At 35.8% G+C, this 72,089-nt stretch overlaps 5 protein-coding genes across 5 annotated transcripts; all 5 read left to right on the forward strand.

The window, feature by feature from the left end:
• The first annotated feature begins 1,878 nt into the window (after positions 1-1,878).
• On the forward strand, positions 1,879-4,376 carry LOC142607329 (F-box/kelch-repeat protein At5g60570). Its single transcript, XM_075778778.1, has 2 exons — positions 1,879-2,176; positions 2,457-4,376. Exon 2 carries the CDS (start codon positions 2,967-2,969, stop codon positions 4,059-4,061), a length of 1,095 nt encoding a protein of 364 aa, XP_075634893.1. The 5' UTR covers positions 1,879-2,176; positions 2,457-2,966; the 3' UTR covers positions 4,062-4,376.
• An 8,163-nt stretch (positions 4,377-12,539) lies between these two features.
• Positions 12,540-15,842, forward strand: LOC142607774 (putative E3 ubiquitin-protein ligase LUL2). Its single transcript, XM_075779395.1, has 4 exons — positions 12,540-12,798; positions 13,121-13,590; positions 14,315-14,804; positions 15,523-15,842. Exons 2-4 carry the CDS (start codon positions 13,154-13,156, stop codon positions 15,643-15,645), a joined length of 1,050 nt encoding a protein of 349 aa, XP_075635510.1. The 5' UTR covers positions 12,540-12,798; positions 13,121-13,153; the 3' UTR covers positions 15,646-15,842.
• A 2,423-nt stretch (positions 15,843-18,265) lies between these two features.
• Positions 18,266-26,807, forward strand: LOC142607719 (zinc finger CCCH domain-containing protein 24). Its single transcript, XM_075779316.1, has 14 exons — positions 18,266-18,994; positions 20,495-20,583; positions 20,666-21,004; positions 21,115-21,187; positions 21,488-21,620; positions 21,691-21,844; positions 22,025-22,108; positions 22,409-22,531; positions 22,843-23,010; positions 23,096-23,230; positions 23,474-23,569; positions 24,785-25,117; positions 26,196-26,239; positions 26,323-26,807. The coding sequence occupies exons 1-14, from the start codon at positions 18,346-18,348 to the stop codon at positions 26,567-26,569; spliced, it is 2,667 nt and encodes an 888-aa protein (XP_075635431.1). The 5' UTR covers positions 18,266-18,345; the 3' UTR covers positions 26,570-26,807.
• Positions 26,808-36,625: 9,818 nt separating this feature from the next.
• On the forward strand, positions 36,626-44,273 carry LOC142607912 (uncharacterized). The gene is made up of 8 exons (XM_075779581.1): positions 36,626-36,943; positions 38,904-39,404; positions 39,775-39,937; positions 40,327-40,621; positions 42,035-42,107; positions 42,187-42,277; positions 42,631-42,710; positions 43,803-44,273. The coding sequence occupies exons 1-8, from the start codon at positions 36,857-36,859 to the stop codon at positions 44,058-44,060; spliced, it is 1,548 nt and encodes a 515-aa protein (XP_075635696.1). The 5' UTR covers positions 36,626-36,856; the 3' UTR covers positions 44,061-44,273.
• Positions 44,274-46,446: 2,173 nt separating this feature from the next.
• On the forward strand, positions 46,447-49,820 carry LOC142607112 (uncharacterized). The gene is made up of 6 exons (XM_075778535.1): positions 46,447-46,570; positions 47,309-47,387; positions 47,592-47,829; positions 48,346-48,521; positions 48,668-48,959; positions 49,555-49,820. Exons 1-6 carry the CDS (start codon positions 46,547-46,549, stop codon positions 49,619-49,621), a joined length of 876 nt encoding a protein of 291 aa, XP_075634650.1. The 5' UTR covers positions 46,447-46,546; the 3' UTR covers positions 49,622-49,820.
• The last annotated feature ends 22,269 nt before the right edge of the window (positions 49,821-72,089 follow it).

Here is a 72,089-nt window from a genome sequence, read left to right on the forward strand (position 1 = left end):
ATAAATAAAAAAATATATAAAAATATATATAATATTTAAAAAGGGTCAACAAAACACATGTACGAAACCGCCTTATAATGCCAAGGCTTATCTTCAGAAATTGTACACATCTCCAGTGAAATTAATGCAGCGATAAAAGAATCTGTACGATCCTGAACAAGAACACCCTGTTACACCCCAATCTTGTTCAACTCAATAAATAATAATCCATTCATATAATTTTTGAACAAACCTGACGATGGAGGTAACCACTATTTCAACAGTCTGAGTACGTGGCCCAGTTTGGTGACAAACCTGTCTCACTTGAACTTACATTCTTTCAGTGGGTCTATATAAAGTATAAAGTCTATAGACTATACCCCTACTTCAATTATATATTCAATTCTTTCTTCCAAACCCAAAACCCAAAAATATTCAATTCTTTCTTGGTTGGTTCATGGGAACCATCACAATAAATAGATTATTTGAGTACTATAGATTATCAAAAAAAAAAAAAGTAGTACTATATTTCGAGCCATATAAATAAATGGCTTTATAAGAAAACTAACATTTAAATTTAAAGTAATCTAATTTTTAACTACAACAAGTGGATAATATTTATCCAAAACTACCATAACAATTTATCTCATCCTTATGTATTTACCCAACTCTTAAAAACAAAAATTAATAAAATTAAAACGCGTTTAGTATAAGTGTAAAGTGTAATGTTTCAGGATTTATGAGAATGTTGAAAATTCTTTAGTTGCAAAAATTAGATGCTAGTAGTGTCGTTTTTTTTTTTGAGAAGAGGATACTAGGAGTATCTTGATTCTCACTCAAATTTTTTTTTATTGGGAATGTGGATTCCTTAAAAAAAAAATGTGAATATCCACATTCCTATGCCTGGATAAATTTACATTTTATATAAACTAACAATTTTATCCATTATTCCTACCCTTTAACCAATAGAAATAATAAATATATTATAAATTGACAATATAATTTTTTTTTGTATTATACATGTTAATTATATATATATACATACTATAGTTTTATTGAATTTTCCATGATTTTTAGTTTATATTTTTTTCTCATAATTTATTTGGAGGAAGGTTATTTTTTATTTTTTTTTAAAAGACTTGATGTTGTATTTATGAATTTATATGGTATTTTGGGAAAAAATAAATAATTCTTAGAAGATTCTTAAATATATTATAAATTGACAATATAAATCTGTTTTTTGTATTATACATGTCATTTAAAAAAAATATATACTATAGTTTTATTGAAATTTATTCTCTTTGAACTTACAACATGGTTTTACTTCATTAAATTATATCTATGAATATAAACACATACTAATGCATATTGGCATATCTGAAATTCGCAAAACTTCATACTGTATTAATTAGAAGAGAATTATGTAGAATTTTAGATAATGAAGTGAAGTTAAAAAAAAAAATCAAAATCAAAATCAAAATGGAACAAGGTATTCTTCAAGATTATTAAAAAAAAAAGAAAAAGGACAAAACAACTCAATACACACTCAACTAATTCAAAGAAGTATTGAAAGAAGCTTGGATAGAAGTATATAATAGTTTTTTTTTTTAATATAAGAAATAGGTGTCTAAATAGTTGGTCAAATCGTTCAATTTCTTACTTATAAGATACTTCAAAAATCTCATAAAAAGATAATACCCTTCAAGTCTTTTGAAGCCGTCATCCAAGTGTACTCGAAATTTTTTTTTTTTTTTTTTTTTTTTGGGGGAGAATTAGGAGGACATAGTATATAGTAATTAACTAATTCTATACGAGTATTAAATAATGTGTTGTTTGGTGCAAAAAGTCAAGACAAAATAGCAAGATGTTAAATACAGAATACACACACAAAAGTAGGGTTATTAATGCAAACACATCCTCCATATTTTTTTTTTTTTCAGTTTTTTTTTTTAATAACCCACCCCCACTTTTCAACAAACCCCGGTCTCCTCTTCCTCTCTCTCTCTCTCTCTCTCTCTTTCATCACAGTTCCGAGTTTTATCAAGAGACAAACAAAACAACACCACTCTCTCTTTCTCTCTCCCTCTCATAGTCTCTCCCTCGCCGGTCTCCGGCGACATGTTCGACGGAAATAATATTCCGGCCCATTATACGGCGACCCGTTTTCTTAGCTCCGACCCGTCCCTCACACTTCAAGGTAACACAGTACACACATATCCATCCTCTATTTTTAAAGTTCATTTTTAATTTTTCATCTCCACCTAAGGTGAGATCCGAATAATCATTCGATTTGGATCCGAATAACGCTTATAGCGTTTAACCCGGATCCAACCAAACCTGTTCTATACAATTACTATTAATATTATTGCTGATTTCTCACTGTTCAAATCGATGTTTGTTTTTGTTTTTTTTTCGTTCACTTTTGCTTTTGTTGTTTTTTTAAATCTCTGTTAATTTATCGTTTATTTGAATTTCAGATAATTCTGTTTGGATTGCTGGAAATCTGCCGAGAAAAATTTCCGGAAAATCAATATAAACTCGGTGGTATCAGCAAAAATTTTCTGAATCTTTAATCGAAGATGCACGTGTTTCAATACTCGATTCGTTTGCGCTAAAGATTGTATTAGTTTCGTTAAATGTGAAAAAAGAAAGAAAGAAAGAAAAAGTTTTGCACAGATGGAATAATTTTATTTTTCTGGGTATACTTTGATTGGTTAAATTGATGGAAAGAATATACACATGGAGAACGGTTGCGTTCAAAGCTCGGAAATTGTTTTCCGGGTACTGGGAGCTTGTTTGGGAATTGTGGTATAGAAGAAGTTTTTGCAACCTTACGATGAGGTTGAATTTTGTATGAGAAATTTGCTTGGTTTTGTTTGGGGTATAGTAAAAGGATTTGTTTTTTAACATAACAAACAAAAGCTTTGTTTTGGATTATTTCTTGGGTGGAAGAAGGAGAAGAAAAAGAGTCTATTATTCTTTCGATCATGAATTCTGAGGGAGGAGTGAATGATGGTCGTTGTCGATTTGGATCAAGTGATTCCTTGCTCCCGGGTCTTATTGACGATGTCACGTTGAATTGCCTTGCTCGGGTGAATAGATCAGACTTCACATCGTTATCGTGTATTAATACAAAGTTTAATAAGTTAGTCAAAAGTGGGGGTTTAAATCGGTGCAGAAAGCAGTTGGGGATTGTGGAGCATTGGGTGTATATGGTTTGTGATCCAAGGGGATGGGAGGCATTTGATCCTGTGAGGAACAGATGGATGACATTACCTAAAATACCTTGTGACGAGTGTTTTAATCATGCTGATAAGGAGTCCTTGGCTGTGGATAGTGAATTGTTGGTTTTCGGTCGTGAGTTGTTGGAATTTGCTATTTGGAAGTATAGTTTGATTCTTCGTAGTTGGGTTAAGTGTCAGGGGATGAATCGACCCCGATGTTTATTTGGGTCAAGTAGCCTTGGTTCTATTGCTATTGTTGCAGGTGGGAGCGATAAAAGTGGAACTGTTTTGCAATCTGCAGAATTATATGACTCTTCATCAGGTACATGGGAAATGTTACCCAGCATGCATACACCACGTAGATTGTGCACTGGTTTTTTTATGGATGACAAATTCTATGTGATTGGTGGGATGTTAAATGCAACTGTTCCATTGACCTGTGGGGAGGAGTTCAATTTTCAGACTCGGAAATGGAGAATAATTGAGGATATGTATCCCCTTGCCAATAGGGCTGCCCAGGCTCCTCCTCTTGTGGCAGTTGTTAATAACCAATTGTATGCAATTGAGCATTTAACCAACATGGTGAAGAAGTATGACAAAGTAAAGAACACCTGGGATGTGTTGGGTAGGCTTCCGGTGAGGGCTGATTTAGCAAATGGCTGGGGCTTGGCATTCAAGGCTTCTGGAGAGGAACTTCTGGTTGTGGGTGGGCAAAGAGGCCCAGAAGGTGAAGGAATTGTGCTGAACTCTTGGAGTCCAAAGTCTGGCGTCAAGAATGGAACCTTGGATTGGAAGGTTCTTGGTGTGAAGGAGCATGTTGGTGTGTTTGTGTACAATTGTGCCGTTATGGGTTGTTGACAATATATTGGATCGATTGAAAGGAAGATCCAGTATCTGCAACCCAACACGGGCCTGTAAGGTGCTTCTGTGTGCATTTATTTTGTTGACTAGAATTGATTATCACTGAGATAGCTTTTGTCTAGCTGAAAAGTAGTTTTCTTTTTCTTAACATGCCTGTATTTGAATGCCTTTCTACTTTCATGTTTCTGCTTTTCATTTGCTTTTGAGAGGCACTGAGTAGAGTTGGATAATGCTCTGTTCCTTTCACAACTTTCAAAGTTCACTCACGGCCAACTTATTTATACCAATAAATTGGAAAGCCTTCTTTCATAATTATGTGATGCTCTAGGTTTGGTGGTTGTTATTGGAATGTTTCAGGTTCTTTTCCAATTTCAATGCAACTACTCTGCTCCAAAAGGGTCTCCAATAGCTTGGAGTATCTTAGTGATAGTAGAACATACCCACTACTTGTTGTAATTTCTGCTATCAGTGGCGTTTGCTCCAATTTGTTATAGTAGCAGTCAGTGTTTATCATTTTATCTATTAATTAAACATCTACTTTCTTTTCAAGCTCTAATATTTTGTGCACATGTGAGCCACAGCTCTTTGGTAAGAGTTGCCAATGTTTTATGCACCATTGTAGGTCATAGCAGTTTATGCTGTGGTTCTTTAATAGATGCTGGCAGTGGATTCGAGGTTATATAAATAGAACTAATAACTAGTTTGAGGTTTATCTAGTTTGATGTGTTCTACGATGTGGTCAGATACTCGGATGAGTTTCCAATGAGGTGGTTAGATGTGATTTGCATGCTTCTCATTGTACACTTGGATGAGTTTCCAATGAGGTGGTTAGATGCGATTTGCATGCTTCTCATTGTACACTTAGCGATGCTTTCGTAGCTTAAAGTAGGCCCTATGTTGAGGTTCTATTTTTCTGTTTTTCTGTTTGTCTGGTCTCTCTTCTTTTCCACATCTATTCCATGCAAAAAATGATGTGTGGAGATCAGGAAAAAAGAAGAATGAAACATTCCCATTCTCAATCTCCTTCCAAGTGCGAAGTTTCCCTATGGAGGTGTAATTTTCATGCATTTATTCCTAAAACTATTTCGTGGCCTTGGTGCATCTCATTTTATCCAATGTTTGTCTTGACGGACAATGTTTTCAACCTTATACAATGGAAATTGGATGTCAGCAGAAAACTTATGATGTGGTCAAAATAAAATAAGTTGAAAGAGACAAAATGTTTCCTGTCATTCCCTTCTAAGCTGAGGAATATTTAGTTCAGGGGGAAAAAAGGTACGAAACCATTTTTAATTTCCTTTCAGGCTTCAATGTTCCCCATAGAGCTATAAGTTACATGCCTTTATTCCTGATTCCATTTTATTGCCCCCATGCTTCTTTTCCATGTTCGTTTCAGACAAAAATATTTCCTTATTTTTTTGGGTGTTTTTTAGGATGGAAAGTGGTAGTCAACAATAAACAATGGAAAAACAAGACCAAAACCAAAAAATAAAATAAAAATCCATTCCTATCTATCGTTAGTTCGTTACCCATTTCATTCCTTTGTGCTGTCACCACCATCACCATCGGCAGCAGCATCCAATCATCACCACTGCACCACTATCATTTGCTCGTCACCACCACACCACTATCATTTGCGCCATTGTTTGCTGCCACCCCCACTGCTATCACCACCACGACCTCTCTGCCACGAATTAGGATCAATTGCCATCAACGTGACTACATATTAAAATCACTGTTCAGAGTAACAACCAAAAATATGTAAATAACTCAGTTTTCTGGAAAATGTTTTCCAGTGTGTGTAAAAAGGAGAGAGAGAGAGAAGAGAGACCCAAAAACAAAAACAAAAAACACTGTTACACTAGTATAATTGAGTGCATAAAAGAAGAGAGAGCATTGACAACCCTCCATGACCAAACTATAGCTATGCCTCTCTTCTTTTTTTTGGATGTTTATATACTATACTGTAATTTTTTCTTCCTTGAGATGACTAACAGTTATGGAAAGATTAATGAAAGTTGTAGCTGATTTATTGGTCGATGAACAATTCATATTGAGACACTGTACCATGGTTTGATCGATTTTGGTGATCCGAGATCGCCTTGAAATGACAAATGCGTGTCTTTTTGTGCTTGAGAGTGTTTTTCAAGTTGCGCATGGGATAAGTCACACTATTTCAAGTTGTCGTCATTGTTAATGTTATTCGTCTGGTAATGAATCATGATAGAAAGCAACAAAATCAACACTATTTCGGTAGGCAATAATATAATGTAAATAATATACCTATCGATTTTGCATATTGTCTTTTATATATGAGATTTGTTAACAAACACTAGGTCGGTGCTTATTAAGGTGAAAAATGACAAGAAAAAAACTGTTAGAAAAAAGTAAAAAAGAATATTATATAGGACTTAAAAAGTTAAAAATTTGACATAAGGTGAATAAAGATAAACTTTTGTCAGAAAAATATAAAAATATTGTTGTTAATGGAAATTTTGTATGTTAACACAACTCTTTTTATATATATATATATATAGCTTTTCTTTATAGGCAAAGGTATTATGATAGGCATACAAATACAAGATCGTTTAACCCAATTTTAGAAAGTTACCAATTTCTACAGTTAATTTTGCAGCATAGCCGAAGCATATTTTACGAATATGTGCAAAATTAATCTTAAACCAACGTGAATGCATTAATCGGGAAATTGCTGTGTGGTTAACATTTTGCTCAATAAGGTTAAAGGTGTTTACTGTTGATTGATCTATCAGTTAAAATTGTCTAAAATTCATATTTCATCCTGGATATCTTCGTTGGGAATGTTAGAAACTGTTAATTGAAAAAAAGTGATTTCAACAAATAAAATATAACGATTTGAATATGGATTTTTCCATTGGAAATGTCAGTATAAAACTCTTAGACAAATAAACTGATTGCCAAACTTATTTCCAATTTCTTTGCATTCTAGGTGTCTGTTCTTGTGGGTTCTTGGGAGTAAACACAGAAATGGTTTAGCATCATTGATTTCAACCAAAGAAATTGTGATAGTTTGAGACAAATTAGTGGTCGTCAGCCAGCAAACGACAAAGAATGTGAATAGCGGCAGGGGCTCCTTGGGATTTATCATGAAGGAGGAGGAGGTTTCAGTTGCATGTGCCATTCTCAGCTTTTGATTATATTAATATATAGCTGAATGTGACAGTTGAGAGAAATGCCTGATGAGAATCACTGTTTGACCTCTCTTTCTCTTTCTCTTTCTCTGTTTTTTTTTTTTTTGATTTTTGAGAATCACTGGACGCTTGACTCTAAGTTTGGAAATTTCAGGCCCGATATTGCTGGCCCAAAAGCCTATCAATTTAACGAACAATCTTAATTTGGACCTCCTCATTCTTTTATAACATCCCCTTTTTAAGACCAGAGTTGTTCAAATAACTTCTTTTTCTTTTCTTTTTTTTCAAAAAATTAACAGTTGATGCATAGGTTAAGAGGTGCAATGAAAACTGCACACTTTTCTCTCTAAATTAAGTGTCTTAGGCTTGCAAATTGATTACAATTGCATTCCTCTCTTAATAAATAGTATGATCATTTTGAATGATTTTTTTGTTGTTCATGAAGGAAAAAATCTGGTTTTGCATCTCATGCAAAACCCACAGCGGAAGCAACGAACAAGGATCTATTTCATTCATGATTGATAACGTGCACAATGTAAATTTCAAAATTTAAGAACAAGATAGCGTACCTTGGTATGGAGAAATTCAAAACAAAAATTAGAAGCACTTGGGAACACTTTTAATCTTCACTCCAATTCCACTTTACGTCCAAGATGTGTGGTCTCTCAATCAATTTTCAAGGGAGAATGAAAGTGTGTCTCACACACCGTTTCTTTTTCTTTTCTAATCTCTTCTAATAAAAATTATGTATGTTTCTCCCTTTATAACCAACTGATTATCTAATTGGGCTGGTCTATTGGGCCTTTCCAATTGGGCTTTAGTGTGTGGCTTGGAGTAGGACTAAAAGGGACCAATAAGACACTAGCTCCAATGGGCCTTGGGCTTTTCCGTCAACTCTTGACAAGTCCAAAGTTACCATTAATTATATTTAATACCACTATATAAATATAATTGCACTCTAGGCCTTATTAATAAATTATATCCCAAGACTTTATTATACACGTAACCCCTTCATAAAATATTCGTAGTAACACAAAATCATAAATGTAGACTGCCACTTTGTAAATTACTACATCTTATCCTTGAGTACCCGGTTTAATTCTTTAAAGTTATTCATTATATATTTATGAAATTGGATTTCATAAATATATACTTTAGTAATTTCTTACTAAAGTGGTTAGGCCTAACTCTCTGAATAACTGAAACCATTAAACTTATTTCAAGTGAATATTTTATATCTCCATTAAGAGACTATAAATTCCATCTTGAGAATATATGTTCCATTAACACTAAATGTGGCTGCCCAACATACTGAGGTTTTGACCGTCACTTCAGATCTCACTCCTGATATATCAAAGCAACCTACATTTCATGATCAGGTCCATTATTCTCTCAGGATTAAGAGTTTATGCAAATAGAAGTCGTGAGATTTATTATTCATTTGACAGTCATTAGGAGAATAATAAATCTCACAGCGGTCCTGTTCAATATGTCTTAACTTCTTAAAACATATTAACATATCAACTAGAAGTCTCTACTTCCATGATCAAGAGAAATCATCTTAGTTGACACGTTATAGTCTTCGCAGATGAAATGCCCAATTTCATCACCGACTACGAACTATAAATTCTGAGTTTACAAAGAACTTGTGATTTACATCTTCTGTGACTTTTCACATAAATCACATACAATGCATCTCATGGACTATATGATAATGTCCCATATTCATGTTACCATTATTTTAGATAATAATAAAAAAACTTTATCAATCACAATATTAAGTCATACATCATATCTTACATAATGTCATACATAATATCATACATAGCATCATACAATAGGATTTAAGGGCACAAATCCTAACAGTTCATAATTCGATAATTACAACGAAAGAGATGGATTCGAACATTAGAATCATTGATGTCTATTGGAAACACTAGAAGGTGTCAATCAGTCAAGTTACAAGACTCTTGGCACTATTGTAAACTCGTGTATAGAGAGATAGAGACTTTTTTTTAAAGGAACTTGGAAGCTATAAGACTGATGACAAACCCAAAAAATTATTAAAAATCATAGTGCTTGTGAAGTTTTATGCCTTTGTGTTGCACTGCTAAATCATTTAATCAGTAATTTTTCCCTATTGTACTTGACTCTTGAGAAGAAAGTTCCTCACAGGCTATGTCCCAAAAACAGGAAAAATAAATGTTCTCTTCCTATTGGGTCATAATCCAAAATATGAGTCATGCCTGGCGGAGCTGGGATTTTAGTTGGGGGCAAGATTAAAATAGTAATAAAAGCACATTAAGTATTTTTTTTCCTGATAATTATGTGTTACTTATGAGGACCACTAATTAAATTACCATGAAAAAAAATGTGATAAGTAAGATTTTCACAATACTTTTACAACAAATCATAAGTGGTAAATTGTTACTGGTTCAAATGTCAACCCACCACTGAAATTAATTTTTTGCTCACCAATAACAATTAGTAACAACTTGTTACTTAAAATTTTTTGTAAAGTGTTGTTAAAATGTTATGGACTTAGATTCTACTGTAAAAAGCTCACAAACTGATGTGATAAGAATATACGGCGCTTAAACAATATAATAAATGAATGTTTGAATAAATTTTTTTTTATGATTGATAATACGTCAATTTGTAAAATTTGTAGTATTCATAGCATTACTATACAAGAAAAGTGTTGTGAATAGTAAACTTAAAATAATAATTGAGAAAAAAAGGAGCAATGAAATGGGCGAAGACGTACGTGGTGAGATAAAACTAATAAAAATAGTAAATTTGGTAAAAAAGTGATATGATCTGGTCTGTAGGAGAATATTTTTTTCCTACTTTCTTAGTGTTAAGGGTCTGTACATGTATTAAAGTGAGGGTCATTTTTTTTTTTTTTTTGTATAGGTAAAGTACCAAAGAATACTTCATAATATACCAACTTTAAGGATTTGTTTCAAAGAGCCAAGGGAGCAACTGCCCCAACACCCCCCCCCCCCCCCCTCTTGACCCCCAGGCTCCGCCTCTGAACCACGCACTCTAAACTCGTAAATCCAAAACCAGTCACACTTAAAGGATCAAAAACCCTAAGCTTGGGACAATTGGGCCCAACAAATGCTCATGATGGCTCAAGTCACAAACCCAAATTCACGAGCTAATAAAGCCTGGAATCAGCCCGGGTCATATTGAGAACTAAAAAGCTCAATATGGTAGAATACTAGAACGGAAAGATATCCCAGAAGAAGGAACCTAATGGCCTAAAGTCAACCATAAAGAACCACAACATGTGGTTTTTATTCGTTGCAAAAGTCAATACGTTTATGGTCGAATGGGTCTATTAGCTACCTAAAAGCTTGCAAAGTAGCTCAACCTGTTACAATCAAAACTCCAGGGAGGTAAGGTTTGGTAGGAAGGGGAGGTAAATCCAAAAATGTTGTATTCTACCACGACTTTGGGTTTTGTGTCTTAAGGGAAACACATGTGCTCTTAAATAACAAGAGCAAGTATGCCATAATAAGGTGCATATGTCTATTTTTAACACCCTTGGACATATTGTCAACTGAATTTATCACTAACAAAGTCAACCCAGTTGCCTCCCCCTCTTTCTGTGAGGGTGGATTCTCAACAAAAAAAAAAAAAAAGTCAACCCAGTTGTGCATTATGTTGTAACTTGCGTTCCATACTGCCATGAAGATGAATATTTCAGCTTTTTTATGAGTTTCACTATACTATTTCAATTACTTTTTAGCTTTATTTACAGTACTTTTAGTAAAAAAATTTCAGTTTCAACTAAATAAGTTGTTTTCAAACGAATTCTAAATAATAATTAAAAAAAAAAAGTCTTTTTTCAACCAATGCTAAACGCAAACTTATAACAAGTAATTTCTAATGGCTAGTTACCTAATATGGAAATAAAGCCTTTATATACAAGGACTAATAAAAAGCTCATTGAACAACGACTTTGGCATTCAACAAGGGTGGATAAGCATTCTGGGTAGACGAGTTTCTAATTTTTGGCTATAAAAGAGAGCCTAGTTAACTTTCTAGAACAAGAAACTTACCAAACCAGGATCGACCTAGATCATCAACTATCCCTTGAAAATCTTAAGAACGTCCCATCCTAAAAAAAACACAGCAACTTTTTGCAACCCCATAGAGTCATGCGACATGCACAACTTGGGATTCATTAGTACAATGTTCAAGACAACGTACGGACATTTATTTGGAAACCAAGAGTAATAAATTGTTCGATGAAGAAGAGGAGTGCAGCGAGTGCTACGTTCAAAATATTTTCATGATAAATCATAAGTGTTAAGTTGTTAATGATTCTAACTTAAATTCATAAATTAAATTACTTTTTTGTCTACCTATAACAACCGACAACAACCTTTTATTTAAAGTTTGTTGTGAAAATGTTGTAAAAATGACATAAACATATCATTTCTTAAAATAAATAAGAATAACAAATTTGACTTTCCATTTTTATGAAGATCCATACAAATAGTTGTTCAATCTAATTGTGACATATGTTTAAGGCACAATCAAAAGAAAAAAAAAACATTTTACCTGTTTACCACCTTAAAATACCTCTCCATTAGTATGAAACACACACACTCTCTCACATATATATAATATAAATTTATAAGAAAGAGAGACATTTTTTTTAAAAAAAAGTATAAAGAGAGACGATCAGAACTCACAAATACTCACATTTTACTCTTAGAGTCAAATATACATAGAAAGTCAGATAGAAAACAAAGATGAGATGAGATGAGATTCATGAGAGAAAGAGAGAGTGATTTGTGTTGTTAATTAGTTTTGGGATGAGCTGATCTATGTTGTTTGATTTTAGGCATTGATTTGTGATCATGGTGTATAAGATTTAAGCCAAGTTGTGCAAAAATATTTTTTAAGGGTAATTAAATTAATAAAAAAATATTATATATATAAATATCTATATTTTTCAAGTTTCATTTGAACCCCTGAATTACAAGTGTAGCTGCCCCTGCTCTCCATTACATTTTGAATACGTGTTTTTACCGACCTAAACTATAATAATTGTTACTTACAACACAATCCCACGTAATCCACCACACGAGAAAGAAAACTCTACAAAAATCCGTCACCTCTGATTGTGAAAGTGGAGGAGGCCTACACTACAGTAATGACATGGTCGTGGTAGTAGTACACCACGTCTGCAACGCACCATTATTATCTCAATAAATAAATATATATATATATATATATATATAAAAGTGATAATAATAATAATGAAAGATGCCTATTTTTATATACTGTCTTGTTTAACTTTAGCATAAGCGGCAATTTTGTGTGTTTCAGGGTTCGTATAAGTCATTGCCTACCCTCCCTTTTGGTGATGCTGGTGGGTGCTCGCGGACTCGGTTGCTTGCTTTCTCTGCTTTCCCTTGCTCCACATTATTCCAACCTCATCATTCTTTCATTGAAAATCCTTTACCCTCTCTCTCTGTTTATACGTTTAGCACAACAGCTTCAAGAACAACATAATCAGGAACCACGTTTACGCTTTTCTAAAGGTACAATTTTTTTTTTCTTTTTATTATCTGCAAAATTCTCAAATTTCTGAACAAATTTGATCCTTTCTTTGTTCTGTAAGAAACTGATCATCGTAATTCTAATTCATCATTACATAAAAATCCCATCTTTACAATTGAGCTTATTGATGGCTCGAAATTGATTTTCACGCGTTTACGTTGTTTTAAACATCAAATTTAGCATCTTTCCTTTTCTGGGTTTTCATTTTTTTTCAATATAAATTCTACAAAGCAAACAGAGAATTCAGTAAAAAATTTTGGTTGATGATGAATATAGTGTTGAGCTTGAAAATTTTTTGTTCAGGATCGAAAGTTTGAGAATAGTTGTAAAAACAGAATGGGAAATAATGGAAGCAGTAGTGCGAGCCGGCGGAGGCACCACCGTAGCCACCAGGGTCAGCCGTCTCCGCAGCCTGAAATAACCGCAAACAGATATGTGTTTGCTGCTGCCACACCATACCCCAACCCTAACCCTCCCCAATACTACCAATACCCCGGATACTACCCTCAGCCACCGCCCATGGTGGGCTCTTATCCGCCGCCTTATCACGGTGGGGTCTACCCAGCTCCGGGCAACTGGGTTAATGGACCGCACCATTATGGTGCTGGTGCAGTCCCCCACCACCCAGTTACCCCATTAGTGGAACATCAAAAGGCAGTCACTATTAGGAATGATGTGAACATTAAGAAGGAGTCTCTCAGGCTTGAACCGGATGAGGAGAATCCTGGACAGTTCCTTGTTGCCTTCACGTTCGATGCCACTGCACCTGGAAGGTACTGTTAATAAATATAATGCTTTGAATTTGGTTTTGTTAAGTATCATATTCATATGATAGTGAATTTGTACATGTGGAATCAAATGTAGTTTTGGAGTGAATTTTGACTGTGTTTTTTACCCTCCTAGATGGGAACATTGTGAAGATAATTTCAGAATATGGATCGATCTTTTAGTTGTAATATGAATTTAAACAGTTCATTCATTTCATTTTGGATATAAAACTGATGAATGTTTTGCAAATTATAGCCTAGTTTATTATATGGATTATGGTTTGTGAACTTATTTGTTAATGATAAGTGTTACTTGGCTTCTATTGGAACTTTTCTATTGGTAAGACGAAACCCCGATATTACTTGATAATGATGTTTTACATAATCTCCAGGTCTATTCTAGAAATGTGATGCAATCTGCTTTACCATGAAATGTTCTATATTTTGGAGTCTCCTTTTGGAGGTGCAGGTTTAGTCATTGTTTGGGCAAATTCACCAGCCATTGGAAATTGTGAAACTGGTATATTGTTTTGGCACATTCCACACATAGATCTTTGTTTTGATATGCTGATTTGCTTAACCGTAGTTGTACAGCTATTGTGATATGCTTATATATCTTTTTTTCATTCTGCCACCATTAGATAAATTAAGACCTGCTATATGTATAGTCTTAATGCATTTGTGAACCTCTTTATTTTCTAATGGTTGCTCTTCTTCTTCTCTGTAACAGCATTACAGTTATGTTTTTCGCTAAAGAAAATGAAGACTGTAACCTTACAGCTACAAAGGATGGGCTGCTTAATTCTGTCACCATCTCTTTTCAGGACAATCTAGGCCAGAAGTTTAGACAACGTTGTGGAACTGGAATTGACTTCTCGAAGATTGAGGAGACCGAGTTGACAAATTATGGTGATAGAGAGATTTACCCACTTGTGGTGAAGGCTGAAGCATTACCATTGACCCATAATGAATCAGAAGGAGATCCAGTTAGGAATTCTCAGATCACCAAGGCTGTGTTTGAAAAGAAGGAGAATGGTGAGTACCAGGTGCGGGTGATGAAACAGATCCTTTGGGTTAATGGGAATAGGTACGAGCTGCAGGAAATTTATGGAATTGGGAATGTGGTTGATGGTGATACAGAAGAGAATGAATCTGGTAAAGAATGTGTTATTTGCTTGTCAGAACCCCGCGATACAACTGTCCTCCCATGCCGACACATGGTAATTACAGATACTACTTCCTCTCTATCCCCTTCACTCCCCTCTCTTCCTTCTGATGAAGAGAGGTAGGATCTGTCCTACTGATTACATTGCAGATATGAAGCAGACCAGATTTGTTTTTTATGTCTATTGGGCTGAAAATTGCTTTCAATTTTTGCGAACAGTTTATTAGACTTGCAAAGTCTTAGAGAGAGAAAATTCACTTCAGGAATTCGTGTGTGCATGCATGCGTATTAAGTGCAATTTTTTTCTTTGGTGAGATCAATTGTGTAGACTTCAATTCTTGAACACGGATAGATGTGCTGATGGCCCACTTTGCATACCCAATTTGAGTTGGCTTCAGCTTGATATCAGATATTTTGTTTGGGTACTTCTTTGGAGTACATATAAAATTATTTATAGGAAATTCTTCTTTTGGATTCAGAGAATTGTCATGGGAAATCTTTTATTTAATTTTATTTTTATGAATGAGCAGAATATTATTAGAAAGGGGAAACTATTTTCAAAATTATATACACACACGCACACACAAGATGAAGTTTGGGATGTGGTTAATCAAGCGACTACTTTCAAAAGAAAGTTGAGAGTTCAATGCCCCGTGAAGATGCTCACCTTTGGATGTTTAAATTTTTCAACTTTAGTCCAGCTTTGAAAATATGAATATGAAGGAGGTCTGTCTTGCTTTTGTTGTGGCTAATCTTTGTCTTTGATAATGCAGTGCATGTGCAGTGGCTGTGCTAAGGCACTGAGCATCCAGACAGACAGATGCCCCATTTGTAGGCAACCGATTGAACGGCTCCTTGAAATCAAGGTGAGCAATGGACCTGAATCTGATGGTTAAGAAAAGTCTTCCTCCGATCAGAAAACTGTGAAGTTCTGTATAAGCTTGCCTGTTTTCACAATAATGGTTTACAAACGGGTGTGAAGATATAGCGGCCTTGCATCTGTTTTAATCCAATGTTTGTATATGGGTGTTGCACTCAGAATAGTGTTGACGAGTTACCTCATATAAATGAAATTTTCCTGTTTAGTCAGAAAGGTGCAGACAGCTCTCTCTCTCTCTCTCTCTCTAGTCAAATAGTCTCCCAATAACTATTGCAGAGTTTTTTTTCCAACTAGATTTACCATAAGGTAACGCTTGGTACATGGTGTGTTAACGTTATGTTGTTGCTTGCTCAATCCTATTGAGCAAGACTTAGGTATAATACTTAAGTGCAGTTCTTTAGGTTTTCCTTGTAAGATTCTGCCATGGGGATTTTTTTTCATAGGATGAAAGTTTATTTTTTTAGTTAAATAGTCATATGACTGAATCCTAAGATAGGAACCTAAGGAACAACACTTAAAGTTCTTTACTTAAGTTTTGTCCTCTCCTATTTGTATTTCATTCACCTTATACTCTCTTACTTTCACTTCACACCTTATACACTTCTATTTCTTTAGGCCAAACTCAAACTTCTCTCATCACTCTTTTTAGTTCTTACCATTTCCCACTTACCACAAGCATAATAATTCATTATTTGTGTGTGTGTGTGTGTTTTGTTTTTTTCATCTGTGTACTTTTGGTGATTTCTTTTACACCCATTCCACTGTTTAGTTCTTCCTATCCCTCACCTGGCACCAGCATTAATGTATAGTAAGTTTCTTACCATCAAGAAAATCTTTCGCTAAAGTTTGATTGTTTGTTTGTTATTTTATTTTATTTTATTTATTTTCACTCTTAGTTCTTAGTTTCCCTAGGCACCATAAGCTTTGTGACCCTATAATAATTTATTTATTTGTGTTTTATATTTTCCTTATCATTTGTTACCTTTTGATAAGATTATTTTTTCTTTATATATATATATATAAAGTTTGGTGATTTTTTTTTTTTTTGGTATGGATGATATCATCCATACAAAAACTTATTAGAGATGAGAGAGAAAGTTGATTGAGATGATTTGGTTATATTTAGAAAATTGCAATCAACACACAGATAGGAGAAAGTGAGTTAATCCAAGCTAAGGAAATGGGGAAAAAAAAGAAGATAAAAGAAGACTTAAAATAACATTAATAGGAGCATAAAAAAAGTTAACTTCAAATAAGATAAAATAGAATGACAAAAAAAATACACATGTTTATCTATCTCATTTTTAAGGACCTTAACAAATATAGAAAATTAAGATAGTTTCTCAAAAAAGAAGGTTTTTCAAAAAATACTACCAAACATAAAATAAAAAAAAAAAAATTATCTAAAAATGCTTATTAAAAAGACCAATTTTTTGAAAAAAGAAATGCTAGTTTGCAACATTTTTACAATAAATCCTAAGTGATTAGTTGTTACTTACTGTTATTAGCGAGCAAGAAAGTAATTTTAATGATGGATTTAAGTTAAAAACTCATAACAATTTGTCACTTAAGATTTGTTGTGAAAATATTGTAGATATAATACTTCTCTTTGAAAAATATTAATATCGAAACAAACAGAGCGCTTAGTTACAATTTTGTCATTGTTTACTTAATATATATATCATGCTTGCGTGAAACTTTAATCCATCAATAAATACATACGATTCAATGGTGCATGTAATGGTAAGAAAGATAGATGCATGGTACAAAATTAAGGTTCACCTAGTCATGTGCATTATACATGACCTTTGAATATATGTTTTTTTTTTTTTTTGGCTGCCACATACCCTTGTATGCAATAACTGTTGCATATAGGAAAATCTTTCTGGTTCTCCAAAAAACAGAGAAGATTTTATTGTATATTGCCGATTTATAAAATAAGAGAGAATGAAATGTATGTGTAAATTTAAACCATATTCAAGAGATGTGAAAATAAGTATATAATAAGAACTATGTATTTTTTTGGAGGAAAAGTATATAATAAGTACCTATTACTACCATGAAGAAAAAACATAATTAAATGTAGGACTTAAAAACTTGAGTATTGGATGGCATTACATGCACAATGTGCACAAATATTTCTATAAAATGAAAACAAGTCTCTCTTTTTTTTTTTTCTTTGCCCTCGTCATAAACTGTCTTGAATATGACAATTAGGATGAAGCTTGCGGAATCATATAGTTTATGGTTATTAAAAACGTGGCGTGCCTAAAAAATTAAATGTTCTAAATTCTTCTCTCAGCAAAAAAAAAAAAAAAAAAAAGTTCTAAATTCTTCAATTTATCATGGCATGGCTAACAAATATTTTCTCATCACCATGGACAGATTTACATTCATGAATCATGACTCCCCCAAAATTCTTGAAATCCTATGAATTAAAGACAAATTTATAGTAAAATATATGAATGGACAAAATAGTCTTTCAAAAATTTATCAATCACTTTTTTTTTTTTAAGTTTTTAAATTTATTTATTTATGTATAACTTTATAAGTTCCTCCAAAAAAAAAAAATTTATAAAAAAAATTTGCACCCAAAACGGACCAAACCAATACATATGCTGCATTCATTTGGGTCCGGATTCGGATTCGGATCGGCTAGAAATGGCCAAAATGGACTAAGATTCTGAACCACCTTTTAGTCCTAAACTCCTCCCCAATGGAACCAGCAATGGCGGCTTCTCCAAATAACGAACTCTCTCCAATCGAAACCCTAAACTCTCCACCGTCCACTCCTCCCCAAATGGACGGCCACGAGTCCATCACCACCACCACCATCACCACCACCGCCACCACCACCATCACCACTCAATCTCAACTGGACAGCAATCAAGAGCCACTCTCCAATCCAGAATCATCAGCGGCAGCATTGCCGCCATTGCCGTTGCCAGTGCCAGACGAAGCCGTATCGGGCGAGAAGCGAAAGCGAGAGGAGGAGCTACCGCCGCTGTGGAAGACGAGCCTCTGCTCCTACTTCAGGCGGGACTCAGGGTCCTGCAGCCACGGCGACGCGTGTAAGTACGCGCACGGCGAGGAGGAGCTCCGTCCGCGCCCCGATAACACGTGGGACCCGACCTCTGACCGTGCGAAGAAGGCCATGAGGTCTGAGACGACGACGACGACGACGACGAAGAAGAAGAGCGAGGTTTGCGAAGCGGAAATCATGATGACTGAGGCGCTTATTGACGACAACAACAATGGTGGTGGTGGTGGTGGTTGCTTGGACCCTGAGCTTAGCAAGTGCTTGGTTCATTTGCCTAGGAAATGGAACTCCCAGAATTTGACTAGCTTTCTTGGTGAACAGGCAAGTAAGGGTTATTGGTTTTCAGGTTTTGTTACATGCTTCACTGAGTTCAATTTTGTAGCAATTGGTAATTTATCCTGTTTGGTTGCTAGAAAAATGTGGAAATGTGCAAACTGAACATGCTTTTAGTGAAGTTCAAATTCTTTTGATAAATTCAGTGATAGACTAGTGAAATGTGCTATCCATTCAACTTCTGGATTTTGTAGTTAAAAGATAGCGAAAAATAGGAAACAAAGGGAAAATGTTACATAGGTAGTAGATTGTGAATACAAGAAGAATTGGCATGTGAGATGAGCCTATACTGGTGCTTCTCTACTGATTGGTTTAAACTTTAAATGTATGTTTTGCAATGTTTTGCATATGTGATATATGAAAAACCAATGGCATTCGTGTGTGATGAGCTATAATCAAAGGAAACCTCTTTAAAAAAATATTTTAGCTTAATTCTGTGTTGGTCCTCCCTTCTTCAACTGCAGTCACACACTTCCTGAGCATAACTCTTTTTTGATGTAATTCTCTTGGCTTGTTTGTGTCCATTGTACATGAAGTAGTCTTTTTTTAATAAAATTGTTCTTACCTATCACAAAAAAGAAAAAGGAAAAAACAAAAAAAGAATTGGATGGAGAGCAAGATTGTGTGTTAAGGTCCCTCAATGTGTCCCTTTCTTTTGCGGTTCCGTGGCTTGGGGGAATATCCTAACATAAGAGAATCTTATTAAGCATGGCTATATGCTATTAGGGTGGTGTTTTATTTGTTGTTGTAAAATGGGGAGACAGTAGATCATCTGTTGTTACATTGTTCTGTTCTATTGCATCTGCATCGTGGAGTTTTGCATTTAGTTCTTTTGGGATTCAGTGGGCGTTATTGGAGAAGGTTATTGACCTATTGTTTGGTAAGCATTCGTCAGACATTTGGAATTTAGTCCCATTATGTTTGATATGTGGACAACTTGGTGGGAACAAAATTGTTGTACATTTGAGGATATGGAAACCGCAGCAACCCAATTGGTAGCTTTGTTTCATGGTTTTTTATGTGATTGGTCTAGAGCACGGGGATTCACTAGTATGAGTTCCATTCCTGAATTTATACTCTATAGTAGTTGTCTCTTTGTACATAAAATTTATTCTGTTCTATTCTTTAGTCTTCTTTATGTCCTTTGTACATGGAGTAATTTTTTGCAATAAAACATATCTTACTTATTAAAAAAAGGGTTGTGTGTAAAACTTACCAATCAAAAGAAGAATTGTTGGCATGTCTGTCATATGATTTGTTTAAAAATAACATATTATTGAAGTTAATGATTTGGTTGGGAATATTTTTGCATGACATTAACATTCTTTAGGGAGGTAGAGTTAGTGAAAAGCTTTTCAATCTTATTAATTTTTTTTTTTCTCTTTAGATGTTTTGGTTAGTTGATTACAAGTCATCTATGACTCTTTCCCATCTTTAGTGTGTGATATAAGAGATACTGGAAATCTAAAAGTTCTTTTCTTTTTCCAGGGAGTTCAGTTCAAATCTGTGAAGAAAAAGAAAGGCATGACTGTAGGTTTTGTGACTTTTGAAAACGCAGAACAATTGAAAACTGCACAGGAGGTATGCCCTGTTTATTGTGTATGTAATTAGTACATCAAACTTGCAATAAATACGCTCACTGGCACTAATCTCATTGCAACAGGAATTGAAAGGAAAATCTATTGGCAACAAAATTTTAAAGGTTGCCGATGTCATTCCTCGCTCATTTGATAAGAAAATTAGATCAACAATGACTCTCCCTTTAAATGGACAACAAACTGGGGAACCTTCACTGGATGGTGAGAATACAGGGGTCTCTATATCTTCAAATGGGGTTGAGGATGGTGATACAAATGATGATGAGAAACATGGTTCAACAGTTGATGGCTCTGTTGCAAGGGCAAGAAGTGTCCGCGATGTTGTGACTCCCCTTGCTCATATGCCTTATAGTGATCAGTTGGAGCACAAAAAGACCTCCCTTATGCAAAATCTCAAAAAACTTGTTAGAAACACTTTTTTCGGATCATATATTCTGTCTATGATCGTTTTAATGTCAATTTGATTAAACAAGAATTTCTCAGCTAACTGAACTATTACGATTTCTTGTGGCAGACTAGAAATGCACGTAAAGCTTGTCCCCATGGTGTTTCGCTTCCAGAATGGATTCTCAAATCTAGGGAAATAGGTACTCTTCTTACTGTCAATAAAAATTCCAGAGCATGATGCCACAGAGCTATTCATTCAATATTTTTTTGAGTTGATATTTGGTGGATGGGGTTGCTTATGACATCACTGACTCTCTTAATTGCTCCATCTTTGTTTCCCTCACAGAGTCACAGTCGTGTTTCTTTCATTCTATTGAAGCAAGATTCGCTGTATTTCAATATGTTTACTTATAAAAAAAAAAAAAAAAGAAGCATGATGAGTTATTATAGTGGCTCACATGTCCGTTATTGTTCCTTTCCTCTTCTTTTGAACCCTGCAGGTGGTCTTTCATGTAAACTAGAGGGCATTCTTGAATCACCACTTGTAAATGGATATCGAAATAAGTGTGAGTTTTCGGTTGGATATTCTCTGCAGGGCAAAGCAACAGTGGGATTTATGCTCGGCAACTTTAGGTACTTTCCATTTGCTCAGTGATTGGAGTACTACTTGGCATTTGAATAGTTTACTAAAGAAACTTCTCAGGGAGGGCGTGACAGCAGTCGAAGAACCGGTGGATTGCCCAAATGTTTCAAGAATTGCTTGCAAATATGCTTCTATCTTTCAGGACTTTTTGCAACAATCAGAATTACCAATTTGGAACAGATTTAAGAATATTGGATTTTGGCGTCAATTAACGGTATATATGCTGTTTCCAGAGCTCTACGTTCTGGAAGTTTAATCATAATTATTGTTGCTGCCATGCAGCTTTTGAGCTACTGATAGAGAATGCTTACTCTTCTGTCGATACATACCTAGAAATGTAAACATTACTGTCATTCTTTATATAAGCATTCTGTGTCATAATTCATGTTTCAAGGTTCGAGAAGGAAGGACCCCTGGGAAGGTTGTTGACGTTGAAAATTCTGATGCCAGCATTTCAGAGGTCATGCTTATTGTTCAGGTTAGTGCCTAATGAACTTGTCTAATTATACTTTAGTTTTTTTTTTTTTAATAAACCTTTTCAATTAGTGAAATTCCTATTAGCCATGCATGTCTGAAAGCTCCACAATGCTGTTAGAAAGAATGAACAGAGAAGTCACATTGGTTCATACTGGTGCAATTGGTCACTTGAATGGCAGATGAAATTTTCATTTCAAATGTGAATAAACTGGATTGAGGAGCTTACAAATGATATGAATCATGATTTTTCTTGTAAACCTCTTATTTTATAGCCATTTCTCTTTGTATCTTGGTTGTGTAGGTTTGCTCTGTGGGCCTTGATGATGCTGTTGTAACTGGTGAATTTGAGAGGCTGGCTCAATCATTTGCTGCAGGAGCTATTGCAAATTCTCCATCTTTGCCTCTAACAGCTTTGGTTGTTCAGGTACTAGCCTCTTGCCATAAATTTTCATTATTGGAGAGGTTTATTATTTGACAGCCTTCTAGATACTTGGTGCTTTAACATTCTGGCAGGAATCTTGAAATGATTTTACCAACATGCTCTGTCTAATTGTAGCACATGGTGGTTTGTAGTGGATATCTATAATCTACCTGTCATAAATAGCCTTATGTCACAGGCCCCAAGAAAGAGGAAAAAACCAAAGTCTGGCGGAGTCGAGGCAGTGTGGTGATACTTTTTCTAGTTTATAACGCTCTCTTTAATTTCTAAATGCCTTGTGGTTGGTTTTCATACAGGATCACCAAGGAATATCAAATGCTGCACCAGCTGATGCTCCATTGCGCCAACTGCCCATTCCAAAGGCTGCTAGTGCTAAACTGGAGACCAATGATGTTGCAGAGGCTAGAATTCATGACTCTATAAGCAATCTTCAGTTCTGTATATCTCCCACAGCTTTTTTCCAGGTTTGGATCTCAGATTCTTGTGCATCCCTTTCTCAAGAAAATAGTTTTGTTAGTGGCATTTAATATTTCCCTAACTCTATTGCAGGTTAATACTCTTGCTGCTGAGAAGCTATATTCGCTTGCTGGGGATTGGGCTGGTCTGGGTCCTGATACATTGCTATTTGATGTATGCTGTGGTACTGGAACAATAGGGCTGACTTTAGCACATCGTGTTGGTATGGTAATAGTAACCAACCCAGTTCCTGCATTCTTTCTTCTTTTCAGACATATGATCAGGATCGTAATTGTTCAGTGCCCTAAGCAAAGCATGAGTCTCCCATTTTGGAGAAAAGAGAATATAAGTAAAATGATAAATGTTGCATTGGCTGATTGAGTTTCATACTATAGAAAACCGGTCCATGTTAATTCCTTTCTTTTCTTTTCTCAAAAGGTTTAACTTGTTTTGGCTTTAATTTTCTACCAGGTTATTGGCATTGAAATGAATGCTTCTGCAGTTTCAGATGCTTACAGGAATGCTGAAATAAATGGCATTAAAAACTGTAAATTTGTTTGTGCAAAGGTGAGTTTGCAGTTTGCGTCTTTAACTTGGTTTCCATTTGTAAACCTAACAAAGAAATCACAAGAAAGAAATCCATTCCCATTTATAGTTCTATTAGGGGTTGTTTGGTTTTTTGAATCTTGGATTTCCAAAACAATATTGTTGGGAATATAGGATTAATGCATTCAATTCATTAGTTGTATTCCTGTTAGATTCTGATGAAGGTAAAATTTTAATGTTTAGTTAGATAGTAACATTCCCAATAATATTTAAAATTTTACACTGAATTTTTAAAATTACCCATTTGCATTATAAAGCATATGAAAACACGTTCTCTAAATTGTTCTTATTTTTTTATTAAGTAAACAAATCTTGCAATTAATTCCTCAATTATATATAGTATTCCATAGTGAATACTCAAACATATTCACAATGCATACCCATTCAAAGTGGTAATCATGTTTTTATGAAGCATAGGAATATGATACTTGTGGGAATGTGACAATCCCAGAATTGTTGAAAATATCCATGTGCATTATATAGGAATATGAAAATACATTCTATAAATTTTTCTTATTTTCAAAAATAACCATGTGCATTATATAGCATATGAAAATACATTTGATAATTTTTTTTTTCTTAATTTTTTTAAAAGTAAACAAAATTCTAAATAAATACCTCACTTTAATGTAAATTTTCAAAGTGCATACCCAACCGTATTCACAATGCATAACCATTCAAAGTGGTAATCACGTTTCCATGAAACATAGGAATATGATACTTGTGGGAATGTGACAATCCCAGAATTTTTTAAAATACCCATGAGCATTATATAGCATATGAAAATACATTATAAATTTTTCTTATTTTTTTTATAAGTAAACAAAATTCTAAGTAAATACTTCACTCACTTTAATGTAAATATTCCATAGTGCATACCCAAACATATTCACAATGCATACCCGTTCAAAGTGATAATCACGTTTCCATGAACATAGGAATATAATGCTTGTGGGAACATGACATTCCCAGGATGTGTTGTGTAATTGGAGAACTAATTGAGGTAATCTCATTAACTTCCTTGAAAGGAATAGGAATTTTCAAATTCCACAAACCAACTGGCCCCTTAGGAGTTGATTAAACAACTTTAAATTTGATTTTTAATTTGGTTAGGGTCGTTGCTTGTATTAATTGTATCACATGTTTGTTGTATGCTTTCCATTGATGAGGCAACAGGCAGAGGATGTGATGGGATCATTATTGAAAGAGTACCTAAATGTGCCTCAGAAGCCTGATGAGATTTCAAATACTTCTGAAAATAGTGACAAAGAAAACACTACTGCTGGAGAGAAAGATACCTCAATTGATGCTGTACTAGACCCTGAAGAGAGCTCAAGCCATGATCTTATAAATAACAAAAGTGCTTCTGGTTGTTCAGAAAATGAAGAGCAAGAAGCTGGAAGCCAGCTCCAGAAGAATTGCACTTCTGAAAGTGGAAATACTTCTGTGCAGCAGTTTAAAAATGTTGTTGCTATTGTTGATCCTCCACGTGTTGGACTACATCCCATCGTAAGTTACATGCTTGATATGTGCAGTTGAATCTAATCTCCTTTTTTACCAAAAAACAAAGAAATGATCGTCAACACCTCTATTCATTCTATTATTACAAATGCCTTGGTTGCTCGATAATCTAAAAAATTCTTTAAATTTTAGAGCTTCCCGCATGGCTAAAGATTAGTTTAAGGCTTCCCTGGACTCGTAAAAAAAATTAACAAATGGATTAGTTTAAAACTTCCTCCCCTTTCCGCCAACCAAGTTGTTTCCTGAATTTTCAACTTTTATGGGATACATAGAATTTTTTATTCCTTCTTACTCTTACACCAACCAAGTAGGATCATTGGATTTCTTAGGTCATAAATTATCAATATTTTGCTTGGCTTAATTCAAATGGAGGTTGGGTTCCAACCTAAAGGTCCAGGTTAGAAAGTAAAATATCACATGGAAGCACCTAGTGTATTGTTGAATAAATGTTTAGAGGGATCTGGAATCTACAGCACTTTTATGATTATTATGATCAAGTCAGCTTTGTCATTCACCATGCTTGAGTCATATATAATACTTTGTCTTTAGAGTTCTTTACTCATGCTCAGATACAGGCATAATACAGCATTTCTTCATTAATTGATTCCCTTTTCCTTCAATATCTCATAATTAGAGTTATAAAGGGCCCTGCCTTGGTTCCCCTGGATTACCTGATTCATGGTTTTGGCGAGTGGGGTCATGTATCCGTAGTTTACTTCCCAAGGGTGGGTCCAAAAGGCCCTGCCTTGGTGAGATTCCACGTCATAAAAAAATTTGAGTTGTAAAGATTTTTTTTTTTTTTTGGGGTTTTGGGGGATGGGGGTTGGTGGTGGTGTGGGTATAGCACATGCAAACGGATTCCAGAAGCTGTTTTCGGAAAACTACCATCATTAGGCTGGGATTGGTGCCATAAGAATGGTACCATTAGGCTGCAGTAAACATGTATAAGAACTTATGAGCGGTTTTTCCTTTTTGGACGGGAGACATCTTGTAATTTTGGACTAGATATCTTTTGCCCTCAAGCCATAATACTTAAGATTCTTACTCTTGTTTTATGGGGATGCAGGTGATAAAAGCTCTGAGAACTCATCCTCGTCTGCGGAGGCTTGTGTTAGTTCCCAACTGATTTTCTGTTTCTCATTTTTTCATATCTTATCTTCAATGTGATTCAATTTTGAACCTGTTTGGTGCAGTTACATTTCCTGTAATCCTGAAAGTTTGGTGGCAAATGCTATTGAACTTTGCACACCATCTCCTGAGAGTATTGAGAAAGGGAATAAAAACAACCGGGGATGGAGAAATATGAGTGGTACTGGTCTAGCACGGCACAGAGCCAAGTCTATGCCCCCTTCAGAGCCTTTCCAACCTGTAAAAGCCATGGCTGTTGATCTTTTCCCACATACTGTGCACTGTGAACTGGTGATGCTCCTAGAAAGGTAGGTATGAACCAAAAGACTTGCCAAAGGCTTAGATGAGTTCTTATTACCCACAAACTTAGATAGTAAAAGTTTTAACATTTACCAATTTTGTTATATTGTTGTATGCAAATTCGATCAACATAATTCCGCGTTTTAACTCATCAACTTATTACCAACTTGTTTGGTTTTTGTGATCATTAATAGAATTAACAGATTATAAGTCTGGTAATAAAAATGATGTGCATGCCCATTTATTTCAATGCTGTCGTGGGTATCAGGCCCTGGGCTTTGATTCTGGATTTGGTTGGATGCTATATAAGCCTGACCTGCATAAACAACTTCACCGACTTTTGGATTTACTGTAAGGTGTCCAACTGTCCGCAGTTGAGTTGGCACTTTAATAGAGATCGCCCACATTTGATCATCATTTTGACTGGGATTAAATTTATTTTTAAAAATAGAAAAAGAAATGAAACTACACAAAATGATACACGATCTTCTTTTTTTTTTGATGGGACATACACAATCTTTAGTGGACCTTGATAATGTAATTTTTTGGATTCCCCCCACCATCATTCAAGAGGACTGGGTGGATTTTGGTAGTGACGTTTGGTCACTTGATAAGATTTGCATGTCATGTGATACATACTGCCACTGCCCACTGCCACAAGCCCACAGGAGTGTTACTGCACCTTTTTTTTTTTTTTTTTGCAAAGTTCAAAATTGAAGTTTTTTTTTTTTTTTTTGAGAGGCACTTTTGAAGATACTAGTAGAATATTAGTAATATAAATTTTATCCTTAAGTTTACACACACCTGGTGGGTTTGAAGCCACGAATATTAGTGTTAATTATTTATATAGTGCTCATTAAAGTATTTAGACCAAGCAATGACAATAATTTTTATCATTTTTTGGTGGTGTGACCTGTTTCTTACCCGATATTGCAATTTGCTGCTTTGGCTGAATATCAACTAAAGCTTTATGGGTTTCTTTCCATTTCAATGGTAGTGGAGACAGGTAATGCTAGGCCTGTCAAGCAAAATAGTACCTGGAACTGGAAAGAATGTTGTCAATCAACACCTTTCTCTATATCTAGGCCAGACTATGCTTTATTTTTCAAATATAAAAGTTGGTCTGGCTTTGATATTGAATGCTTTTGACCTGCCTACATTTATTGCACCTTTTAGGTTTGCGCTTCCTTCAATAACGAAAAAAATCCCCATGCCTACCTTAACCGCCAAGACCAAATGCATTGGTATGGACCATGTCACTCACACTTTAAGCCGTTAATAAGTTCAATCTCATCCTCTGCTTTCACTCTCTCTGAGTGTTATCCTTTGCTTTCTCTTCTTTTTAGATCCCTAGCCGACACGGGACATGCGAGCAGTTCCTATTGGATGCGTGCATTATTAAAAGACAGGAATTGTGTACTTCTTTTAAATCTCAAATTCTCAAATCATTCCTTTTATTTGAATGGTCACAATTGTGCCACTTCAAAATGTTGAAAATGTCTGAACCGACTCTTTCCCTATCTTACCCAAAATTTATATTTCAAAAAAATTTTAAAATATATTGTTCTAAATTAACCATTAACGGATCTCTAATTGAAACTGCGTTTGAATACTATTTATTTTACTAAAAATTAAAAATTGAAAATTGAATACAACAAAAAAGTTACTGTTTACATGTGAGTTATTGTTTATTTGCCTATTTATATTTCATAAACAGTACAAAAGGCGTTGAGCTAAAAAAAAACGCAAGACGTGGAAGTGAGAGGCGCGCAATCCAAATGATACCTTAATGTGGCGTTTGGTACGGGGAATCCACATTACTCCTGGCATCTAGATTCCCAGGAATGTGATTCTTAGAAATCACATTCCTAGGAATGTAGCTATTCCTATGTTTGGTTTTATTGGGAGATTCTCAGGAATGTGAGATGATAATGTTTGGTGTATTCCTAGGAATCTTAAATGAATTATTTGTTTTTCCTATTTTGTCCTTAGATTTGAATGTGAAGTACCAAGCCCATTATAAAAAAAAAATCTTCCTTTAAATAAATAATGAAAAAATATATATAAACTATTAATTAGTCCTTTAAAAAAATATCTTACTCTAAATAGATAGATAAAAAACATTATATAAACTATCAATTAGCAACATATTCATTAAAACTGTGATCTAACATTTCAAAATGACAAGAATAATACAAAAATAACTATTAGCAGAGTTATTTATCCTGTTTATGTTGTTTTGGCGGGAAAAGATAAAGACAAGAGAGAAGATATTGATAATTTGTTTTATAGTTTATCTTAATTGCTTAAATGATAAGGAAAAATGGTTAAAATTGTCAATTTATAAAAAATACAATTTCTTTTAAGTTTGGGAATCTGGATTCCCACCTGTTTTAAAGGGAATCCACATTCCTACTGAGAGGGGTTTAAGGATTCCTCTGGCATCTGATTCCCTAGCGTAATTTGCAACCAAACATGGGAATCTTTAAACATTTCTGAGAATCCTAAAACATTACCCCGTACCAAACGTCACCTAAAGTTATTGTTTTATTTAAAAAAAAAAATTTTTGCTGAATAATTGGTTTTATTTCTTGGTCAAACTTAAGGCTATTATGTTACCACTTCATTACACAAGTATAAAGGGTGGAGTCCAAATCTCTAAAAGGATGTTTTACACACCTATATACTTAGATAGTTAGAGTAGAATTTTGATATTGTATAAACAAAAAGAGAAATACTATGTCTATAATATTTTCACAATAAATCATAGGTGACAAGTTGTTGCTGATTATTATTGTTAAGGCAAAAAAGTAATCTCAGTGTTAAGTTCAAATTTGAATTAATAACAACTAAGCACATGTGATTTATTGTATAAATATTGTGGATGTAACACTTATCTAAAAAAAAAAAATATTATCACTTCGTTAGTTATATTAAGAAATGAATAAAGCAATCATTTTAAAATTGTTAAGGATTAAAAGTGAAGATTTTAAATATTACTACGAAGTACGAAAAAAAAGCAAGCAATTATTTTAAATTTTTGTTAAGGATTAAAAGTGAAGATTTTAAATTTTACTGCGAAGTACTACGAACTAAAAGCAGTCACATTGAAGTTCAGGTTCGGGTTAAAGTTGCTTCTAAATTAAAGGTTAAAGACCAATAATGTAATTTGTCTAAAACAAAAAAAATTAGAGTTGGATTTATTTTTCATTTTAGGCAAAAACATGATTATTTTTATTAGAAGGGATAATAAGATTTTAAGGTTACCTCGTTCTCTGCATTTAGTCGTGCAAACACTTGAGATGAAGGATACTAATTTGTTTACATTGATAAAAAGGAAAGTTATATATATATATATATATATATATATATAAACAAAAATAAAATAAAAAATCATTGAGGTTAACATTATCTTCCCGAAAATTGTTCTAATTTTGAGTATTCTATCCTTTGTCCCCTTAAATTCTCTGTTTCCCGTTGAACATGGTCCTCACAGTAGGTTTATTTGGCTAACTATTTTTAGTTGATTTTATTAAGTACTAATTTTTTTCTTCAAATTTTATATTTTTTAATTCTGATTTTTTTTATCAAAAAAAAAATCCAAAGTCAGAATCGCATTTTTCTCTCTCTCCGACCGTACCCGGTACTGTCAAGTGTCAAGGACCAAAAGTCACAGTTTTTATACCAGATTTTGTTAATGTGTGTACACAATATTTTATCATTTTTTTAAAAAAAATTTTGAAATTTTATGAAAAAAAATTTCTAAAAATAAATGGGTATAATGTATTCCTTTACCCTCTTTTATTTATCCCACCGAGTTATTGATTATCTTTACAGTGACGTCAATTTTCCCTATGCACTTGGAACCCTTCTTAAATTTATAAAAAAATTGACGCATTATAAATTGTAAAACCCACCAGACTCCAGACTATACCACCTAGAATAGGGAGATAACTTTTGTTCTTTTAATTTATCACTTATTAATTGAGAGTAATTTCTTCTAAAATCTATAAGAGGGTCCTTAAAAATGTAGAATTTAGCGAGCCAAAAAATTATCATTATTTTATTTATTTATTATCTCTCTCTCTCTCTCCACTTCTGAACCCATAACTCTCTTACTCCCTCTTGAGTTATGAAACAATCTAGTACTATATAAATTTTATATTGTTGATTTTGTTTAGAAAAATCAACTTTTTAAGATATACATTTTTTTTTTTCATAAAGGTATTGAATTAAGAGATTTTAAAATATACTTTTTTTAATCATTGCTTACATCAAAAGTCAATTGGTGACTTGATCCAATAATAAAAAACTATTATTAAGAGTAGATGTCATAGATTGAATTTTTTTCCTTTTTCAAATACTTTTTTTCAAAACAACTCTTATTAATTTCATCTCTAGTGAAATAATGGTATTGAATTGAGAGATTTAGTCATTAACTTTTTAAAGATGAATATAATTTGGAATGTTCTAGAATATAATAAATGATCAATAATTTGAGGCCGCTAGGTAATATATTCTTATTCGACATATTTAAATATGAGAAATGCTAACAAATACTCTAAGGACATTGGTTAATAATCCATTTAAAGAAAGTTTTTATGGGAAAATAAAATAAAGCAATTAATATTTTGACAACTATTTTCATTTCCCATAGAAGTGGTATTAAAACTTTCCTAAAATGGATTGTTAACTAATGCTTTAAGGGCATTCGTTAGCATGACCCTTTAAATATAGATAGAATTCGTAGATTTTAACCACATGTAGAAAACCCTTTTTTTTTAAGGGTCATGCTAACGAATGCCCTTAGGGCATTGGTTAACAATCCATTTTAAGAAAGTTTTGACACCACTTTTATAAGAAATGAAAAAAATTATCAAAATATTAATTGCTTTATTTTCTTTTCCCATAAAAACTTTTTTTAAATAGATTATTAACCAATACTCTAAGGGCATTCGTTAGCATTTTCCGTTTTTTAATAAGTCAATAATTTTTATACTTATATGTCTATGTTGAAAACACAAAAAATACCAATTAGTGAAATAAAATATCAAATTTTATGGGATAGAGTATTATTCAACATAATTATTTTCGATAAATGCAGCATTGTAACCCATCAATCCTGTATCTTAACCTTGCAAGTTGCAAACAACCAATTATTGAAACCAAGGGGCTTGAGGCCTCATCAAACCAGATGTCGCTAGCATCTTTTGGAAAAGCAAAAGGCAGTTAAACTTAAACATTTAAACACTATTAAACAAACTCAAAACATAAAAAAATTCAATACAAAAATTCTAAAAAATCCTTGACCGTCAAGATTTTCTTTGATCGAATCCTGACCTCCTTTTAAATGAAATAAACTAAAAAATCGAAGCTTCAGCTTTAGCCTTTTGCAAATTCAAACCTACTGCATCAGCATGACTACTTTTTTTTTTTAATTTTCAGAAAGAGCATGGCTACTTTTGGCCCCCCACAAAAAGGAATAATTATAAAATAATAAGAAAATATACGTCCTATCATTGCCATTGAAACTTTCTTTCAATATATTTTTTTGTTAACAAACTTTTGTTTCATTAATGAATACAAGTGGTTTGCAATTAAAAAGAACAAACATACATATATATATATATATATATATAATTATAATGCATACATTTTGATTTTGTAGTTTTTTCGAAAAGTTTGAAGCATCTCGCTAGCACAATTGTTCAAAGCATCTCAGTGCACATTTTGAAATAGAAATTATATGGGGCATCTGGACTCAGAATTTGCATCAGTTGCACCAATCTATAAAAAATGATTGATAATGTGATATATAAAATATGAAGCATATATGCATACATGACATAAAGAAGAAAAAGAAAAAGAGCAATGTGATATAATAATCAAACAAATCTCTCACTGTACTAAAGTCAATAAGGAGCACAAAAGAAAGAGATTAATGCAAATATTAGCAAGTATTTGATATCATAATTAAGAACATAGTTTTGATTCAGTGTCCTAATGCATTGAATACTGTTGACGTCCTAACGTCTCCAATAGTCTCCAATTGACTGATGCAAGCTTAACTCCATGATTAAAACGTAAAGGGTACAGAGTTGAATGAATCATGAATCTTAGCTGCAGTAGATAATTTCGTTTGAAGGGTGATTATTGATCAATTTAATATGTCTTCATATTCTCCGTGCCCCCACCACTACGCTTTGCAAATTCTCTTTTTCTGCTTCCCTCCTACAGTTCTAACTTTTCGATAATGCTACAAAGAGACTCTCAAATCAAATCAAATCAAAAGAGGCGGGCTTTGTTTAGTGCCCATGATGTGATTTTTTGACACGTTAATCATGATTAGCCATCCACCGCCACAGGTTGTACAATAACTCACGCCACAACTTCTTTTTCCATTTTTTTGTTTTTTATTTTTTATTGCGAGATGAGCAATTCCCAACGAGAACTAGATAATGGGTATCTCAGATTCAGCTATAAGTTTTTTTTTCTTAATTTTTTTTTCCCACCATTGTTGGTCAAATAGCTCAATGATTTCTAGAGAAGTTGCATGAATTAATATATGATAAAGTTAATGTTAACGGTTGGTCTATAATTCTATATGAAAAATAATTTAATCTGTTCATAACTTATAATTTGAACAAATTAAGAAAAGAAAAAAAGAAAAAAAGTGGGAGTTCTCAATACTATTCTTCTTTGATTTTAAAAAATAAAATAAAAACTAATCTTCTATCATTGGTCCAGACTCATCACATGAGATGTACTGTTACATTTAACTGTTTCAGATAAGTTTCAAATTGCATAGGCCTGTATAAAGTTGCATAAAAAGCATGCCCTAACTAAATGCGAGTCATTTTCATTGAAAAAAAACAAAATGAGAGTCACACTAAATGAGTTTCCTTGATTCAAGTTCCTCGATCTTACAATTTTATAACATTTTCATAACAAATTTTAAGTAGCATATGGTTATTAGTTTTAATATAAATTCATCACTTAAATTTTTTTTTCTCACCAATAATAACAGATAACAACTAACAATATGTCACTTAAAATTTATTAAGAAAATATTATGAATATAACATTTCTCTTTTATTTATTTAATTACTTTTTTAATAATTTGCGTTTATGTTGTTGTTTCCTAACATTATATATATAAAGCAATCTTACATTATTAAAAAAAATTCAAAACATTATTTATGATAGCTAATTGGACAAATTTTAACAAGTTATAAAGCAATGTTATATTAGCAACAAATAAAAAAAAAAATCAAAACATTGTTTACGATAGCTGAATTAACAAGTTTTAACCGGTTATCATTTAAACTTATTATTGATATTGATTTATGAGCTATTTTTAAAAATATTTTATTGGAAGAATGATAAAATAATAAATATTGTTGACAGCTTTTTATATTTTCCATGAAAGTGATGTCAAAACTTTCTTATTATATTTTTATTAACAATTGCTCTATGGGTATCCGTTAAGGTGACTTTTATTTTTTTTAGCTACAAATTAACTAATATTATATGGGTCATGCTAACGAGTGCTCTTAGAGTATTGGTTAACAATCCATTTTAGGAAAGTTTTAACACCACTTTTATAGGAAATGAAAAAAACTATTAAAACATTAATTTTTTTTTCTCTTATAAAAATTTTTTTTAAATAAATTATTAACCAATATTAAGCAATTATCAAATTTTGTGTGTATATAGATCTTTTATTAGTTTATTGGTGAGTGTGGCATTTTCTAGGGTGTCGGTGTTCCCGTGCGGGTAGCACCGGTAGAGGCGGTATCCGTTGAAATCCATACCCACAACATAGTGAAATTTAATTATTAGTGGAATGCTTCCTTTGCTTCTTTACAGTTAAAATTGGCAAAAGAAAAAGATTATTTGAAGGTTGGTCGGTCAATTTCTAATTTTGGTTTTCGTACACAGCAAGCAAACTTTCAATTTCAATAGCTTATCCTATACAGAGTTATTAAATGCGCATTTGTTTCTTTTCATTTAATTACTCAACCAACGAACCGCCGTATTTTGTTTTTTTAGAAAAGAATGAACATAACCACCATACTCTCACTCATTAATTCCTTATGCTCATTTGATGATGCATCACCCTTAGCCCCGGGCATTTAGTTAGGTCAAAGGGTATGAATTCATCTAGTATTTTCACCCTTCAGATATTTCTTCAATAAAGGGCCATGTTTATTTCATACTAGTTATTGTACACAATTGTACACACAATTTGTCAAGCATTAATGTTCAGTTCAAAAAGTTTTGATTTGAAAGAAGTAGCGTGGACTGGTATTTAGCCTTTCCTTGGTTCAATGTTAGGGTGTTCAACCAAATTATGGGCCCGACCCACTTGTCCAAATCGTTTAGGCCGACCCAACGAATCTCTACCAACCAACTTGACTAATTTTCCACCATCGAATGATTCGAATCTCGCCATTCTTTGTTGGTACAAGCCTCTTTTTTGGTCAAATATGGGTAGATCAGATCAGATGTAGTTGAGATCTTGACAGATCTAACGAGATCTTACCAAATCCAACTAGTTTTGGCCTAATCTCTCTTCTCCAACTCTAAATGACAACCGACTGCTACTTGAGAAGACCTGACTTACCCGATTCGACTCCTTTTTTTGATTGGTGGCGGGTTCAAATCTTGGGAACCCAAAGTGATTAAGTTTAGTTCGAGTTAGGTATAAACTTGGCCTTAATTGACCCGTGGACAGTAGTAGTTCAATGTGTTGACTGTTTGAGTAGTTTGACAATTGTTAAGAATTACAATAACAACAAATCATGCATAACCCTTTTTATGCTGTATATGCTTGAGAGATAGCATCGATAACATACAAATGATGTGTGTAATTAACTATTCAAACGTTTAGCCTTTCATTGGTTCAATATTAGGGGGTCCAACCAAATTGTGGGCCCAAATTACTTGCCCAAACCATTTGAGCCAACTCAACTGATCTCCAGAAACTGATACTGGTAGGTCGGTTGGTGGGTTGTTGTATGAAAACCAACCAATTCAACTTGTCTCCACCATTAAATCTCGTCGTTCTCCGCTTGTACAAGCCTTTTTCCAAGTTATATATGGGTAGATTTGGTTAGATCTAGTTAATATCTTGATAGATGTAGCGAGAAATCTAGCCAGTTTTGGCTTAATCTCTCTTCTTCGACTCCGATAGACAACAAACCACTACCTGAAAAGACCTAACTTGCCTGATTCAACCCCTCTTTCTAGACGGTGGTGGGTCCAGATCTTGGAAACCCAAAGTGATCAAGTCTAGTTCGAGTTGGGTATAAACCTGACCCATACTGACCTATGGACATCTTTACTTCAATGTGTCACTGTATGCATGATTTGGCAAATGCTAAAAATTACTACAACAACAAATCATGTGTAACCGTTTTGTGCTATATATGCTTGAGAGACAGCTTCAACAACATACAAATGGCGTGTGTAATTAACTATTCTTTTTAGCTGAATGTGTAATTAACTATGCAAACGTTTACAAATAAATATTCAATATATTAAGACCATATATACTATGAGTAATAGTTTATGCACAATAATTATTATCAAAAAAAAGTTTATACACAATAATTTTTACAAAAATAAGTTAATAACTTGCTGTTGCTTTTAGACCAACGCTAGCAATTGTGATAGTTGCAATGCATTTGCGAGAGTGAGATATATTAAAAATGTAGCGGGTATATATACTATATAGTCAATGTCCTTAAAATAACATTTTCCCTGGAGCTGTTGCGTGGAGCAGTAGTTATTGGCGGTTGTATTACTATTTGCTGAGTTGAGGGTTCGTTTTATCGTGAGAAATTGGGATGACATAGTCAACAGAGTCAAAGATAGAAAAAAGAAGAAAAATATCAAATAAGGCAGTGATGAATCACATGGTGTGTTTAGTGTTGAAATTTCGAGTCCGCGCGCACTGGTGTCTGGGAATTAAGTGGGGAGTGGCACTGCTTGCTAGTAGGCCAGACTTCCCACCACCTTTTGCCATAAATGTGTGACACCCACTTTCTCATTTCTCTTCCCCACATCTCAAGGAACTACTGTTTCTTCTCTCTCTCTCTCTCTCTTTCTGTGTGTCTTGGAGTGGTACTTACTAAAACAAAACTTCATTGTGCTTGAGGGGGGAGTTGGGATACGCTTTTTTGTTTCTTTGCACTGTTTATATAATCTTGTCTGGTACAAGGTTTGGTGGGCATTTGGGATTTGGGGTAGTGGGGTTTGTTTTGTTGGCAGTGTTCTTAGCTTTTTTATGACAAAATGGGAACAGAGGACCAGAAGCCTGTAGCTGAGGAAGGCCATGCCGTTGGTTCATGTGAAGCGACAATTGTTATCCCAGTTCACAAGGTACTTCCTTTCTTCGTTTCTGCTATGCTTTTGTGTGTGTTTCACTATTTCTTTAAAATCTTCCTTTCCCAATATGCAGCAGAGGAGTCCTTCCATGTGAAACTTTCTACCTTATTATCTGCGAGCCAAAATTTAAAAGTTTTGGATGAATATTATCATTGTTTGCCTTAAAGTTTTGATTTTGATTTTTCTTCAAGATTCAACTATTTGTGTTTTGGGGAATATCATTTCCTGATAATGAACTGTTTCTCTTCAATTTCTGATGTTAGAATTTTGGTTGTCACACACTACATATGTGAACTACTACTACGGAATCCAATTCAGTTAACTGCAGATATGGAACTTAGTTTAAGCAGGTGTCTGGTTATTTATATTTTCTCTTAAAGGCAATCGAATTTTGCACTAATAATGGTATGATATGCAGTGTGTATAATTAACACACTAAACCCATGGTTGGAAATTTGAAATCCTGCTCCAGATTAGCAAAGTTCAAATAAGAAAAGATCCATCAAAACCAGCTGATCATGTCGAAATTAACTAACATATACCTCCCAGTGCTCCCACCTCCAAAGTTTAATCTTTTGTTCAGAAATTTTTTTTAGAGAAAAAGAAGAAGAAGAAGTTTAAGGGATATAAATCCTTTTTTCTTATAATAGAAAACAATAAAACAAATAGCTAATTGCAGCTATAAGGGCGACAGGACCAAAAACTGTACATATAAGTGTAGAAATCAAGTGCTCTGGCCTCAGCGGTTACCGTTTTACCACTTTAATATAAGCCCACTAGCACGTTTTCATTTGTTAAAATAAACTTTTGCTTGCTTGTAAAAATATCTATGCACTAATATATCTTTCAAATTAGTAAGGCCTTTTTATTTTAGACTGATTTCACACATTAGTTGATCATTTTCCGGTTTCAGCTAAGTCAAGAAGAATAAGGTAGTTGAATGATGATGAGATTATTTGCTGTGGACCATGGAAGGTCAACCAGGAAAATGCTATCTTGTGCAGTGAATACATTGCCATTTTTTGATGATGGCAGAATTCATTCTGTTGCTAGCCAACCTCTGGCAATTTTTTATTTTCACTGTATTTGCAGCTCGAAAAGTTTGTTTAAATATAAAAAAGTGCTGCATGTGATTGTTGATAAGTGACTTAAACTTAAGTGGCTATAGGTTTGGGACTTTTATTGGTAATGTTACTAAGTGGGTGTTTTGATGCCCTATGGAGATGAAATCAATCCATTGGGTTTTTAATGGAATTCAATAAATTTATTCCTTTAAAATGTGCGTGATCCCCTTTTCCTTTCCTAAAAAAAAAATTATTTATTTATTATTATTATTATTTTTTAATAGAGGATTTTGAAGAACTATTAGGCTTCTAAATTTATGTTCCTTTTAAAATATTATATATATATATATATATATTTATATTTGTACTCATATCTTAAGATGAGGGAGAATCACCTAAGATAGTTTTCCTGTGCAACAGAGACTAATTAATGCACTAGTGAGAAAGTGTGATTTACAACAAGTGGATGGAGTAGAGGTAGCGAAGGATATGCGAAATAGGGAATCAACATAGAGTATGATTGGATAGAATGAGAAGAAGAATTCATGTGGTCATTCTTGATTAGTTGATGAGGATCCATAGCTGATATCATTTAATTTCCTTTACTACTTGATAGTGGAGTTGAGAATATATGTATTTATATAATTTCAATGAATTCTGGCATATTTTTAGGTGATTGTCTATTAAGGCTTTGTAGGGTAGCTAGTTAAGTGAGTTTAGTGAAATCAACATGTTAACTGAAATCCCTACAAAGCTTTAAAAGACCAGCAATCTAAAATATCCCAAAAAATTAGTTTTCTTCTTTGCTAGGTTGTTAAGAGCAAGTAAAAACTTATTTCACTTTATATGCCCATCATGAACATTTCCAATCTCTCCTTGTTCTATTTCAGGCTGAAGACTCAATGGGAATAACTGAAGAAACCCCACATGTTCATCATTGGAAGAGGCGAAATCTCTTCCTAGAGATACCCTCCAGAACATCAGGAGAGCCCTCTCAGGATTTTGTTGGAATAAAGATATCCTCAACACCAACTCCCACTCCCAAGAAAGTTAATTTTCTGCCAACACCTGGTTATTCTGATGAAAGAATTACTGGGTCTCCAGGGCCCTCCTCAACTAGAGGCAAATCATCCATAAGAAATCTTTTACCAAAATTAAGCTTCATGTATCGAACTTCCTCAGATGTTGAGAAGGCCACCAACCTAGCTTCTGAAGCTTCATCTACAGGGGCACAAGAAAAGCCTTCGATCTCAAGGTCATATTCTCTTACAAAAATTTTCACTCCTAGGGTGAAGAGAACATCATCACTACCTGTAACTCCAATTGCACATTCAAACTTGGAATCTGTGCATATTGGAAGCGTAGGTGGAGCTGGACCTATAAATTCGAGTGTAAGTTTTTCATGATTAGTGTCTTCGGAATGCTTAATCTAGTTGATTGATCAGACTTCTATGAACCAACACATGGTACTAAACATTAGGGGCACAGCTTCTCTGGACATGTAGTAAATTTCTTTGTTTGCAATGCTTAGGGACAAGGAAATTAATTTATAGTTAAATATTTTCAATGTGGCATATGCACTGAGCAGGCATTACAAGAATAAGTCAATCACATCCGAAGTTGCCTGTGCTAACTTTGAGTTAGCTTTCCCTTTCTTTTTCCAACACTTAAGATTTTATATTTTTTGAAGTCTTAACATCATGGTGACATTCGTACAAGGATCTTAGCATCCATAGCTTTATTTTTTATTTCCATTTGCAGAGAAAAGGAGTACGAGTGCAGATATCTCGCTCTCTTTCAGTCCCTATAAACAACAAAGAGAGAAGCATTAGGAGGATGGATTCATTTTTCCGTGTAATTCCTTCTACACCTCGAGTGAAGGATGTAGATGCAATGTCAAATACTTCTCCCACCAAGGATGCTGGTAGTTTCATTGTGTTAATTTTTTTGAGCACTCATGATTGCATTCATGAATATCAGAATTTAATTGGATTTTATGTTTGATAGCTCTAATTTATATGATAGAAAATAAATTGAGAAATCAAAATGGGACAAGTTCTTAAAAACAAGGCCTAGTTTTTCCTCATTTTTTCTTAAAAATGGGACAAGTTCACTATTCACTAACTTACAGCTTATGGTGTATATGCATAATATTGCTGATTTTCAAGAGGCGTATAGAAATATTCTATCTTCTCCTCCTTTTCAATGGTTTTTTAACTGAATGCTATTATTTTAAAATTTTCATTGTTTGCATATTATAAAATCTGTTCCTTGAAGTTATCAGCGGATATCTTATTGTAATCTCATGGTCAGATAACAATGATGATGATGGTGAAGACATAGCTGAAGAAGAGGCTGTCTGTAGAATTTGTCTGGTTGAACTGTGTGAAGGAGGTGAGACTCTCAAGATGGAGTGCAGCTGCAAAGGTGAACTTGCTCTCGCCCACCAAGAATGTGCTGTAAAATGGTTCAGCATCAAGGGTAACAAGACCTGTGATGTGTGCAAGCAAGATGTTCGGAATTTACCTGTCACTCTTTTACGTATTCAAAGTATGCGAACTCGAAATACAGGAGCAAGTAGAGCACTAGAAGATGCTACTGGATACAGGTAAGTGAATATAATTTAACTCCTGAACTTGTAACTGTGCTTCATTGATTGCTTATTGCTAAGAAAATATGGGAGATCAAGATAAAATATGGAATCCTGTGGAAGCCACACCTAACCCCAATTTGTTCTAAAATCTAAGGAGCCAGCCAGCCAAGTTATTAGAGTCCCTTAAATATTTCAAAATGTCTATGGCCTGTTTCTTTTATTTCTCTTATTCTTCTCAGAGCACTGTAGGCTCTCTTATTGTGCCTCATTGTTACGGGTTTATGTCTTGAGTATTGGATTGTTTTGTGAGTGGTGCATTAATTTTCTGAACTATTTTCTTCTTACTTTTATCCAGTTTAGTTAAGAGAAACAATAAGAGTAAGGTTTGCTTCAAAGGAAACCTAAACCTTCAACTTGAACTAGCTAACAATTGTAATTTGGGAATTCATGACTTCCTTTAATGGCTCATTTCTGGCCACTGATGGGCCTATGTAAGACTCTTGTCCCAACAATGCTGTTGTACTGGTAAATTATTGCATAATTAAAACAAGATATAATCCTCATTTAGCTAGCCTCTTTGCTCACCAGAAGAGTTTTTAGTTTTTCCACCCTTTTTTGAATTCAGTACATCTTTTCCAGTTGTGCAGGTGGTATCCTGTATATTCCTTTTAAAAATCCTCTATAAGAACCATGCAACTAAAATTGGGTATAGTTGATTAATTTAATCTCTCTAGACACCCATCTCTGGATCCTGTAGTAATACTGTATAAAATCGAATTTGGTCCATAACATCTAAGTTGGCTTTTCTGTTCGAATGTATTCAAAACAACCCACTTTTCAGATGATCCAATAGAAGAGTGGGATTATAACGATATCTAGTTACTTGATTCTCTATTTCTATTTAAAATCATCCATAAGAAAAGCATTTTGCTTCCACTTAGCTGAGGAAATGTTTATGGCCATTGAAGCCTTTGTCTCAACACCATACCAGTCCCTCAGGTTTGAGTTCTACCTTTTCTCTGCCTCAGGCCATATCCAGACATTGGGGCCAAGGACATAATTCATCATTTATCCTACATTAATTTAGTATTGAACTTGCACACTGACTTGAGATTCATGAATCTCAAGCTATTAACTTTCTGTTGAAACTTCTCGAGGCTTGAGCAATGTAAGCCTCTTATCCACTATCAAGTTTCTGATTTTTGTTGAGATAAGATGCAGTCATCCATTATTACTATCTCTTGAACACTTCATTTCCATGATTCTTCTATTCTTAAATGTATTATAACTTTGAGGAAAATCATGAGTACTTTGAGTTTTGCCCAGTATAAAATCCAATCAAATTTCAATATTGTCCAAGTTTTTCTTATTGTATTATAATCTCTATAATGAAATAGTCATGAATTTTATTACTTAAAATTTTGTTAGGGTTTGGCAGGAGGTACCAGTGCTCGTCATTATCGGCATGCTGGCCTACTTTTGTTTCCTTGAGCAGCTCCTGGTAATATTAGCAGTTTCACGTCGAGATCTATCAAATTTTGCTGTTATACATCCTTGGTAATGTATCTGTTTGTGTGCAGGTTGGGAATATGGGTACTGGTGCAATCGCTATATCGCTTCCATTTTCCTGTGTGCTAGGTCTACTCTCATCCATGACCTCATCAACCATGGGTACGCTATCAAAGATCCTTAATGAATAAGAAATAATGTAAAGATTGATGAATCTTTTGTAGGGATATTATCTGAGGAACTATTTGTTGCAAATTGGACGTGTGGACCAGTGGAATACCGAATACATTAAGAAACAAGATTAATTAGAAGACACAGACACACCCAAGGCAACTGTAATCAATAATTCCATAATAAACATCAAAAACATCAAACCTTTGATTAAGTGTAAAATGTCCTAGTAAATGTTGGTGCAATAATGACTGTGAATGGCACTCACCTATGAAATTATGTTGGACCAATTGTCTGTTCCTTACGATTTTACTAACCCTCACCTTTTGAACCCTTGTATTCAGTGAAGAGAAGATTTGTCTGGGTCTATGCATCGGTTCAGTTTGCTCTGGTTGTTCTCTTTGCACATATATTTTACTCTGTGGTAAGAGCCTTTCTTCTTCTTATATTTTCATTGCTTGCTTAGTTGCTTGGAACTACAATAGAGCTAATTGATCCAAGAAATCTAGGGTTATGGTTCAGTAATTATCTATGAAGCACAGACACTTCATTTAGGGTGTCGTACCTGTGTCGGACACGAGACATGCCTGAGAAACTTCTGCATGCGTGCCCCAGTCATGTCCTTTTAAAAAAAATAAATTGTGAGACATGGGAACAAGAGGAATCAAATTACCCTATCACAAAACAAATAGAACATCCATGCTCTAATAGTAACAGTGAGTTTGGAAATTAATAAATATTCTTATTCTTGGTTTGTATTCTAATTTCTAAACGCCCTTTAACAGTCATGAATTCACTTTATTATCCATTATTGCTCTTAAATTGATATTATTTAACATTATATGAAAAATAAATGCTTGAAAATATATAGAAAATAAAAATATATTTAATAAGTCTTTAATAGAAGTGTCCCGCAATACCCATGTCTTATTTTTTCAAAAAATGTTGTCACCTTGTTGTACCTGTACCCATACTCTGTTCATACTTCCTAGGTGATTATCTTGAAGGAGGGCTTATATGACCCGGTAACCTTTTGGACATCATGGTTCATGAATCAAGTTTACATATATAGGATTGAATAAAAGATTTTACAAATCTTAGTTTGAACTTTGTATCTACTATATTTTTATGGGTGGAACTTTGGTCATGGTCCCAATATAAGAGTCATATCCTGATTGAGGTAGGCAAATCATTTTCCCTTGAAATATAGTTTGAATTAATAGTATCCATCACCAGATCTACAAATGGCTCTTTTCCAGTTTGTGAATCTTCAGATCCCAGATGAGCTAACCAAGCATGCCATGGGTCAAAAGATGGGTGCTTCAGCCAATATGTTACACTTTTGTAGCTCTTTTTTTTTAGTAACTGTAGCATCGCTTTTTCACTTTGATTTAGCACAGTAGATTAGTCATGGGAGACTGATGTATGATTAGAACAGCAATGAATTGCACTTTCCAAGTAAAACAAATCTAATACAAATTTGTATGTATTGCTTGCATTGATTTGTGGACTACAGGTATCTTTGCAAGCAGTCCTGTCGATTCTGCTAGCAACATTTGCTGGTTTTGGTGTCGCAATGAGTGGAAGTTCCATCCTTGTCGAGTTTTTTAGATTGCGAAGAAGATGGCAGGTCCAGTTAGAGCAGCGTAATGGTTCACAAGTGATGACTCGACCAGGCCAATTCCCTAGATCGTTAAACTCACCACGGATAGTCCCCCCTGAACGCCGCCACCAAACTGAAGTTCAAAATTCAGAAACTTTTAGTGGGGTTTGAAAAAATATCTCATTGGGGGTTAATATTACATGGCTTAGCTAGCTGCAATGGTTCCAGCTGATTTTGTTATTCCTGAGTTGAGGCATTTGATGACTTGTAGAAATGGGAATCTCACACATATCTTAATCTGCTTAAGTTATAACACAACGACGTGTTTGTACAGGCTTCTGATGGTAGTAATAGAATGAATCCAATATGTATTTTGCTGCTGCAGTTTATTTGGGTACATTTGCAGATTCCAGAAGTTTTGAGCTTGTATTTTTGGTGGTGGTATTCAGTGTTTCAGATACATCACACTCACAACATGAGTGTGATGATGCATGCATCCAAAATATTAGGTACTTTTTCCATATTGTAGAAGATTTTGTATTCAATGTGTTATAACACTAGCACGGATTTTGAGCTAAGGAATTATAGCATGTTCTTTATCCCGAAGATACCATAGTGTTAAGAAGGGTGCACAAGATATCATGGGTTCAAATCTCTCAACTTCCAATTCGTATTATTTTTAAAAAAAAAAAAATCCCAGAGACAAGTACAATACAAATTAGTCCTTGCTGGACAAGTCACAAATCCTATTTCAATATAGAACTGTGAGGCGTGTGTGGTGAATTCGCAATGACTGGCCGAACGCCAAGTGTTGGAAAAGATTTTAGAAATGAAGATGGATTGAATAATGCCTCCACGGACAATAGACGTGTCGGCCTGCTTCTTCTTCTTCTTTTTTTTTTTTTTTTTTTTTGGTGGGATTTTTTGTATATTATTGCAAAAATATAACTCCACAATATTCGCCTAGAATTTCATTGTAGATTGAAACAAATTATAGAATTATAGTTAGGTGATTGAATTCATTATTTTCTAACAGCTTAAGTTATTGGAAAAATTGGTAATTTGTTATGATATTAGAGTAGGAGGTTCTATGTCCTTCGAGCTTAAGTTTTTTGAACAATTGGTGATTTATCGTGTCGAAATCTAAAATAAAGTGAAATATTGTAGAGAATTGAGAAAGAACATTAATTAGGGTTTTAGACCCTAGTTGTGTTAATTTTGAGAAAGAGTACTGTTAGAGTTATGCCAGGGAATTATTTTATTTTATTTTTTGTATTTAGCTTTATTTTTTTAAATATTTTAGATAGTTGTCATGTTTGCAAACTATGTAGCAAACTAGTATTTTGAGGCTCTAAAACTCGAGTTCAAAGATGGAACTCAAGTCCATAAGATTCACATGTTCTATTCTTCTTCTTCGTCCTTTGATCTTCCTCCGTGGGTTGGATTCTTCAGATCTTTAGATTCTTCGAGTTGGGTTCTTTAGATGTTTAGATTCTTCGTGGGTTGGGTTCTTTAGATCTTCTTCTTCTTTCTCCTCAGATCTCCATGAGAACTCGAGCCTCCAAAGCTCGAGATGTTACTTTCTTAAATGTTTTCAAAACCTTGCCCACTAACGAAATAATTTCTATAATCACGCTAGAGAGCAAATATCCCCTTATGGTAGGTACTGTAGCTTCAGATTTCACCCACCCATTAATCTTCAAATCTACTTAAAACTCTCCAGAATGGTGAAATTGAGGGAAATGTGATTACAAAACTCTAGCCATACAGATGGAGTCTTTACTCCTTAAGAAAACCTCTCTCGGAACAACTTATAATGTCCTTTTTTTATCCCTACAAGTAGGACACAAATTGGGCTTAAAATAGACAAGTTATTAGGTCTTTTGCATTGTTGATTTGCGCAAACTCCACCTATCGAATCGAGATGGGATCAATGCTAGAGTCCATACCGAAACATCGCTTTCAAGGCTTGACCGATTGAGGTGGTATGAGATCGGAGTTGAGCTTTCTATTTACAAGGCAAAAACCTATATTTTCTTAAACACTTTTCATTTCTTCAACTTGATTTTCAATTATCACTTTAAGACACAACAAAACTCACACTTTGACAGCTAAAACAAATAAACCTAACAACTAGAAGCAAGAGAGGAAGAGAGAGAACACACATGAGTTATGCAGTTCGCCTTGACGACCTACGTCCACGGGCTAAAGCCCATCGACAACTACAACTTGATCTTAGCATTGTGTATTGTTACAATGACCTTAATAGGGTTTATATAGAAGCAGTAAGGCCTAAGATTACATGCCATAGGTTGAGAAATACAATTGGCCCCTCTTCCAATACATAAAAAGAAAACACCGTTATCAAATAGGGTGAAAGTTTTTGTGCTCTCTATTGCATTCAATTTTAACATAAGCCATATATATATGTCTTCCCATGCACGTGCATATGGAAGTTTTTTTTTCCTTGAAGTTATAACACATGTTTTTTCTTTTTACTAGGAATTTAGCTTACCTTTAGTTTTTTTTTTTTAAGGAATCCCCAGTATAAGTAAACTCTTGACTCTGACTATGTTACTACAGAGTGGCTACTTACAGAAAGAAAGAGAAATAGTCAACGCAGAAGATTGCGGAGTTGCGTACTCACTCCACATTCAATGGAATACCGAATACCCAATACGATGAGGTGGCGTTTGGTACGGGGTAATGTTTTAGGATTCCCAGGAATGTTTAAAGATTCCCATGTTTGGTTGCAAATTACGCTAGAATCGAATCTTGAGGAATCCTTAAACCCCTCTCGTAGGAATGTGGATTCCCTTTAAAACGAGTGGGAATCCATTCCCAAACTTAAAAGAAATTGTATTTTTTATAAATTGACAATTTTAACCCTTTTTCCTTATCATTTAAGCAATTAAGATAAACTATAAAACAAATTATCAATATCTTCTCTCTTGTCTTTATCTTTTCCCGCCAAAACAACATAAACAGGATAAATAACTCTGCTAATAGTTATTTTTGTATTATTCTTGTCATTTTGAAACGTTAGATCACAGTTTTAATGAATGTGTTACTAATTGATAGTTTATATAATGTTTTTTATCTATCTATTTAGAGTAAGATATTTTTTTAAAGGACTAATTAATAGTTTATATATATTTTTTCATTATTTATTTAAAGGAAGATTTTTTTTTAATGGGCTTGGTACTTCACATTCAAATCTAAGGACAAAATGGGAAAAACAAATAATTCATTTAAGATTCCTAGGAATACACCAAACATTATCATCTCACATTCCTGGGAATCTTCCAATAAAACCAAACATAGGAATAGCTACATTCCTAGGAATGTGATTCCTAGGAATCACATTCCTGAGAATCTAGATGCCAGGAGTAATGTGGATTCCCCGTACCAAACGCCACATGAATGTTCCAACAACAGCACAAAGATTACGTCTTCTCAATGCTCGTGCCTTTCACTTACTCTCTCTCCCTCTCCGAGGTCACTGACTCTCACTCTCTCTTAACATTATTACTACTCTGTTTAATTGTTAAGAAAAAGAAAAAAAAAAAAAGAAAAAGCAACCTCCTTTTGAGTCTTTCTTTCTTTTTTTGTACTTGCTTTCTGTATCTGCATATGAGAAACCTACTACAAGTTGTGGCCCAGCAACAAAAACTATGGAACTTATTAAGCTGTGTTTTCCAGGTTCTTCCAAGTTTGGCTCACATGTGCCAATATTGTGTCATAGTAGGAGAGTGAGAGTGGGGTTGTCGAATAAAATGGCTCTGAGTTTGGAAAACTGCGATGTGGGTGTTGAAAATAAGCTGGGGGTGGTTCGCCCTGCCACTGAAGATTGCGCTAAGGAGGCAATTCAAGCACTTAAAGCTGAGAAGGTTATTGTAGTGCCTACCGATACAATTTACGGGTTCGCTTGTGATGCCTGGTATGCGTTTTGATAGATTGCCTATCACCTGTTTGTTGAAAATCCTCAATGCATTAGTATTGCTTTATGATTTCTTGTCTTTGAGTTTTAAGAATAGGTTAAACTTGGTAGGTGTATTCTGAAATTTCATGGTGGTTGTGTTGCCTATAGACATAAAAGATGTGATATCCTGGATAATCAGGATTGGATTGGATGAATGTGTTGTGCAGACGTGTGCTGAGTAGCCCCAAATGTAACTCGATTAGTCCTTTTTAGGGTATAGGGCCGTATAGGGCAGATGTAACTAGCGCTTTCTCAAGTCGTGACAAAAGACGTTTTAACTTTTAAGAATGATTTTATATAGTATAGGACTCTCAGTCCATCAAGCCTCATCTTATTTTGGTTTTTTAATCATTGAGTTTAAAAGTAAGACTCATTTTACTGCTCAGTTTTGGAAAATAGTGCAGTCTCAATTCTGTAAATGAATTTGTCACTTTGGAAGATTTATATTAATGCTTTATTTCTTGTGGTCTGCAGTTCTATGGAAGCAGTGAATCGGATTTACAAGATTAAAGGACGTGAACATACACGCCCTTTGGCAATATGTGTTGGGGATGTATCAGATATAATGCGCTTTGCTGTCACGGACTATTTGCCTCAGGGCTTGCTTGATTCTCTACTGCCAGGGCCTGTTACTGTTGTATTAAGGCGAGGTTTGTGACTCAGACATCTGTCTACACAGAAAAAGGAAGAGATTATAGTGCTTAGGATCTGTTGTTGAATAATTCTCTTTGTACTTACAGCTGTTAATTGTTGAACTATGATGTAGTCTGAGTGTAGGTATTTGAATCTTTTACAGGAGAGTCAAGTATTCTTGAGAAGTCTTTGAACCCAGGATTGGATAGCATAGGAGTCCGAGTGCCTGACTGTAACTTTATCAGGGCTATTGCTCGTGGTTTGGGAAGTGCACTGGCCCTTACCAGTGCAAATCTGAGTGGGCAGCCAAGTAGTGTCTGCATCAAAGATTTTGAGAACCTGTGGCAACACTGTGCTTTTGTTTATGATGGTGGTGTGCTTCCATCTGGTCGAGCAGGCTCAACAATTGTGGACCTCACCAGGCTAGGAAAGTACAAGATTATTAGACCTGGAAGGTAAGAGTTGGTAGTATATTACTATATTGTGAATTGAAGAGAAGGAGGAAAAATAAATATTATAACCATAGCTTTTGAATGTTTTGAATAAAGTCATGATAATCATTGTTTAGTAGAAGCAGTCTGTTGATTGTTACATATGCCTTTCATAATTTCAAGAATGCATTCTGCAAACATTGCATTAATTATTTTAAATAGGTTAAAAGATAGTAATATTAAAAAGGATTTTTTTCTTTAAATTTTAAATTTGATGCTTTCTGGTATGAGTATAGTGAAAGTATATTGCCCTATGCTCAAAAACCAAGAATAAAACAAAAAATTGTTTAAGCGATTCTGAAATTCAAGTTTCATTTGTTAAGCAATCACGCACACTTTGAAGATTATAACGGGATATGTATGAATTAATTCTCATCGATCTATCTATAAATACAAATATATTCTTTTGTTTTTGCACTTGGAATTTGCTGTTTCTGCAGAACTATAGACTTTTGTATGATTGACAGGAATGCTTAATTTAAAGTTCTATTTTCATGTAAATCCTACTAGTGCTAATAAGCCCATGAATATTTACTCTGCTATATTTTGCCTTGTACAGTGCAAAGGAAGAGACTATTGCAATTCTTGAAAGACATTCTCTACTAGAAGAAGCAACAGCTACTTGAGGAAGTGACGAACAATATTCAGGGACTTGGTGTTTTATTACAGAGGCAGGAACCAGGAAAAGTTCTACTTGGGTGTGCGAGAAATTGTGTGAGTCCACATCATTGTATTGTAGATTATTTAACCACTAGTCATATTCTTGAACTGCATTGGAAAGTTTCACTGAATTTTACCTCTTATCTAAATTCTGAATTATGGTAACGGCATTCACCCAAAAAAGAATTTATATTTTCATTGCCAATGAACCATTAAAATCATGTGTACATCTGATGAAACTGAAATCATATCCTTGTCTTTTGCATAGAATTTGAAAGGACATCAACCTTTTAACAGTGAGCTTAGTATAAATGGTGACCGCTCTCATCAATTCTTTATAGGTAAAGGAAATTCCTGTTGTCATTGGCATAAATGTAATTCATCATAAGCAAATCTTGAGGAAGAGAGTACCTGTGTCTGGACTTCATATAAATATCTTTGTTTAATGCCGGCAGGGAAGTACATCTGAAGATAACTCATCCTATAATCCTAAATATGTTCTTTTACCCCGCCCCTCCATTTTTGCCTGATTGTTTGCTTCAAAGTCAAATCTTAAACTGCCAAGAGGATGAGTCAGATTCCTCAGAGCCACAAGTGCTATTCAGATCAATATGTGATGCAGACCATGGCCATCAATCAACTTGCAGTCAAGATTATATTAGGGGCATTGTTAAGTCTCAGTGACTAGGCTTTTCTCCAAGGGATCATTGTGTTTTTGTGTTTTCTTATTCTGGTTACTGTGCTTATAAGTAGTTTCTTGATGTTGGTTTTTATGACTTTGTGGGTGGTTTATTATAGTAACTAGTCGCAGACCCATGTGATGTGTAGGAATAAATAATTATTTTTTTTAGCATTATAATGTATAATTTTTTCTCTAAAATTTGTTGAAGATATTTTTTCTCCCTAAAAATTAATCAATTTTTATTTGGTCTAGTTAGGTTTACTTTGGTCCCATTCGGTCCATTTTGGTCCTATCTGGTCCAATTATGTCTACTTCGGGCTAATTCGGTCCACTCAGTCCAATTCAGTCGATTTTGGTCCCCTCCAGTCTATTTTAGACTAATTGAGCCTTAAATTGATTTTTTTTTTTTCTTTTGTAAGTCGTCTTTTCAAGTTTAGCTCAAAAATTCATTTTTCTCTTAATTTTTGGGTTGAAAATGATTTATTATATTTGAGCTAAACTCTTTAGTTTTAAGCTAAAAAACATGAAGAAAATAGACGTTAGAAATTAGAAATATGAGTCCTAAAAATGCAATAAAATGATAAATATTTAAAAGTCTTATTCGGTTCACATTGGTTTTATTTGGTCCATTCTATCCCCTTCAGTTTAATTTGCTCCCATTCGGTCCATACAATCCTATTCGGTTCATTCGTCCTTATTCAATCCACTTTAATCATATTCAGTCCATTTGGTCCCCATTGACCCTATTCGGTTCACATTGGTCCTATTTTGTCCACTTCGGACCATTTTGTCCACTTCGGTCCTATTCAGTCCATTCTGTTCACTTTGGTCCTATTTTTGGTTCTATTCGGTTTATTCTGTCCATTTTGGTTCTATTTGTGATCCATTTTGGCCACTTTGGTCCACTTTAGTCATATTCGGGCCATTCAGTCCATTTTTTTCACTTTGGTCCTATTCGGTCCATGGTTCTATTCGGTTCATTTTGTCCACTTCGGTCCAATTTTGCTCTGTTTGGTCCATTCTATCCACTTTGGTTCTAATCTGTCCATTCATTCTTATTTGGTCGACTTTGGTCCTATCAGTTCCCTTCGGTCCTATTTGGTCCACCTTCTTCCTATTCCGTCCACTTTGTTCCATTTGGTCCAATTCAGTTTATTTGGACCACTACAGTCCATTTTGGTCCATTTCGATCCTTTTTTTGTGCACTTACATAATGGGAGAAGATATTTTTGGGTTGCAAGCAACTATTCTAAATCTAATTTATTAAAAATATATAAATTTCAAATCCGTAATATCTAAAATTTTATGCATAGCATTTATTGTTGCTACGCTTTTGTTGAGCCACATTAATGTAGTATTCAGTCTACTTTGATGACTAAATTTAAGTGAAAGTCTTTTATATATATATATATATATATATATATATATATACCCACAATTTTTCACCTCAGCACAATATTTAAAAAATAAAAAATAAACTATTATCATTATCATTTTTTAAAATAAAATTATTATTTTTTACTTCAAACTTAACAAGGAGTGAAATTCTATCTCTCTAACAAATCCAACTTAAACTCACTCTCTCAAACTTAAATTTAGCTGTGGCTTTAAAATTAGGTGCATTGGTTATTAAATTTCTACAATTTTTGGACTTTTGTGACTCAACAACGTTAATCTTACCTATCAAAAAATAAAATATATTCTAATAATAATGTTTTTTTTTTGTTGATAAAATTCTAATCTAATCATAATGCTACTAATACTAACGTCATTATTGGGATTCTATATTTTGATATTATAATATGATTTAAATTAGAATATTTAAATCGTAATCATCTAGAAATTTTTTTAGGGAGTGGTCATTAAAAAAATTGTTAAAAAAATGTAATAAAAAGATAACTAAAATAAATTTCTATCACAAAAAAAAAATAATAACTACTACTAACCTCATCACACGCGATGAGGTTTTTTTTTTTTTTTTAATGTGTGTGTTTAGTGTCTTAAATTTTCATTCATCCACTAATCTATATATAAAACTAAAGCCTTTAAAAAATGGCATAACCAAATAATTGTTTAGCCAATGATGGATTTCGCGCCACGGAATGGATCATCATCATTATCATTTGTTTTAAATAAAATTATTTTTGTTTAGTTCAAACTTAACAATGAGTGAAACTCAATCTTTGTAATAAGTCCAACTTAAATTCATACTCAAACGTTGATAATTTATCTTCAAATTTGCGAAATTAATCATGAACATTATAAAAGCAGTGCAAACTGTGGGGGGCAAAAAGATCCTGATGGGAACGTGGGCCTTTTGGGCCGTGTTAAGGAAGGCCGACCTGATCCTGGGTTTAGAAATTGTTAGTACTATGGGTCGGCCCATACGCCGAGGATCCGAGGATCCAGCCGAGGGTGACCTTATCCTCGGATGAACACCGAAGAACTCGGGATTTCATAGTAAAGATTAGGGGATGACATGATTAAGGCCAATGGTTAAAAGGGGGGAACCCTAGAACGCCCCAGAAGTACCGATGTTGAAGAAATGTCAAAGATAAAGGCTGCTACCTCCACATTAAAGACCCTGCACCTACCACCCTGGCCGCATTTATGGGGAAGTGACACCTAAACAGTAGAAGAGAAACTTCTGGTTACTATTCAAAGGCACTGAGAAGGGAAATATCTAGGCTAAGGGGGAGGTGGGGCAACACGTGTACAAAGTGTTCAAAAGAGGAGTATTTAAGGAGGAACCGGGAATAGAAAGGGGGACGGACTTTTTGTAACCTAAAAAGAAAGAAAAGATTAAGAAAGGGATATAATATAAGAACAGCTCTCGGCTTACGTCCGAGGAGGCCAATTTGCAATATTCCTTGTTGATTCCAAGTATTTGCAATCCTTAGTTTGTCATTTAATCCCCACATACTTCTAACCTGGGTTTCAAGCCCACACTCTACAAATTCATATTGTTTAAGGCTCATTGGGCCTGGGCCCATAACTGTTCTTGGGGCCAGGTGCACCTGTGCGCTTACAATTGGCGCCGTCTGTGGGGAATCTAGTCTAGAAGAGGTAGGGATATTATGGCAGGCTTAGGCTCTCACCATGCAGAGTCACAAGGATCACAACCGGAAGATCATTTCCAACGTCTTGAACATCGTAGGGATCGTGAGGGAAGCGTCCATACAGAATACCTGTGGGCTAGCCATACTCATGGAGGGGTAGCACTACCCATGATGAGGGTTCTAAATCCATGCAGGGAAATCAATCGTTTGAAGAGGAAGTTACGCCGCGCTAAACGTAAGGTTTCCCGTCCTCGTCTAGTTCTTCCTCGTAGAAGGATAGGACTTGCTTACAGCTCAAGGTCATGTTCCCCCACCCGCAACATCCTCCGGTGAGGAGGACGACCACCAACCCGCGGACGTAAGAAGTTTCGTTCTAGGGGCTTAGGCAACGATACCATGAGTAGGGCGTTGCACCAACTCTCTAAATCTCCGTTTTCACGGAGGATCGAGAAGGGAGGCTTCCCAGAGGTTCACCCAGCCCCACATTTACCATCTATAATGGCTCTGACCGATCCGTGGAGCACGTGAGTCACTTCAACTTCGCAGGATGGCAAGGCACTCTCACAACGAGACTTTGATGTGTAAAGTCTTCCCCTCTAGCTTGGGACTCGTGGCTATGAGATGGTTTAACGGTCTCAAATCAGGTTCTGTAGGCTCATTTGGGGAGATAACTAGGGCAATTGCTTCGCGATTCATTACGTGTAGCAGAGTCCCTCGGCCATTGGACTCGTTGCTATCCATGGCCATGAAGGAAGGGGAGACACTGAAAGCATACTCCGACCGATACTAGGAGATGTTTAATGAAATAGACGGCGACTTTGATGAGGTGGCGCTTAATACCTTCAAGGTGGGTCTCCCTACTGATCACGACCTAAGAAAGTCCTTGACGAAAAAGCCTGTCCGCAGCGTACGCCGTCTTATGGATCGTATTGATGAATATAAAAGGGCAGAGGAAGACCAAACAGCGGGGAAAAGGAAAGGAGAAGGTTATCCCACAGAGAGAAGCGGATTTCAGCTCCGAGACGATATCACAACAACAAGCCGAGGAGGGATTACTTCGGACAATCCGGCTCCTATAGCATCAGCCGTAAATACGTGTTCCGAGAACCGGTGCATACTCGCTTATTAGAAAAGGTTCGTAAGGAGCCCTTCTTCGATGGCCCGGCAAGATGGCGGGGACCTGCGAGAAGAAATCAAAACCTTTTCTCGGCCGCATCATCGGGATGTGGGTCACACTACCGAGAACCGGTTCGGACCCCGTGGAACCATCTGTAGAGCGCTCGTCGGTGAGGGAAAGTTAAAGCGCACTTGTGTGGAGCCCACCGGTGTCGGTCACCAAGTTGGTATAAACAACCGTAGGAACAGCCATCTCGGCCGCATTGGGAACAATTAATGTTATCTTCGCCGCACTCGGTAGGACCGCCTCGGGGTCCCACTAGGGTGATGGCGGTTTCCCATCCGCAAAGCCGAGGATGTAGGTAGCAGCCGAAGAGATTAAAGTGTACTTTACCCGTCTGGGTTTCTCCCGAGGAGGATAAAGTAGGGACTATCCAGCCCCATGACGATGCTCTTGTGGTTACCCTCGGGATAGGGAACTATGATGTGAGGAGGGTGATGATAGATCGGGGCGGCGGTGCAGATATCATGTACCCCGATCTATTTAAAGGGCTAAGATTGGAGTTGGAAGATTTAACCCCTTACGACTCCCCACTTATAAGCTTCGAAGGAAGGGGCGTTGTGCCGAAGGACAGATCCGTTTACCCGTTCAATCCGGCACAAACGGCCGAGGTAGATTTCATTGTGGTTGACGCGTACTCTCCATATACAGCCCATCCTCGCCGGGCCATGGCTGCACGCTTTGGGAGCCGGCTCTTCTACCTTACATTTTAAGGTGAAATTCCCCCGGGGGAGCATGTTGAGGAAATCCCTCAAGGGTAGTGGCAAGGCATATCGAGTGCAGGTTTTCGTCGGCCGGAAATTGAGTCATCAACCTTGCCCAACCGTAAGTCATAGCAATTACCTCCGGAGGCATCCGGAGCGATGACAGGAGATGAGGCTGTTTGTGAGGAGTTAGAGAAGTTTATAATAACGGACGATCCGCAGGTTCTTTCAAGTTGGCATACTTTTGCCACACCAAGAGAAGATGGAGTTGTTGAAGTTTCGAAGGATAATTTGGATGTCTTTGCGTGGGACCCCTATGAGGCTCCGTGCGTAGATCCGAACTTTATTTGTCATCGCTTAAACGTCAATCCCGCCATTGTTCCGAGGAGGCACCACCTCGGCGATCTTCCCGAGAACATTCTCGAGGCCGTGAAGGAAGAGGTTCTTAAACTCAAAAGGGCGGGGGCTATCAAAGAAGTTTTCTACCCCGAATGGTTGGCTCATACCGTTGTTGTTAAGAAGAAGAACGGCAAATGGAGAGTATGTGTGGACTTTTACCGATCCGAACAAGGCCTCGTCCTAAAGATTCGTTCCCAATGCCACGATTGATCAACCGGTAGATGCTACCGTTGGACATCCTCGACGAGTTTCTTGGACGCCTTCCGTAGTTACCACCAAATTCCCTTGGCGCTAGAGGATCGGGAGAAGATCGCTTTCATTACTCCAACCGGAACTATCATTATAAGGTTATGCCATTTGGATTACAAAATGCCGGGGCACTTATCAAAGAATGATGACCCGAATGTTTGAACAAAGAATCGGGGAAAACCATCGAAGTATACGTGGATGATATGGTGGTGAAGAGTAAGACAAGCACCTTCATACATGACAGATCCGGCCGACACCTTCCGCATGCTAAGGAAGTATAAGTTGCGCCTTAACGCCTCCAAGTGTTCTTTTGGCGTGGGATCCGGAAAGTTCTTGGGATATATGATTACTCATAAGGCATGAGGTAAACCCAGTAAGGTGTTAAGGCTATTCGAATTTGCGGCCGCCTAGGAACCCAAAAGAGATTCAAATTGACCGGAATGATTGCTGCGTTGAATAGATTTATTTCTCGGTCGGCTCGACCGTGTCGTCCTTTCTTTCGCCTGTTGCACAAGTGGAAAGGGTTTCAATGGACCGAGGCTTGCGAGTTAGCTTTCCAACAAGCCTTAAGCAATATCTTCTCGGCCACCTATTTTATCTCGCCCGAGGTGGACGAGGTATTATTCGCTTATCCGGCCGTGGCTATTCACGCGGTGAGCTTAGTTCTTATAAGGAACGAAAGCGGTACGTAGACCGATCTACTACCTTAGTAAATCCTTGAATGAGGCCGAGGTGCGCCATTCCGCTTCTTTGGAAAAAGCACTTCGTCGTAGTCCACGCCACGCGCAAACTTCCTCGCATTTCCAATCTCATACCGTGGTTGTTTTGACCCGGCTTGCCTCTTAAGGCCGTGTTGCGTCTTGATTATTCTCCAGTGGTGGCAAAATGGGGAACCATTTTGGGAGCCTTTGATGTTAAATACAAGCCTCGCACATCGGTAAAGGGATTGTGTCCTCGCCGATTTGGTGGCGTAGTTCTTGAACCATTGTTAGAAGAAACTTCAAAAGAATCACACATGGGTGAAAAATCACGTGTGATCACGTACGTATCGCCCTCGGTTTGGAGAGTTTATGTGGATGGCTGCTAATCAAAGAAAGGTCCGGTGTTGGACTTGTTCTAATGTCCCCCGAAGGAATTGTCTTCGAAAATCTTTGAGATTGGCCTTCTCGGCTACTAATAATGAGGCCGAGTATTGCGATCTTGGTAGGCATGCAAATGGTACATAAGATGGGTGGCAAGGAAATCCACGTGTTCTCGGGACTCGCTTAGTGGTCGGCCAGTGTCATGGGAACCATGGAGGCTGTGAGACCCGTAATGCAGAATATTTGGCCCGGGTCAAACACCGGCAGCTGAATTTGACTCCTTTGCCTTAGCTCACGTTTCTAGGGAGGGAAACACTCATGCAGATTCCTTGGCTACGTTGGCAACATCCTCGGCTCAAGGTTTACCAAGGGTTATCCTCGTTCAGGATTTGGTAGAACCTTCTCTTATAACTGCTAACGCACCTCGCATCCATCTAATAAGGCCTGGTCCTAGTTGGATGGATTCGATCGTATCTTTTCTTAAAAATGACATTCTTCCCGAAGCCAAGGTTGAAGCAGAAAAGGTACGTCGAAAGGCGCCGCGTTTCGGTTGTCCGAGACCGTAAGCTATACAAACGATCCTTTTCAGACCATACTTGTTGTGTGTACACCCCGAATCAACAACAGAGGCATTACTGGAGGAATTGCATGAGGGAATTTGTGGGAGCCACACTGGGGGAAGGTCCTTAGCCCATAGAGCCCTGACTCAGGGTTATTGGTGGCCCAATATGCAGAGGGAGGCTCAGGACTATGCCAGGAAGTGTGATCAATGTCAGAGGTTCGCCCCTAATATCCACCAACCTTGTGGAAATTGATGTCTTGTCATCTGTTAAACAGAACCTTAGTTATGTCGGGTCTTCGGACCTCCTACTTTGAGAAAATTAACATTTGAAGTTATCACTTTTAAGAATCAAACAGAAACTTGGTTAAGTGCAGTCCTCGGACCACAAACCTTGTGGAAATTGATGTCTTGTCATTTGTTAAACAGAACCTTAGTTATGTCGGGTCTTCGGACCTCCTACTTTGGGAAAATTAACATTTGAAGTTATCATTTTTTAAGAATCAAACAGAAACTTGGTTAAGTGCAAATTCTCGACCACAAACCTTGTGGAAATTGATGTCTTGTCATTTGTTAAACAGAACCTTAGTTATGTCGGGTCTTCGGACCTCCTACTTTGGGAAAATTAACATTTGAAGTTATCATTTTTTAAGAATCAAACAGAAACTTGGTTAAGTGCAGTCCTCGGACCACAAACCTTGTGGAAATTGATGTCTTGTCATTTGTTAAACAGAGCCTTAGTTATGCCGGGTCTTCGGACCTCCTACTTTGGGAAAATTAACATTTGAAGTTATCACTTTTAAGAATCAAACGAAACTTGGTTAAGTGCAGTCCTCGGACCACAAACCTTGTGGAAATTGATGTCTTGTCATTTCACGTTAAACGTAACCTTAGTTATGTCTGGTCTTCGACCTCCTACTTTGGGAAAATTAACATTTGAAGTTATCATTTTTAAGAATCAAACGAAACTTGGTTAAGTGCACCGCGGACCACAAACCTTGTGGAAATTGATGTCTTGTCATTTGTTAAACAACCTTAGTTATGCCGGTCTTCGGACCTCCTACTTTGGGAAAATTAACATTTGAAGTTATCACTTGTAAGAATCAAACAAACTTGGTTAAGCAGTCCTCGGACCACAAACCTTGTGGAAATTGATGTCTTGTCATCTGTTAAACAGAACCTTAGTTATGTCGGGTCTTCGGACCTCCTACTTTGGGAAAATTAACATTTGAAGTTATCAATTTTTAAGAAACAAACCGAAACTTGGTTAAGTGCAGTCCTCGGACCACAAACCTTGTGGAAATTGACGTCTTGTCATTTGTTAAACAGAACCTTAGTTATGCCGGGTCTTCGGACCTCCTACTTTGGGAAAATTAACATTTGAAGTTATCACTTTTAAGAATCAAACAGAAACTTGGTTAAGTGTAGTCCTCGGACCACAAACCTTGTGGAAATTGACGTCTTGTCATTTGTTAAATAGAACCTCGCCAGTTGGGTCTTCGGACCTCCTGCTTTGGGAAATTTTACATTTGAAGTTATAACCTTTAAGAATCAAACGGAGAATTGGTTAAGTCTTATCTTCTGACCACAACTTTTATCAAAGTCATTCCCGTATTATGTCTGGATGTTAATGCGTTACTGTTTATTAACTCGGATCTTACATCTTACTAGAAATCGTAGCTATGCATTACAAGGGTTTAATCGTTATACGAGGCCCTCTTCTTCTTAATCGAGGCATTGTTCAAATATATTAACCATGTCACCTTTTATTGAATCTTTAATAATATACGCATGATTATGTGGAAGTTATGATTGTGCAATCCTTGAAGTTAGATTTGTGTACTCTGAGAAACTTTTGCTATGACTTAATGGGAAGCTTTTGTAATAAGTACAAAAAGAATAAAGTAAAAATAGATATAACCCAAGTGAAAAGCAAACGAAATTGTTCTTCATTAATCTGTTAAATGTACATTACATATATAATTCAAAAATGGAAAGAGAAGCCCTAAGCTAAAGTCCTAAGCTTTTGGAGTGAGGATCTTCTTTGAGAGGTACCGGTGCCCTCGGTCTTTCTCAACTCCACCAGGGAGTCAATACTTGCTTTCCCTTATCTCGCCGTCTTCGTTGAAAGGACGTTGGGTTCCGTATGCTTGCTCAAGTCCTTCTCTCGCATCCCCTCCTCCTTCTCTCTCGTGGGAACCAAGGTTCCGTAGGATCGAGAATCTGTGTGGGACCACCGGAGGAAGAGCAGGAAGAGTTGTCTCGGGGGTAGAGTTGCGCAGAGCCTCTTCAATCTCCCGTATTTCCAGAGGAAGCCAAACGTTCTCGGACTTCCTCGCATCCGAAGATAGAGGAACTCCCGCTACGTTTAAAGCTTCCCCCATACTTTTGGACAAGATTCCCGGCATAAAGCTGCGAATTCCTCTGTCACTCGCTCCTCCGTGGTTGCTACCCCTTCATCGAAACTTGCCCGCTCGATGTACCAAGAGAGAGTTGGAAGGAGCCGGCTTCTTCCTTCATCGGCGCCGCCGCTGCTTTTTCGCATCCGAGCACTCCCTTCGAGCTTGGGAGAGCTCTTCATCTCTTTCACGAAGGAGCTTGCGCTGTCCTTCTATCCGGGTCTTCATGGTCTTCAAGTTTGACTCGACCCCATTTTTCTCTCTCCTCGGATCGCCCACCTCCGAGGTCAATTTCTCATTCTCGGAAGTGTGCCTGCCTAAGGACTTCTCGTTTCCATCCCGATTTCGAGCTCGCTTCCGGCTATTTTTCGAGTGTCTTCAATAAACTTCTCGGCCTACAAAGACCTCCCGAATAGCACTGTAATAAAGTATGATGGAGTTAGGAACAAGAAAAAAACAAACTTACTTATAAATATTGTTAAAAGAGAAACACTTACCAAATGCTTAAGTCTCTTTTAGGGAGAGGAATAGTTCTGGCCGACCCATTTTTTCCAAGGTCTCCATGTCCTCTGGGGCAAGAAGAGATGGCGTTCCGGGACCTCGGCCGAGGTGGTGGGCATGGCCTTGTTGAACCGCCGTTATGCGGAGCGGCAGAGAGATGGGTGCGCCGTCCCGCCCTAGATCGGGGACCAGTGGTCGGTGCTCGGCGCACTTTAGCCTCGTCCCCGAATTCCCCGATTTCAACCGAGCGGGCCTACCCTTGCCCTTGTCAACCTTCTCGCCGGGGTCGGGGGAGTTGTTGTCGTGATTTCTTCGGGGTCTTTATTAATCGTTCCCTCGTTGTCCCCTTCCTCTTCTTCTTTGGATCCTCGGCCGGAAGTTTTGGCTCACTCGGGAGGAGGGGAGGTGGTAAGGATGGGGGAACTTGAGATGTCCCCTTCTTTTTCTCTCGCCACTTTAGCAGCTCTATTGGCGAGGAGACCCTCCATTCTTCCCATGTCTTCTTCAAATTCGTCCTCGGAAGGGCAACCACAAACCCCGCAATTCCAGAGGCCTCGGTGGCTTCTTCCTCCTCGTCTAAAGTACCACAAACCGGTTCCCCGCGAGGTCTCTCTGTCTTCGAGATGGAATTGATCTATCTCGTCGTCAAGTATGTGTGAAGAAGACACCCGCTCTTCGGAACGATAGTTGCAGGAGTGCACAAAGCAAGGGGGACCGCCGCTATTGGCCGGTTGTACAAAATGGTGTTGCGAGCGTCCGGGAGGTCGCGGCCGGTCCGAAAGTGGGGCCGAGCTACGTTTATCTTCCTTCGTCTTCTGGCCGCCCGCAATTATGGCGTTCTCTATCTCCCCGGAAGTCTTTGGAAAGGGGGTGTACCCTAGAATAAGATGAGCAGCCCGGAGTTATAGGTCTTCACTAACGAACACCTCGGAGCGAAGTACTCGGTTTAGATCCGCGATGTTACGTTGACTCGACGAGGACGTACGTGCCGCTTATCTCGCAAAAAAGACGTCAAAACAAACAAACTCGGTCAGATTCACACAAATATTTAACAAATTTAAGTAAGTACGAATACGCATTTCTGTGTGTGTTAGGAGAAGTTGTGTTGTGGGGAGATTAATCCTACGGCGTCGCACCTGGATCCCCCCACTCAACTGGGCAGTGGAAGCCGTCGTGCCAGTTCCTAGACACGATCAAGTAGTCGTCCTTCATGCCTTTGTTTGATTTGGGCAGACAGGAGATTAGCCTAATGGTGCTGGACCGAGATTTAATGTAATAACCTACTTTAGAAAGTTTATGGGACTCATATAGGAACACGACATCGTGCCATGTGAGGTTTAAACCCATCTGCTCGTTTAGAGCATCTACACTACCTAGAACTCTAAAAACGTTTGGGAGGCATTGATCGGGACACAACCGGTGGTTGCGAAGGTACTCCCTAGTTACAGGTTTCATTGGAAGGGTCATCCCACCCTCTATAAAGGCTATCATAGGAATGATAACCTCTCCCTCTTTCCTAGAACCGGCCACGGCCGTCGGCAACGCATTTTAGTCCTACATCGCCGGGAATACGGTATTTGGCCCTAAAGCCTTCCATCCCGGCCGGCGGTATCAACTAGACACTTAAACTTACCCATTGGAAAAGAACGAAAGGTTAAACTCTAAAGGGGAGAGTGTTTACGAAGACAGCCGAGGACTGTATCCGAGGAGAAAGGGTTAAGAATAGAGAGAGCAAGAACTTACAAAGTTGAAGGTACGGATTTCCACGGTTTTCTGCTGGTAAAGAATGATGGTTGGTGTTTTGATGGGATTGATCCCTGTTGGATTAAATGAAGGCGCAGGTTCCCGAAGCGTCACGACGTGCGAAAAGGCGGCCTCGAAATTATATTTGTCCCGCCTAAAATTTCGTGGAGTAATGAGGGCCGTTGGATGCCCATCTCACCGTTGAATGTGAGGGACAAAGTGTAACTGGCAGTATTAAATACGCGCGTTGTTCAAAATAAAACCGCCAAATGGCATCTTCTGGGACGCGAAACGATTTCCACACGTGCCATTACTCACAAAGTGAGTGGAGTAGGTTCTCGTCGGATCAAAACCCTATTTTTCTCCTCGGACGTTGAAAATTAGAGTTTTGAGGGGCTATTGTGGGGGGCAAAAAGATCCTGATGGGAACGTGGGCCTTTTGGGCCGTGTTAAGGAAGGCCGACCGATCCCTGGGTTTAGAAATTGTTAGTACTATGGGTCGGCCACATACGCCGAGGATCCGAGGATCCAGCCGAGGGTGACCTTATCCTCGGATGAACACCGAAGAACTCGGGATTTCATAGTAAAGATTAGGGGATGACATGATTAAGGCCAATGGTTAAAAGGGGGGAACCCTAGAACGCCCCAGAAGTACCGATGTTGAAGAAATGTCAAAGATAAAGGCTGCTACCTCCACATTAAAGACCCTGCACCTACCACCCTGGCCGCATTTATGGGGAAGTGACACCTAAACAGTAGAAGAGAAACTTCTGGTTACTATTCAAAGGCACTGAGAAGGGAAATATCTAGGCTAAGGGGGAGGTGGGGCAACACGTGTACAAAGTGTTCAAAAGATGAGTATTTAAGGAGGAACCGGGAATAGAAAGGGGGACGGACTTTTTGTAACCTAAAAAGAAAGTAAAGACTAAGAAAGGGGTATAATATAAGAACAGCTCTCGGCTTACGTCCGAGGAGGCCAATTTGCAATATTCCTTGTTGATTCCAAGTATTTGCAATCCTTAGTTTGTCATTTAATCCCCACATACTTCTAACCTGGGTTTCAAGCCCACACTCTACAAATTCATATTGTTTAAGGCTCATTGGGCCTGGGCCCATAACTGTTCTTGGGGCCAGGTGCACCTGTGCGCTTACACAAACCCCAACATTTTTTTTTTCTCTATTGAATAGTCATATATTCTTTGAATTGTTTCAATACCTTATTCTTTAATTATATATATATATATATATATATATTTTTTTTTTTTTTGGCATTTTGGAAGTTTTAACATCTGAATTTATGTAGTCACACACACACACACACACACACACACACACACACATATTATCTATAATTTTTAGGCTTTGAATCTTTTGATTCCTTTTAATAGTTTTAGTCATGGATTATTCTTTTGAATATAACCTATTTTTTTCTTATATTTCTCTATTGTTTAGTCATATATATTTTGTTTTGTTTCAATAATTTTTAAGTAGTGAATCATCTGATTCTTTAATATTTTTTGGTCTTTCAGAAGTTTTAATATCTAAATTTTTGAGTTTTTTTTTTTTTTTTTTGCATTATTTGAAACTATCTAACAAATTTTTCGCAAGCCATTGTACATTCAAGCAATGACTTCTTCATCAAATTGTAACACAAATTGAAGTCATACAAGAGCAAATCATGCAATTGTATAGTTTCTTAATCAAGATTTTATAAAAGTATTTTAGTCTACCTCACAAATAGGTATGTTCCCGTGCATAACACGGGTTAGCGACTAGTTAAATATAAAAGCTATGAATATAAAAATGTAATCTTTAGGGCATTTATTCATTTACTTTAACATCGTTACTTTTAAATGAATTGCATGAGATTTTTTTTATGTGAATTGCATGAGATTGATTATACATTTATGCAATATCTATATATATATATATATGTGTGTGTGTGTGTGTGTGTGTGTGCTCGCGCGCGCGCGCGTGCGCACGCGGCGCGTGTGTTTTATTGTAGATAATTTGTTATCCCTAGAAATTAAACAATTTGAAAAAGTAATTTTCATCAGTCTATTTTAACAAATATATAATTTTATAATTTTTGATTTTTTGATTGATATTATTCTTTTTTTAAATGGTTCATATTCTTCTAACTATTTTTCTTATGCATTGTATTTTTCTATTTTCTATTGGACCATTGGTACAATAAAAAATGTCAAGTTTCAAAACTATTATTCAAATTCTTAAGCTTGTTATCTTAAGGAGATTATGATAACCAAAATTTATCATATAATTACAGTTGATATTATTCAAATAATTGATAGTACTCTCAACCCAAACTTATCTTTTCCCATTCTTAAATAGGTACACCAAATTAGACCAAAGTGATCTGAAATATACCAAATAGGCAAAAGTGTAGTGAAATGGACAGAATGGACCAAATTGGACTGAAGTAGACCAAACTGAACCCAATGGACCAAGTTTGATCAAAAGGACCAAATTCGATGGAATAGGCCGAAGTGGAGCTAAGTAGACTGAATTGGTCTGAAGTGGACTGAATTGGACTGGATTGACCATAGTAGACCGAATGGGCCTAATTGGATTGAAGTGGACCGTAGTAAACGAAATTGGATTGAAGTGGACCAAATCAGACCAAATAGATGAAGTGGACCAAAATGGATTGAATGTCAATCTGTAATTAGCATAGTCAAGATTGTGTTTTGATATAAGCTCGAATTCTTGCTACCAAAATAATTAAGTATTAACTCAAACAAAAATCAAACCAAAACTGAGAGAGAGAGAGAGAGAGAGAGAGAGAGAGAGAGAGAGAGAGAGAGAGAGAGAGAGAGAGAGAGAGAGATTTTTCAAGAAAGAATGTGAGAGAGAATAATAATAAATATATAGTAATAAACAACAAATTATCCAAGCCATGTTATGTAATAAAATAACATTATATTCTTATATACTATATTTATAATGTATTATGATAACATCTATGAAATTAAAGAGAATAAAAAAGATAAAAACTTAAAAACACAAAACTTAATTACATCAACCTAAAGTGAGTTTCAAATAATACAAAAATTCATCAGCCTAAAGTAGAGATGCAAAAAAAAAAAAAAAAAAAATCACTAGAAAATGAAAAAACAAAATTGAGAGAGAGAAATAACCTTTTGTGTATAGGAAAACCATGTATAGAATGAGAAATATAATTGTAAATTTATAGTAAGAGGAGGGGAATAAGAAAAGTCAAAAGGAAAGAAAGATAAAGGGATAGACGAAAATGATATTAAGGTAAATAATAATAGGTAGATGAAAAGGTAAGAGGGAAGCAAAAGTTAGAGAAAGTATAATAATAAATTGGGAAATTAATAAACAAGAAAAAAAGAGTTTGAAAAATGTTGAAAATTGGTGGATAATGAGGTCATTCAAAATGGATGGGTGATGTGGCTTAATAGGAGTGTAATAACAATAAATATTATACTTTAGCTTTCAGATATAAATAGATAGATTAATCGTTGCAAGCTTTGTTGCAAAGAGAATAATGTAGAACATATTTTAAGCAATCATTTCAAACTTAGAATAACATCATTTAACTCATTATCTAAGTATCTAATTAAAACAATAGGTTTGCATAATGTCATTTCAAAACCGAACAAAAAGAGTTTAATCGTTATCATTAGGGATCTAGGTAAAGCTTGTTTTGTAAAAAAGAATATAAAAAATTTAATCTTTTTTTAGACTAAAGATACTGTCAAGTCAAAAGGTATGTGTAACAATGATAAGATCAAGACACTAATCAGTTTTTAGTATAGACAGTGATTAAATTTAAGATTTTTTATTCAATTAATAGAAACTTTACCAATTAAGCTAATTAAAAAATAAGCCGTTATTAATAACACCAATTTTTTATTTTCATAATTTTAATTAGGGGGAGGGTTGTGCTTGAGTAGTCTAGTATCTAACTTTGATGGGACTGACGTGATTTTGACTGGAAGCACACAATTCTGATTCTCGTGCGCATTTGCCAACTTATTTGGATCCTTGTGGTTTTCATATGTTATAAAAATTCACACGGTGAAATTATATTCTACAATTTATAATACTTACATGGAGTTGCATTGTACAAGTGGTACATATACTTCCCAATATTTACCATTAAAAACAAAACAATTGGAAGATTATTAAAAAATATATAAATAGTACACAATTTATAGAAGCTATTGGTAGTAGAATTTTAGTGGAAATAGTTAAAACTTTGAAATAAAGTATCAATTATAAAGATACCCCTTGTGGTATGGGTCATTATCGAACACACCACATATGCTACAAAATTGACATTTTAAACCTTTATGACATTTATAATAACTCAATTGCCCATTTTGTTAAGACTTTTTTCATTTTTATTGGATGAAAGATGACCATAAAAGCCAAAACAAATGCACAACAACTAAGTCCTGCTAATCACGTATGTTCACGACTTCATGTGGTTATTTTTCATCTAATGAAAGTGATATGAATCTAATAGAATGGTCAATTACGTCATTTTAAATATCATAAAAATTTAAAAGGTTAATTTTTGCAGATAGGAAGTGTTTCATAATGACTCGTACCATAGGGGCTCTCTTTGCATTTAACCCATATTTTAAGGTACTGATAGTGTGTCATATGACATAAGAAGAAGAAAATGAAGAATAAAAAAAGTGAGAGTGTTCACTAGGCACAAGCACAACGTGAATTATACAATTTTATTATAATTTTTTTTATATAAAAAAAAAGATTTAATTTGAGACAATCCCAAAGTCTAAGAAACTTATGTAATTTACCAAAATCTTAAATAAATGAGAGACACTTTATGAAATGCACAAATACAATATAAGTTCATTTAAAAATGTTTTCTGAGTAATTATCTTCATGATCTAATATTTGGTATAAAGCACAATATGTGGTATAATATTTGAGAAATTAATTTCAATTATATTACAATAAAAAGGGAGTGTGCAAAGTAAAAAAGTTATAATATTGTGGGCAATAAGCCGAACAACTACTAATCACAATCCAGAATTATAATTTCCGACAATTTAACCTCAGCATTTTTTCTATGGCCACAGATAAAAAGGCGATCAGAAAAACGTTTTTGTCTTCTTCCCCTAACCGTTTCTTTCACCAAATTGTCTCAAATAAATACAAATTGACCAAAATAATTTGCTGGTCTTCCTATTTGACAATATAAACAGAACGATTAATTCTGCACAGCAACTTTTTCAGTGAGGCATCTTTATAAAAAAACCCATATATAATAATTGCCGAAACTAGCATGATCAAATTATGCAAATAGCTTCTCAGCCGAAAAAAAAAATGCCCATAGCTTATCACGTAGTGAAAAAGATTGCACGATTGTTTGTAATCTTAGCATTACAGAGGATCTACTAATCAAGTACATCTTTTTGACAGTAGTGTCAGGTTGGTTATTTCTTGTGCTCTGAACTCTGAACAAGTCCACCGTTTTAACTGTTTACAGAATACAAATCCGACTTAAAAATAAAAAAAAACTGTTTGCTGATCCATTAACTCAAATGGGCATGTCAATTGATAGGCAAAAATATATTGATTACTTTGGCAAATTAATTAATTAATTAAGTGAATTTAACATGCAATAAGTGTAGTAGTATAAACAAATCACTAACTAAGTTAAATGCAATAAAAAATAAATTTGACACATGTGATTTGTTTACGAACAAGGAAAACCACCGAGGTAAAATCCCACCAGGTGAATTTTAAGGTCACTACTCCCGAGAATCCACCATTATAAAAAATAAGCAGTTACAAGTAAAAGGAATCCCAGTATCTAATACCAACCTACAGTTGAACCCTTACCCCAATACCCAATATGACTTGTATTGTAGCGGCAATCTCTTCGTTCAATTCACGAATCCTAGTATGTAACTAACCAATGATGCATGGATCCCAGTACGTAACTAACACCTTTGCACGAATCCCAGTACGTGACTTACTCACCAACTTGAGGAAGATGTTGGTTGCAAAGTTCTTCAGCTCATCAATATGAAGATCAAGAAGCTCATTGGTCGTAAAACCCTTGGTGCAAAGACTCAGTAGCTTTTACAAAGAGAATAATGAACTAGAGCAATTTCTGTCTCTGATTACAATATGCGTGTAACAACAAGTGCACAACCTTTGCATCACTTTGCATTATTTTGTGACGGCTCTTAAAATAATTCTTATATATATCTAGGGTTGTGAGAAAATAAACCCTATACAAATACTCGAGGATATGCGTGTAATCAAATTTGGAAATTCTGATTTCGTAATTCTCGACAGTTACAACTTGTGTTGAGTTTTTGTCGAACTTCAATATTAAATCTCGATAGATAGGCTTCTGTCAAGACATCTGTCGAGCTTTAATGAACAACACTTCTTCACTTGTTTGTTGGACAGATTTGCATGGCTTTAACACTTGACTTGAAGAGCATATTTCTTGAAGTCTTAAACCATCCCATATCTACCCAATTACAAGTAAAGTGTGTTTTGTCAAAAGATTAGTCAATTACATCAAATATGTCCCTAACAATCACTTTGAGCGAACCTTGACTAAATCACTTTGAGCCTTTTTCCTTCCACACCTTGGAAGAATCTTTCCTTTGAGCGAACCTTTGATCCGGTGGTGAGGGGGAATAATTGAAACTGTTCAAGTTCAAAAGGAACATGAGGGCCTTGAGAAGATCTCCAAGATGGGCCAAAGAGGATGGAAACTGATTCTGGTTTCCGGACGAGAGCATACTATTGCTTTGTTGAGTGGCTAACCACTTGTAGCAATTTGAACGAGTATGCCCTGAAGCTCCATAGTGATGACAAAATTGCGGCTTCTTTGGTTAAGACTTCTTATTTTTAGCCTTATTGTCTTTCTTAGCTCTAGGATTTGTAGTCTCTTTCTTCTCTATCTTCGAGGGTGCTCCTAGAATAGATTTGCCCTTGTCTATGTTCTCACTAGCTATATCAATTTTAGATTCATTGTTCTCAGAATTAATATTATTAGCAAGTGAGACAAAAACAGTTCTACTAGAAGAGGCATTATGAGAAGAGTTAGAAAGTTCATACTCCAAGCCGGTTCTGTCAGAAGCTGATTTCTGGAGGTTTAGCATTTCATCCAGCTTTGCATTGGAAGTCCTCTCCAATTGAGCTCAAACTTGGAACAACTCTGCTTCAAGCTTCTTGATTTTTTTCAGCCAAGAAATTGTTCTCAAAACGCAGTGCTCCAATGACTTGGTGGGGTTCATCAACCTTGGTAGAGAGCTCATCTTGTTCCAACTTCACTTCACTAAGCTTCTTAGTGGACAGCCTATACAATTTCTCATACTTTTCAGACACCTTGTATAACTTTGCATAGGCTGTATGGATGTCATCGTAATCATCCATTTTCTCGAACTTAGATTCCACCAAGTCCTCTTCTTCATCCACTTCTTTTATGATCCCCTCAGTAGGACCCACTGTGGCAATGAAAGCATTCAAGATTCCCTCGTCATCATTGTCATCTGACTCGGTATTAGGTTCGGTGTCACTCAAGATAGCAATAAGAGCCTTGCTTTTCCCAATCGACTTGAGATATGTTGGACATTCTTGTTTCATGTCTCCAAAACCTTGACATCTGAAGCACTTTGGTCCAGAGGGAATGGTGTACTGACTGCCATCCTTAGCATCCTTCTTCCCTCTGTCTTGACTTTTAAATTGAAAAGAACTGGATTGTTTGCAGTCCTTGTCAAAGCCTTTCACATTGGCATTCTTCATGAACTTCTTGAATTGCCTTGTGATGTAGGACTTCATCTTAGAATCTTCGTCATTTGAAGAATTATCTGTCTCATTACTCTTGGCCTTAGTGCTTGCCTTTGCTTCCTTTCCAGGTCTAGTCAAACCCAATTCATAGGTTTGCAAGTTGCCAATCAGTTCCGTCAAAGGAATAGAGTCAATGTCTTTTGATTCTTCAATTATTGTAATCTTGGCATGAAATCTCTTAGGGAGAGATATGAGCACCTTTCTCACGACCTTGAGTTTGAGAATAGTTTCTCCAAGATTAAAGGCTGAGTTAACTATGTCCTTGAGTTTGGCATAGAACTCATCAAATGACTCATCATTCTCCATCTTTATCTCCTCAAAGCTAGTAGTGAGCCTTTGGAGCTTTGAATTCTTGATAGCCTTAGTCCCTTCTAAGTTGTCTGGAGGATAGTACATGCTTCTTTCGCAGTATCAGTAGAGGATATCTTCTTGAATTCCTCATTGGTGACCGCACTGAAAATGGCATTCAATACTTTGCTGTTAAAGTTTGCCACTTTAATCTTTGCATTATCCCAATCAGCCGGCGCTTCTTTTGGCTTAGTCTAGCCAATCTCCACAGCTTGCCACACATTTCATCTAAAAACTGCAAGAAAGCTCTCATGCGTACTTTTTAGTATGCATAGTTAGTGCTATCAAATAAATGAGATATAATAAGAGATTGTCATCTATCCATGACAAACAGGGGTCAATGGATCACATAGTAAAGATTAACTCTAATCAGAGTGTGCCTGTTTTGATATCACTTGATAGGCCAAAAATGTATTGACCATTTTGGCAAATTAATTAATTACTTATCCAAGTTAATTAATTAAGTCAATTTAACATGTAATAAGTGTTGTAGCATAAACAAATCACCAACTAAGTGAAATGCAGCGGAAAATAAATTTGACACAGGTGATTTGTTTACGAATGGGGAAAACCACCGAGGTAAAACCCCACAGGGTGAATTTAAGGTCACCACTCTCGAGAATCAACTATTATAAAAATAAAAAAAACAGTTACAAGTAAAAGGAATCCCAGTACCTAATATCAACCTACAGTTGAACCCTTACCCCAATACCTAATTGGACTTGTATTGTAGCGGCAATCTCTCCGTTCAATGCACAAATCCCAGTACATGACTAACCAATGATGCATGGATCCAATACGTGACTAACACATTTGCACGAATCCCAGTACGTGACTCACTCACCAACTTGAGGAAGATGTTGGCTGCAAAGTTCTTCAATTCATCAACATGAAGATCAAGAAGCTCATTGGTCACAAAAATCTTGACACAAAGACGCAGTAACTTTTACAAAGAGAATGATGAATTAGAGTAATTTCTGTCTCCAGTCACAATATGTGTAGTAACAACAAGTGTAACAACCTTTGCATCACTTTGCATCGTTTTGTAACGGCTCTTAAAATAATCTTTATATATGTCTAGGGTTGTGAGAAAAGAAACTTTACACAAATACTCAAGGATATGCGTGTAATCAAATCTGGAAATTATGATTTCGTAATTATTGACAGAAACAGCTTGTGTCGAGTTTCAACATTAAATCTTGATAGATAGGTTTCTGTCGAGACATCTATCGAGCTTTAATGAACAACACTTCTTCACTTGTTTCTTGGACAGGTTTACATGACTTTAACACTTGTCTTGAACAACATGTTTCTTGAAGTCTTAATCTGATAATGCCGAAAATCGTCAGTAAGCCACACGGTCCTCACGTGCCCTCGATAAAAAACCTGCACAACACAAAAGCTGAAGACCTTGAGAGGAATATTGGTGTGGTACCGGTCAAATATCCTCCGACAGTCAAGTTAGACAAATCTCTTGTTCACAACTCTAAAGTGCCAGAACTGGGGTGAATTATGCGTACCTTGATTATGAGAGTTTTGGGGTATTTATAGTAGTGTGGAGTTGACATCTGTGCCTTGGCCAAGAAGTTCTTTCCTTCTAGGAGAGAACCTCTTGGATTTTGTGTATCTCCTAGAATTCTTTTCCTTGTAGGAGTCTTTTTTATTAGGGTTAAGCGTGCGGCACAAGAAGTCTCCT

This window comes from Castanea sativa, chromosome 8 (assembly GCF_040712315.1).
Source record: "Castanea sativa cultivar Marrone di Chiusa Pesio chromosome 8, ASM4071231v1".
In the NCBI taxonomy this organism is placed as follows: Eukaryota; Viridiplantae; Streptophyta; class Magnoliopsida; order Fagales; family Fagaceae; genus Castanea; species Castanea sativa.

Coding starts and splice junctions, on each gene's coding strand:
- LOC142607112 (XM_075778535.1), top strand. CDS start 46,547: ATGGAATACCGAATACCCAATACG. Junction 46,571..47,308: donor AATACCGAATACCCAATACG/ATGAGGTGGCGT, acceptor ACCAAACGCCAC/ATGAATGTTCCAACAACAGC. Junction 47,388..47,591: donor ACTCTCTCTCCCTCTCCGAG/GTCACTGACTCT, acceptor TGTGTTTTCCAG/GTTCTTCCAAGTTTGGCTCA.
- LOC142607912 (XM_075779581.1), top strand. CDS start 36,857: ATGGGAACAGAGGACCAGAAGCCTGTAGCTGAGGAAGGCCATGCCGTT. Junction 39,405..39,774: donor CTGGACCTATAAATTCGAGT/GTAAGTTTTTCA, acceptor TTCCATTTGCAG/AGAAAAGGAGTACGAGTGCA. Junction 42,278..42,630: donor CATGACCTCATCAACCATGG/GTACGCTATCAA, acceptor CCTTGTATTCAG/TGAAGAGAAGATTTGTCTGG.
- LOC142607719 (XM_075779316.1), top strand. CDS start 18,346: ATGGAACCAGCAATGGCGGCTTCTCCAAATAACGAACTCTCTCCAATC. Junction 21,845..22,024: donor GATTTTGGCGTCAATTAACG/GTATATATGCTG, acceptor TCATGTTTCAAG/GTTCGAGAAGGAAGGACCCC. Junction 25,118..26,195: donor GTGTTGGACTACATCCCATC/GTAAGTTACATG, acceptor ATGGGGATGCAG/GTGATAAAAGCTCTGAGAAC.
- LOC142607329 (XM_075778778.1), top strand. CDS start 2,967: ATGAATTCTGAGGGAGGAGTGAATGATGGTCGTTGTCGATTTGGATCA.
- LOC142607774 (XM_075779395.1), top strand. CDS start 13,154: ATGGGAAATAATGGAAGCAGTAGTGCGAGCCGGCGGAGGCACCACCGT. Junction 13,591..14,314: donor GATGCCACTGCACCTGGAAG/GTACTGTTAATA, acceptor TCTCTGTAACAG/CATTACAGTTATGTTTTTCG. Junction 14,805..15,522: donor TCCTCCCATGCCGACACATG/GTAATTACAGAT, acceptor TTGATAATGCAG/TGCATGTGCAGTGGCTGTGC.